This window comes from Delphinus delphis, chromosome 2 (assembly GCF_949987515.2).
Source record: "Delphinus delphis chromosome 2, mDelDel1.2, whole genome shotgun sequence".
NCBI classification, from domain to species: Eukaryota; Metazoa; Chordata; class Mammalia; order Artiodactyla; family Delphinidae; genus Delphinus; species Delphinus delphis.
Window position 1 is genome coordinate 107832946 of NC_082684.1, and position 53928 is coordinate 107886873.

Sequence of the window (53928 nt, forward strand, 5' to 3'; positions counted from 1 at the left end):
ATCGGACACCCTCTGGTCTCCATTGGCAAGTGCTGGATATGCTGTTGACCTCCTTCTCATCCACCACGGGAATCCCAGCCCAAGGTCTCTTGAACCCACAGGTAGGGTTGGAGCCACAGCTGATGTGGCCAGGGCTGCTGCTGGGGACATTGAGCACAGCAGTGGGGTTTGGGTGGTCTCTCAGATGGACAGTAGAAAAGATTAACCCACTCTTGCTGGAGCAGGTGGCAGTATGAGCAGGGGATGGGTCAAGGGTTATAAGCAGGACTTCTACAGTTGGAATAGGCACCAGAAAGTCATGGAGTGCATGAGAGGAGGTGGAGACAGAGAAGTTGGTGCCAACTGACATCAAAGTTCCTTTCAGGACTTCCCTGGTGGTGCAGTGGTTAAGAATCCGCCTGTCAGTGCGGGTGACACGGGTTTGAGCCCTGGTCCGGGAAGATCCCACATGCTGTGGAGCAACTAAGCCCTCGAGTCACAACTACTGAGCCCACATGCCCCAACTACCGAACCCGCGCGCCTAGAGCCCGTGCCCTGCAACAAGAGAAGCCACCGCAATGAGAAGCCCGCGCACACCAACAAGAGTAGCCCCACTCGCTGCAACTAGAGAAAGCCCGCGCACAGCAATGAAGACCCAACACAGCCAAAAAAAAAAGTTCCTTTCAGATGTTGGGTGTGTCAACCTAAGAACAGGTAAACGGGAGAAGCAGACTCCTGAGGGACCAACTGTTACACTGTGACTAGTGCTACCATTGAGCGCGCATCTACTGTGTGCCAGGTGCTTTCCATTTAATGGTCTTTGAACATCACAACTGATAATGCAAGCAATGTTATCCCCACTTTACAGGTGAGGAAACTGAGGCACAGAGGGGCCAAGTGACTTGTCCAGAGTGACTTACGAAACAGCGGAGTCAAGATGCAAATACGGATATGCCCCCTCCAAATTTCACCTCTTTCCACCCTGCTGCTGACCACCCTGCCCCCCACTGCCCACCCCTCACCAGCAGGCAGAGATCCAAGCACTGAGGCTCCAGCTGTGCACGCACAGCCTGGGCTCCTTGGCTGTGGGGCGGGGGTGTTAAACCTAAGAGTTTAGCATCATTCAGTTGTGCATCCCTTCTTTCTGTTTGTTTGTTTGTTTGCGGTACGCGGGCCTCTCACTGTTGTGGCCTCTCCCTTTGCAGAGCACAGGCTCCGGATGCGCAGGCTCAGCGGCCATGGCTCACGGGCCCAGCCGCTCCACGGCATGTGGGATCTTCCCGGACTGGGGCATGAACCCGCATCCCCTGCATAGCAGGCGGACTCTCAACCACTGCGCCACCAGGGAAGCCCCATCCCTTCTTTTTAAATAGATTTTTTCTTTTAAATTTTTAAGCAGAGGGATAATATATAGAGAGTACATGAATAAAGGGTATTTAGGCATACAGCTGGATGACACTTTACGTATGTATACATCTGTATAATCATCACCCAGACAGCATACGGAATATTCCCAGCAGCTCCAATTGTGTTTTTCTTAACACGTATCAGAACTCTATTGGAACAGCTAAGTATATACATTAATGGGTCATGTGCCACTAGCTAGAGCCTAATAAGATTTGCTAATATAGGTACTGTGTTTTCTCCCCAAATACTATGGTTTCCAGAGCCCAGGAGAGGTGGGAATGAGGCAATTGTACAGCAGATAAGATCCTGAAGCCCAGCTTATGAGATGATTAATGGGCCCTGAGCTGCAGCTCCCGTTTAGTCTGATATGGAGAGAAGGCAGCCTTGTTTAAATTCTCCCTTTTCCAGACGCTGTAACCATGCTGCTCTGTTATCTCAGCAAGGTCAGAATTAACCTGTGTTTAAACTACCAGGAGCCTCAGAAAGGGCACATCATTGCTAAAAAAACCCCCATCTCTTAACGAAGTTAAAAAAGTATTCCTGAAGTGTTACCTGAGAACCCAGAGTGCTGCCTTACAGCCCTCGGGGCTTTGGGGGTTTCATTCTCCCTGGCAGGTGTTTGGGACCCCTGCAGCCCACTGGCCTCGAGAAGGTGAGCAAGGACGCCCGAGTGGCCCTGTCTGGAGGATGAAAGTGCCAGATGGCGGGCCAGGTGTTCCAGTTGACTTAACAACCTTATCAGATGCTCTGAGGGGCCCAGCCCCCAGCAGACAGTAATGTTTTGTGAAGGCGGCGGCAGGGAAAAGTGTCCCCACTCCTCCCTCCCCCTCCTCCCATCTCTTCAACCTGCCCCATTTGGTCAGAAGGCCATCCAGTTGTCCTTAGCTGCTGGCTGTCATTCTGTCCCCATTGTACCAGATCCCTGCAAAGGCTGCTGGCCAGGTCCTTAAAATGACTTTGGCTGTCTATCAAACTTACTATTTATGGACTGGCAGGGGGATGGGCTGCAAAAATCCCTCCCTGGCTGGCTATGTGAGGAGATTCCTGTTGGAGTAGAGGGTGACTGATCTTACTCTGGTCACGCTGGTAGGCTTGGGCATCACCAGATGTCATACTCTAACTGCTCTGCCCTCCTGAGCTGGGACTGGGCTTCCAGCCTTTAGTTTTGTCGATGGGTTGGAGGGGAGAAGAGAGCAACTCTGGGTGGCCTCGCCCATGGACGGGTTGACCTACTTCACATCCAACTACTGTGGTTATTGGTTACAGATTGCAAGTGTCTGTTTCCAGTTCCAAATGCACACCCCAGCATCTTGGAACAGAACCCAGCTTCTTTATGAATATACCTAAAGTGGTGTCCTTTTCCTGTATTCAACCACTGGGGACCGGGGAGGCTGGATGCCCCGAGGGCCACAATCCTTCCCCTCACGTCTGCTCCCATAAAAGACAAAAGGAGCCTCCAGGCCAGAGTGGCTCCCTGCACACATGTGCTTTCCTCCTGCCTTCTCTAAATCCCGTGGTGAAGGCAGTGATGGACAGAAGGAAATAGACGCATAATGATGAGGAAAACAGGAAGAGGGATCAACAGCGGATTAAGTGACGAACAAATTTCTGAAAGGCAGAAAGTCATGGGTAATACTGAGCAAAAGTAGCCGAATATTCTCAATGCCACTGAAGACACAGTTGTCACTTCCCCAGAAAACCTCCCAAACCACAGTCTGATAAAGACAGTGGTCTGCTGCTTGGCATCTATTCCGGAGGAGGTGGGAGAACTTGTCTGGGGACAGACCCGTGAGGCTCCTGCTGTGTTCGATGATGCTCTGAAGCAGTGGCTCTCAAACTCCACTGTACTTTAAAATCCTCTGAAAGCTCTGAAATATCCCCATGCCCAGGCTGCACCCTGGATCAGTTAAATCAGAATACTTGGGGATGGGACCCAGGGCTCAGCATTTCTAAAGCTCCCCAGTTGTGTTCATCGGGCAGCCATGGTTGAGGACTGCTGGTCTAGAGGACACTCTTCTTTTGGGCACTGGCGAGGGGGTGATTCAGCTTGTTCCCTGCCTGCAATCCTAAAGAGAAGCCCGCCGGTCAATAAGGGGGGCTCCCTGGATACACCCCTTGGCCTGAGCTCTCATCACCTGGAAGGATGGCCCAGCCTCTTCCATCACCTGTCCCCACCCTCCCTGTCTGTCCTCCCACAGCTCCCCGAATGATCTTCTTAAGGATCATGCTAATCCTGTCACCCCCTTGCCCTTCTCTCTGCAGACCAAGTCCAGGCAGTGGAGACCCTCCAAAGACCTCCATGCTTTTCCTTCTAACCGAATTTCCTCCCCCAGCCCTATACTCTAGTCACAGTGAGGACGGGCTCATCTTGTTCTTCTTGTTGCCTTCCCATGCCCCCCACCCTCAATGCCTAGTCAGGCACTGTACAGAAAGATGCTCATGTAAAGAGCTCATCAAGCTGAATTTTTAAAAAATTTTTTATTGAAATATAGTTGATTTACAATGTTGTGTTATTTTCAGGTGTACAGCAAAGTAATTCATATATATATATATACCTTTTCAGATTCTTTTTCATTATAGGTTATTAAAAGATATTGAGTATAGTTCCCTGTACTATATACAGTAGGTCCTTATTGATTATTTTATATATAGTAATGTGTATGTTTTAATCCCAAACTCCTGATTTATCCCCTCCTTCAAGCTGAATTGAGCTTAGCAGAAGGCAGTGTCTCTGGGCTGTAGAATGAAGGAAACATAATTTGTCTTCTCTGAGATGCTCTGGCCACAGATGACATTGTTCTGAGGGTAAAAGGGGGATTATAAGCAGCTTGAAAACCCAGCATTTTTCTCAACCTACGTTTTTTTTGCTGTTATTTGTGTTTTACTTTAAATACCTTAAGTATAAACATCTGTACTGATTTTGCTGATTATTAAAACAAAACATGCTCAGTATAAATCAAAAACAAAGATGTGTATAAAGTAGAAAGTGAATCTCTCCCCATTATGCCTCCCAGGAATAACCATTGTCAGCAGATAAGTGTATAAACTTGCTAACTTTTTATCATCCATGTAAACTTTTCCCCCTTTAATGGGGGAAAGCATCTATATACTGCTTTCCTCGCTTAACGGCAGTCACAAGTATTCTTTCTGGCCAACAATCATCCCAGACCTTTTAATCACTGCTTAATATTCCACCGTTCTTTGTTTAACCAGCCTCCTCTTGGTACATTGTTCTCACCCTTACCTATAATGTTTTCAGTTTGTGAAAATACAGTGAAAAATGTAAATCATAAAAATAATAGAAGGTATCTCTTGCCTTGTGCTTTCTCACCTACTGTCCCCTTCTGCTGCCTTCTCCCCGACAGCCGTGCACCAGACCTAGTTAGAGATCACTTCTTTCCTAACTAAGGGACAGCGGGACTAACGACTAACTGTGTGTATCTAACTGCCTGCTGTGTGTATCCTCATGGCCCGGTGCTTCCCTAACCCGCACTTTCCACATCCCATCTTCAGTTTTACTGTGTGAGTTACTCACCCAGATCCTCAGTGGGTGAAAGGGAGGACAAGAGAGGGAAAGGGAGGGACGGGATGCCTGTTCCTCCCCCACAGATTGCTCCTTGGTTCCTCCCAGCCCCTCTGGTGGCCTGTGGTCTACAAGCTGATGGAAGGTCAGTCCTGGCTTAGCCACCCCTGTTAGCCTTCTGCCCCCAAGCAGGTCCCAGCTCACGATTCGTGGGCTCCCAGACCCCAGGCATGGGGTGGTGGCTGGGTGGAGGTTCGTGCCTTGTGGGTGGCCAGGCCACCTATGTCCTCCACCTGTCCCAGCTGCCCCCGTTACAGAACAGCGCCGGTGCAGGGCCAGGAAGGACTGTTTGTTCAATCGTCACAACAGAGGGGCGATTACCAGGTGGTGGAGGGGAGGACCAGCTCTTCCACCTCTGAATCCAGTCCTGGCTCCCCTTACCTGCTAGCCGCCCTAGGTTTTCTCGAATCTCTGTGTCGCACAATTACCTCTAATTTCATTGCCTTCATGGGAAGAAGAGTGCTTTCCCCTGCAGCTAAGATTTTTTATGTTCCCTGGGCTTTGCCTCCTCGGCCGTCCAGCCTCTTTCTTTCATTTCCAGCAAGTAACTTGAGCAATTGTTTTCCAGTAGCTCTGCCTGCACATCTCCACCCCCAAACTCACACCTCAGCCATCCTCCCCTGTCCTGCCCCTGAGAAGGTGGAACAGGGTGGCCCTGGGGTACCCCCAGGGCCCCCGGTTTGAGGGCTCTGCTCAGTGGTTGAAGCAGCTGCTTCCACAGGAAAGGGAAGGGGCTGATGTGTTTCCCATTTCTCCTGCCTCTCCAGAGATCTTCCTCCACCCCCTTATCTCAGGTACATCTAGAAGGAGGAGAGAACTAGACTTTAGCTTTGGCTTAACTCATTCATTCATTCACTCATTCAACAAATATTCATTAGGTCTCTAATATGTGCTAGGCGCTAGACAATCAAAAACATCTTACTGGGCTTCCCTGGTGGCGCAGTGGTTGAGAGTCTGCCTGCCGATGCAGGGGACATGGGTTCGTGCCCTGGTCCCAGAAGATCCCACATGCCGTGGAGTGGCTGGGCTCGTGGCAGGGGACACGGGTTCGTGCCCCGGTCTGAGAAGATCCCACATGCCGTGGAGCGGTTGGGCCCGTGAGCCATGGCTGCTGGGCCTGCACGTCCGGAGCCTGTGCTCCGCAACGGGAGAGGCCACAACAGTGAGAGGCCCGCATACCGCAAAAAAAAAAAAAAGTCTTATTTAAATCAGACTTTATTCTCAGCACAGTGCCCAGGTGAGGTGTAGCCCTAGCCATGATTTTAAGACAAAGTAACCGCCTTTGGGAAGTTTCAAATCTGCTTGGCCACGGAAGCGGAAGCGATTGTTGATTGAATACCTAACTGGATCTAGTATTACCTGTTGGAGGTAATACTCTTACCTCGGTTTTAGAGATTAGAAAAGTGAGCCTCAGGGCCTTTAGCCCTTTCTCCTATCCCGATCCCTGCCTACCTTACCCTTTCTGCTTCAGTAACGCCCAACTGCGCTTTGGTGCCTGCAGACACGATGGTATTTTGCATCTCATACCTTTGCCCCTGTGGTCCCTACTGCCTGGAGTGCCATCCCCACCTCTCCTTCAGCATCTTCTGTAGCATCTACCCTTGGAGTCCTGGGTTAGGTGTCCATCCACCTACCCTGCACAGACCTCTAACTGAGTGCTCACGATATCATATCGAAATTAGCTGTTTGTGAGTGTCTTTCCGACTAAACTGCAGGCTTCTCTGAAGCAAGAAGCATGACTTATTCACCTTGGTCCTGCCACACCCAGAACAGCACCTGGCACAGAGCCAGTGTTCCAGAAAGATTAGCTGAACAGGAACAGATTGGTGAAGTCGCTTGTCTAAAGTCACACTGAGGGCATAGGGTAAAAATGAGATTTGAACCATGGTTGCTGCTACCATAAGGCATCTTTGTGTGAATTAGGACAAGGCTCCCTCTCTGAGCAGGTTGATTGTAAAAAAGGCAAGTCCTCTGGGAGGACCAGAGAGAAAAAGACACTCCTTTCCCAGCTGCTGATGCAGCCCTGTGCCGAGGTCCCTGGGCCTGAGGGTCTCAGAGCTTGGCTGAGCCAGTAAGAACTAGATTTTAGCCCCATTCTCGCTCCCCAGGGTCCCAGTCCAGACACAGCAAGGGACAGCCTGTTTAAACCGAGATCAATCTATTCTGAAGCCCATACTTTTCTTCTCTGCCATGTGAACGAGAGAGAGAGAGAGAGATTGATTTTTGGTAAGAAATGGGTAAAATAGTGAAAGCTCCAAACAGCAGCCGCCATGTTCCTCTTGACCCAAATCTGGAAGTTATTCTCCCCTCACAACCCCAAACCGAGCAGAACAAAATTCATCCAGTTTCCTGAGCACTAAGTCATAAGTGCAAGAGGCAGTGGGAAGATGCCTGAGAAAGATCGAAGGCTGCAGCCTCACTGAAGAGTTAAAAAAAAAAGCCCAAACCTATTCGTGGGTCAGGGAGCATTCAGCCAAGAGCACAGGGGGAAGGTACGTCTTCAAACAGTTGGTAAGAACTTGGATTTGAAATCTGAAGGCTGAGGAACGGTAAGCAGAAACTGAGCACTTCTTGCAAATATCAATAAAGGACATATGAAGAAGTGAGCCTTGTAAAGCAAGAATTGGGTGGGGTTTCCACAAGAGGGTCAAGTGAAACTTAGTCTCGGTTTCTGCATCCGTAAAGTGGGGTTAATACCTAACACACAGGGTTACCCAGGGGAGTAAATGAGATCGCCTAAGGGAAATGACTGGTATAGGGTCTGGCGTACAGTAAATATGTACTAAATGACAATTACATTTTTTATAGGGTCTGGCGTACAGTAAATATGTACTAAATGACAATTACATTTTTTTTTTTTTTTTTTTTGGCCATGCCACATGGCCTGTGGGATCTCAGTTCCCCGACCAGGGATCGAACCGCGCCCCCTGCAATGGAAGCACAGTCTTAACCACTGGACCACCAGGGAAGCCCCATCGACAATTTCAATTATTTTTTATTTATTTATTTGGCTGCATTGGGTCTTCGTTGCTGCGCGCAGGCTTTCTCTAGTTGCGGCGAGTGGGGCTACTCTTCGCTGCGGTGCGCGGGCTTCTCATTGCAGTGGCTTCTCTTGTTGCGCGGAGCACGGGCTCTAGGTGCGCGGGTTTTGGTAGTTGTGGTGCACGGGCTTAATTGCTCCGCGGCATGCGGGATCTTCCCGGACCAGGGATCGAACCCATGCCCCCTGCATTGGCAGGTGGATTCTTAACCACTGAGCCATCAAGGAAGTCCCCAATTTCAATTATTTTATTAAAGATTGATGATGATGATGATGGTGATGATGATGATGATGATGGGGTGGTGATGTGATACTCAGGGTAAGAATGTCTGCCACTGAATATAGCGGTAGAAGGAGCTCACCAGCCTCTTCAAGAAGGGGAGAAAGAACAAGAGCCTCTTGTCCTGCTTTTGTGCCCATCTTCTCCTCTCATGGCTAATGCAGAAAGCGAGCAGAGTTGCTAAAAGCCTTGGCAGAAGAGCGACAGAAGGACTGGAGTGAGGGGAGAGATGCTCTCAAGCCCTTCAGGCCCCCTCCCTATCACTCCATCATCCCACTCCCTTGGGGACCCTGTGTGTATGGAGACTCCCAAGAGGGAAGAAAAAGGCAGGGGCCTGGGGATGCAGTGGGGGCTCAGGACTTAGTGTTGTTCCCAGTGTGAGAGCACAATGGGAGGGAGCAGTGGGGAATTAGAAGCTGGAACATCTGGGAGAGGCAGGCTGAAGAGCTGTGGAAATAGAAAGTGGCATCCGGTATCCTTGAAAATGGCCCCCCTGAGGCACAGACCTGCAAAATAGTAGCTGCAAAATAGAAATGATCCCTGTCCTCATGGAGCTGACTTCAAATGTAGCCCAATCCAAATATTCTATTACTTTCTGAACAAAAGTATTCAGTTACTTAGGCCAAATATCTTGGGACATTTTTGCCTCTTCTCTTTCTTTCTCTCACACCACTTATCCAATCCATTGGCAAGTCCTCTTTACTCCATCTTCATATATTGAATATATTCCAAATCTGACCACTTCTCACCACCTCCACCTCTATAACACCAGTCCAGGCTACCAACATCTCTTGCCCAGACCATTGCAGTAGCCTCCTGACTGTCTCTTAATAGCCCCCTTTCCCCGTGGAAGCCAGAGTGAACCTTCTGAAACATGAGACTGCTTATGTTATTCCTCTGCTCAAAGCCTTCCTGCGGCTCTTGATTTCACTACAAATTGAAGGCAAAGTCCTTGCAAAGACCCACAAACACTCATGGTCTTGCCTTTGGATGCCTCTTTAACCCCATCATACTCTGATAGCAATAACAGCTGGAAAAATGAAACAACATCCACTTCCTAGAAAAGGCAGGGAGAAAAGACAACCTTAGGCCTCCTATGCCACTAGCAGATTTTCCAGGAAGCACAGTGTGATGCCCTCCACAAGTTAGACTCTGCATTAAATCGACAAATAGCAAGAACAGTAATGGAAGGTCAGAGCATTTTCAAGACATCACTATAAATAAAGTTAAAAATTAAAGACAAGCCTCAGACAGGAAGAAAATGTTTGCAGTCCTAACAAAAGATCAATATCTGGAATATATAAATAGCTCCTACATATAAATAAGAAAAAATATTCTTGTAGAAAAATGGGCAAAGGATATGCAAAGGCAACTCATAGTAAAACTGTAAATGGCTAATAAACATCTGAAAAAATTAGTCAACCTCATTAGTAATCAGGAAAATTCAAGTTAAAACAACAAAATATAATCTTTTGCTAATGCAACTGGCAAAAACAAGAAAGACTGATGATATACAGTGTAGGCAAGGATGTGGAGAAATAAGAGTGCAAATTGTTACAACTTTTTGTAATTAGCATTCTATATCAAAACTTTTTAAATGCCTCAATTTTGACCTAGTAATTTTACTGTTAAATATATGTCATATGTCTATACTTGTGTCCAAAGTTATATATAGATTATTCACTGAGGCAGCTTATAAAAGTGAAAACTGCCAGAAACCTAAATGCCCATAAATAGGAGTATAGTTAAATCATGGGACATTCATACTGTGGGATAGTGTGCATGAATTAGACATCTATGTGCTGACATAGAACAAACTCCAAAACATAATGACAAATGTGTTTACTGAAGGAGCAAGTTACAAAACAATATTAAGGCAATAGCCATTCATGTGGAAAGAAAAAAGTGAAGCAAAATCCTATATATAGATCTCTGCATGTTCATCCATTTACAACAATAATGCATAGAAAGTCCTGGAAGGATAGATATACACTTACTACAGTGGGAGAGGTGGGATTGAAGATGTGGAGGAGTTTCACTTTTTACTCTATTGCTATATTATTTGTAGCTTTACAAGAGTAAAGTGTTCCTGTATGATTTGTGTGATTAAAAGTTTGTGTAAATGTACTCATATATTATTTACTTGATTTAAAAATTCATGTAAAAATTAGGTCTTTCACAAACACAGTGGTTTCCACACTCCTTAACTCCCTCGTACACCCATTTCACAGATGGGAAAGCAGGCAGAGAAAAGTGACTTGCCGAAGCCACATAAGCCAGTGGCAGGATCCCAGGATGGAGCTGATATTCACAGGAAAGTTATATCTGTCAGTCTGAGGTGGGAGCATGAGGGTATGAAACATAATCTTAATTCTCAAGGGACTTGCTTACAGCCTCACTGATGAGACAAACCCATAACATTCCAAGACAAGGTAGTCCAGCATGGTAAGAGCCAAATTAATGAGTTAACATTTATGGGTGCTAATTATGTGTCAGGCAGTACTAAGAGCTTTACGTGCAATAACTAATTTTATTCTCCACTGATCCTATGATACAGGCACTACGATTGTTATCCCCATTTTACAGGTGGGGAAACTGGGGTACAGATAAGTAACTTGTAAGTAAGAAGTACCTGAGGCTGAACTGAACCAGTCTCACTACAAAACTAAACCAGTTTTGGACTTCCCTGGTGGTGCAGTGGTTGGGAATCCGCCTGCCAATGTAAGGGACACGGGGTCGGGCCCTGGTCCGGAAAGATCCCACATGCGCCGAGCAACTGGGCCCGTGCGCCACAACTACTGAGCCCGCGTGCCACAATTACTGAAGCCCGCGCGCCTAGAGCCCGTGCTCCACAGCAAGACAAGCCAACGCAATGAGAAGCGCACGCACCGCAACAAAGAGTAGCCCCCGCTCGGTGCAACTAGAGAAAGCCTGTGCGCAGCAACAAAGACCCAACACAGCCAAAAATAAATAAGTAAATAACTGGGCTTCCCTGGTGGCGCAGTGGTTGGTAGTCCGCCTGCCAATGTAGGGGACACGGGTTCGTGCCCCGGTCTGGGAGGATCCCACATGCCGTGGAGCGCCTGGGCCCGTGAGCCAAGGCCGCTGAGCCTGCGCGTCCGGAGCCCGTGCTCCGCAACGGGAGAGGCCACAATAGTGAGAGGCCCGCATACCGCAAACAAACAAACAACTAAATTAATATATATATATATATATATAAATAACTAAACCAGTTTTACTGCAAAACTCCCTCCTTTTTTTTTTTTTTTTAAGTAATAAGCTCTTGGGGAAAACTTACAGGCCAATAGTCAGCAGAGAAGGGAAGGCATGGCCCCCATTCACCTGTCATCCCCATGCAGTGGCATGCCAGGGACAGGGCAGTACAGGTGTACATTCCAGGAGAGGAAGTTCCTTCCATTCCTCTCTCTTCTTGTAGGTCAAGCATGAGAGTAAGCTAATCGGTAAGTGATACTTGAGTGCCAGGCAGGCTGCAGGGTAGCTTCAGCTTTTGCTGTTGTTGATGTTATGAAAAATTTCAAACCCATACAAAAGTTGAGGAAAGTATGATGGATTCAATGTCCCAGAATGCTTTTGTCCTAAACCACTCCACTCGATAGGAAAAGTTTTCCTTGAAGAAATCAGAGGAGCTCGAGAAAGTCCTGCCTCCCCCATGGTGGGCAGGAGTGTTCAGGGAGGGCTGTGGGGGGGTGTGAGAGGGTGCTGGGCTGACCCCTTACTGGGGGCATCATCTGACAAGCTGAATGGGGAAGGGGAAGGCCGGCAGCCCACTCAGAGCTGGCTCCATGGGCCACCCAGCCCCGAAGCTGGGGGCAACCTGAAATTTAGAGTTTCTTCTTCTTCTCCTTCTTCTTCTTCATCTCCTCCTTCTTCTCCTCCTCTCCTTCTTCTCCTCTCCTTCTCCTTCCCTTTCTTCTTCTCCGTCTTCTTCTCCTTCTCCTTCTCTTTCTTTTTTCTCTACTTGAGATATACTCTGCGTACTATATCTTCGTTTCCTAGAAGAAGAAACAGAGACTCTGAAGTCAGTACATTCAGCTTGGAAATGTCAAGACTGGACCAAGAACCCACGGTGTTTCCTTTTAACCACCCTCATCTCCAAGTCATGGATCCTCCTTGAGCCTCAGTTTCCTCATCTGTAAAAGCCACTAAACAGTCTATGATATTTTGTTATAACAACGTCAACCAAGACGGTTAAGTTAATAAAATTGCACTTAAAAAAAAAAGCCAATAAACATTCCTTCCTCATAGAGATGCTGTGAGCCCTACGGGCAAAGCCATTCATTCACGGACTGAACCTTCCTTGAGCACCAGCAAGATGCTAAATCCTGGTCTAGGTGAGGGTAGAAAAGAAAAGAGGACGAAACCCGTGCTCTCACGGAATTTACATTCTAGTCGGGGCAAGGGAAACAGAAGAAAGAAAGAAAACAAAACAAATGGGGTAATATCAGATAGGGATGAGTGCTAGGAAGAAATAGCACGATGGTGGTGAAATGAGAGTGGTCAGACAAGAGTTCTGAGGAAGTGACATTTACTCTGAGACCTGAATTATCTGAAGGAGGCTGAGGCAGGGAAATTTGGGGGCAGGATGTCCAGAAATAGGACAAAGCAGAGGCTTCGGGGGAGGAACCAGGTTGTAAGAGACAATGTAAGTAAAAGTCAAGTAAAGGTTATAGCATTAATTTAATGCAATAAGCTTTTACTGTAGTCCACTGTGTGCTAGTAAATGTATTAGGCACAGCGTTCAGAGATCAGTACAGCATCGGTCTTTAAAGAGCTCACTGTCTAGGAGGAGATAACAGAAAACGGATAGTTTCTCAGCTGATGAAATGGTGCATTTAATCAAGAGGTGAAAAATTAATTTTTATTCATGTTTTTGCAAGTGTGTCCAGCGGTTGCAGAGACACTGCCATAGGAGATCACTCAGGTGCCCAGGTTACGGCGCCTGGTTCAATTTTTCCTTCGCAGCCCCTGGGCCTCTAGGGCTTCGATCCCCCTCCGGGCAGCAGGGTGCGCTATACCGTCTCTCAGGGCCGGCCGGCCGGGTGCCGCGCTCTCTCCACTTTCCTTCTCGCTGCACCGCACTTCCGGTGGCTAGCGTAAGCGGGAGCCGGCAGCTGCGGGCATCTGGTTCCACAGCATGGCGGGGGCGGGGCTGGGTGAGGCGCGCGCCAAGCAGGCCGGGGAGCCCCTCGCCCCGGCCCTTTGAGCCCGGACCGGACAGGTGAGGACTTCTCCTTCCTTGTTTCAGCCTCCAAAGCCGTCAGGCCCTCCCCGAGGCCTCTTCGAGTTACCGCCATGGGGCTGCCCCCTTCCCGCCTGACGCCGAGGCCCTGCGGCCCCCGCCTTCCCTCAGAATTCTCTTCCCATTGAGGCCCCGCCCCGGGCTTTTCTTTCCGGGGGCGCCTTGGGCGTGTGTGCCCGCCCCTGGGTATCCCCTTCCCGTTTAGGAAGCCGTCAGAAGGAATTGAGGGTTACGTGCACCTGCCTGCCCGGGGAAACAGACCTAGCAGGGAGGAAGGTCTTGCTTAGTACCGCACGAGTTAGTGGCCCAGTTCAGTCAGGCTTTTTTCTTTCGTTCCATAGATAACGTACGAACGCATGCAGTGGGGCAGCCCTAGTGCTAGGCTCTCTGAAAACTAAGGTGACTGAAGTAGCCATGGTTACGTCCTGCCTGGAGAGGATAGTTTACAGGGGAGTCGAACATTAAACACCTAACCATGCTGCTGAAAGTACAAATTCAAATTGTGGCAATGGCTATGGAAAAGAACAGAAAAAGTAATGGTAAAGCAGCAAAGATCTCTTTCGGCAAGGGTGTCAGAGCAGACTTCCTGAACGAGAGGACACTTGAGCTGCGGCTTGAGAAGTATGGCAAGGGCCAGAGGAAATATATGCTGGGCAGAGCGAACAGCACCTGTGGATATTTGAGTTGGTAAAGAACGTTCAGGAAAGGAGGCTTTCGATGGGTAAAATGCTGTGATGGGCATACAGGATATAATGTTTGTGTACCGGTCAGGAGTTCACCATCTAGTGCCACAGACATAAGTAAAATGCAGAGATGAAGTTGCAAGCGTGGTAAGTGCTAAGAAGGAGAGGTATGGCTGGTGTATTGGTGTTTTATCTGGTGGGAAAGGTTAAGGAGGACTTCTCTCAGGAAGTGATGATTAGGCTGATAACCTGAAACAGGAGTTAACTCGGCAAAGTGAAGAGAAGAGCTTTTTTTAGATTGAGGTGAAGAGCATGTGCCAAGGTTCAGAGGCAGGAGGTAGGCCACTTGTTGAAGAAATGATTAGAGTGAAATGGGAAAAGATGAGGCTGGAGAGGCAGCACTGAGCCTTTGAGGCATCTGGTTGGCACGGCAAGGATTTTGATCCGTATCATTAAGAGCAATGGAAAGATATTTGTTTTAATCTGTAGGGGAAAGGACGTGATCAAAAAAGCATTTTGAAAAGATTGCTCTGGTAAGTGGATTGGAAGTGGATAGGAGTGGATTTAGGGAGACCACTTAGAAGCGGTTGCAATAACGTAGACATGAAGTTATAAAATTTTGGGTAAGGGTACTGGCAGGTCATGATAGAAGAAGGTGGAGCATTAGAGGACTGTTTAGGGGGTAAAATCTCCAGAGTTTGGTGACTGATCAGGTATGGGGGCTGAGGGAAAGAGGTATCAAGGGAGACTCTCAGCTTTCTGGTTCCTTTTAGCAGGTGAATGGCCATGCCATTTACTGGACTAGGGAAACGGGTAGAGGGCTTCTGGGAAAAATGTAAGTTACTCTAATGTTTTTCATAACTCCCACTCTGACTAGAAGGGACTTTCATGATGTACTTTTTCTGTATGGTTTGAGTTTATGAGCATGTATTTTATAATTGGAATAACAAGTTGAAAAAGACTAAGAATTCCACCATCTCTCTAAAAACCATAATTGTGTGATGTAAAATATGGAGAGGGAGAGAGAGCACACTGAGAGAAGGGTTAGGAAATTAAGTGTGGATTTTCTGTCCAATTTGGAGCTGAAGCCAGCAGGCCTTCACCTCTACCCACCCCACCCCTCTACTCCCTCCACCACAGTACTGGTGGCTTTTCCCTTAAAAAGACAAATTGGAGAATTTAAGATGGGACTGTTCAAAATATATACAGATTTTTTTTAGAATTAAGCATCTGCTTTGCTTAAAATGATCAATGGCTCTAAGTCGAACAGCTAGTTTACTTTATCTGATTCAGTTATATGTGGTTAGTCTGCTAGATGTTGTCTGATGCCTACTCCTTCTTCCATTCATGGGCCTTACCTGCCTATCGCATCCCCTTCTGGTCTCCCTCTCTGACTCCAGCCCGCATCTTAGTTTCGCAGGGTGCTAGTGTCAGAGGTGTCCTGGGCAGGGATTGAGGGAGGCAGTTTTGTACAGTACTTGGTATTTTAAAATGCTTAAATCTTACCAGTATGTTTTTTGGACTGTATCAAAATGGGCACATCAACTATGTCACTGTTAAAAGGAGTAGCCGTGTGAAACTCAGCATTGTGTTCAGAAGTGGAGGATATTGCTCACTGTATCATGCCAAGGTCCTTTGAGAAAACTCATGAGAGAGATTTCTTTTAAAATCCAGTGATGGGTATTGCTGTGCTTCTTCCAAGCAGCTATTACGTTTTTATCTTCTTGGCAGTGCAAGTTCTATAACTGACTGTATTTTCCTCTGCCTTGTCTGCTGAGAAAGTCAGAGCCAAATTAGAAGCTTGTCCGTTCTGCAGATCCTGATGGCATGAATTTTTGTGTACTTCAGACTTCATTTTATTGTCCTACCTTTGTTTTCCCTTCACAATGATTATTTTCTAATTAAAAAAAATTCTGAGTAAGCACAAATATTACTTAAAAAACATATGTAATTTTAAAAGAATAACAGTACAATGAATGCTGATTGAAGGAAAAAAATATACACTTAAAAGTGCCAATGTGTCCCTAACTCCCATCCCATTTCTTACTTCCTCAGAGGTAACCACTATTTTGAATTTTATGTTTATGATTCCTTTGCTTTTTGTAATTGTATACCACATATATTTGTATTCTTAAAGTGGAAATTGTTTGAAGCTTATATAAAGGAAATCACATTGTATGTATTCTGTAGCTTGCTTTCTTCATTCAACACTGTGTCTGAGATTCATCTTTGTTGTTATATATAACTGTAGTACATTAATTCATTACTTCATAAGGTTACACTGCTTGGGGAATTGCCTGGCAGTCTAGTGGTTAGGACTCAGCGCTTTCACTGCTGGGGCCTGGGTTCGATCCCTGGGTTCTATCGCTGGTCCGGGAACTAAGATCCTGCAAGCCACGTGGCGTGGCCAAAAAACAAACAAACAAAAACATTAAAAAAAAGAAAAAAGATTCCGCTGTATGAATATGCATGGATGAATTTATCTAGTCTACTGTTGATGGACATTTGGAGTGTTGTCAGTTTTTGCTGTTGCTAACAGTCCTGCTACAGACATCCTTGTATATGTCTCCTGTTACGTATGTGCAGACACTTCTCTACATCAGGATTTCTCCACCTTAGCACTATTGACATTTTGGGCTGGATGTGAGGGACTGTCCTGTTTACTGTAGGATGTTTGGCATCATCCCTGTCTTCTGTTTGATGGACACCCCAAGCACCCCTTCCTCCCTCCCAAGTTATGACAACCAAAAATATCTTCATATATTACAAAATTGCCCCATTTGGGAACCAGTGCTCAAGATCAGGGGTTGACAGACTTTTTCTGCAAAAGACCAGGTAGTTAATATTTCAGGCTTGTGAGCTGTGTGGTCTTTGGTGTTAATAAATGAACTGTGCCTTTGTAGGGCAAAAGCAGCCATAGGCAAGATGTAAATGAGTGCGTATGACTGTGTTCCAATAAAACTTTATTTATAAAAGTAGGCAGGCAGCCTAGACTGGTCTGAGGCTAGTTGTTTGCAGTCTTTTGGTCTAGTCTAGATCAGTAGGAAATATATTTTATATCCTCACCCAGTGCATGTAACTCACATATGTATTGAAAATATGTGATACAGTTTGGTATTTTCTGTTTTATTCCATTTTTTGAAATGTCAATTAGTATATGCACTAGATTGATTTCAAGCCTCCATCAGTGAGTTGTGACTAGCAGTTTGAGAAACTTGATTTGCTCAATCATAAGGTATGCACATTTTTAACTTGACTAGGTAGTATATATACTTACATAAGGCATTTCAGATCTCTTTTAAAAGGAAACAGAATATAAACAAATTCCCCATTGTCTGTATGTTTTTATTTCTAAAGTATAGATTGGATAGAGTCACTCCTCTGCTTAAAACCTGTAATAACTTTCATGACGTGGCATACAAAGGATTTTCCAGTCTGTCTGCAATCTGCTTTTCTAGGCTTCTCTTATCACTCTGTGTTTCCTGTGTTCTAACCACTTGGTATTGTGTTTCCCAAATGTGCCATGCTACACTCTTTTTAAGTATATTTTTTAAGCTACCTTCTTTCTGAAATGTTCCTCCTTTATTTTGCCTAGTGAGTTCTTTATCCTTTAAGACCTTTGTCAAATGTTGTTCCATTCATTCATTTAACATATTTGTTAGCATTTACTGTGCCTCAGGCACTGTCCGAGGTGCTGGAGATTCAGCAAGGAATTAGGCAAGGCCCCTGCTGTCCTGTATGGGGGACAAAGATGCTAAAAAGGTAAACAAATGGTTTCAGAAGGTGATAAGGGCTGAAGAAAATAAAACAGTAGGTTGATATGGATGGAAAAAGTCATGACTTTAGGTAAGGTAGTCAGGCAAAAACTCAAGAGTTGCTATTTTGGCTGAGATTTGAATGATGAAACAGACAGCTGTTTCAGCACTTTAAAAATGTTGCTTTGCTTCTTTTTGGTCTCCATAGTTTCTCATGAGACATCCACAGATAAATGAATTGTTGTTCCCTTATAGGTAATGTGTCATTTACGTGGTTGCTTTCAAGATTTTTACTTTGTGTTTTAGTTTTTCACAATTTGACTGTGGTATGCCTGGGCATGGATTTCTTTCTTTCTTTCTTTCTTTTTATTTTAAATAAATTATTTATTATTTATTTTTGGCTGCGTTGGGTCTTCATTGCTGTGCATGGGCTTTCACTAGTTGCGGCGAGCGGGGGCTACTCATCATTGCGGTGCACGAGCTTCTCATTGTGGTGGCTTCTCTTTTTTTTTTTTTTTTTTTTTTTTTTTGGTGGCTTCTCTTGTTGCGGAGTACGGGCTCTAGGTGCGTGGGCTTCAGTAGTTGTAGCTCGCGGGCTCTAGAGTGCAGGCTCAGTAGCTGTGGTGCACGGGCTTAGTTGCTCCGTGGCATGTGGGGTCTTCCTGGACCAGGGATTGAACCCGTGTCCCCCGCATTCGCAGGTGGGTTCTTAACCACTGTGCCACCAGGGAAGTCCCTGAGCATGGATTTCTTTGGGTTTATCATGTTTGGGGTTCTCTGAACTTCTGATCTCAGGTTTATATATGTGAGGGTTTATTTCTCAGCTCTTAATTCTGTTCATTGGGTATATTTTTCTGCCTTATGCTAGTACCACACTTTTTTGATTACTGTGGCTTTGTAACAGTTTTTGAAATCAGGGAGTCTGAGTCTTCTAACTTTGTTCTTTTACAAAATTGTTTTGACTCTTCACAGTCCCTTGAGATTACATGTAATTTTTAGGATGAATTTTTCTATTTTTGCCAGAAATGATTTTGGGATTTTGATTGGGATTTTGCATTGAGTTTGTAGATTGCTTTGGGTAGGATGGACATCTTAACAGCCCAATAAATATATTTTTTAAATGAATGCACATTGAATGTGGTGTTTACACTGAACAAATTTGATGTAGTTCTAAGGTTTGTTCTGTTGAACATTCCCAACAGCTAAGCATGCTTTGAAGGTATTCCTAGGGAATTAGTTCCTTCCCTCAAACCTGTTTCTAGACTCAAAAATGTCCTGACCACTTTCTAACTATAACTTGGGAAGAAGGAATGCTGATCACTGTCATCTTGGGAGCTCCTAGGTCCAGGATATATGGAAGGAAATCTATTTGACTTGTATATACACAGTTGGCCCTTGAACAACGTAGATTTGAATTGTGCAGGTCCACTTACACATGGATTTTTTTTCATCAGTGAATACTGCAGTACTAGACATCCCCGGTTGGTTGAATACGTGGATGTGGAGGAACCATGGATAGGAAGGAACAATGTATACTGAGCTGACTATAAGTTATACTTGGATATTCAGCTTCAGGAGATTGGTGTGCCTAACCCTTGCGTTATTCAAAGGTCAAGTGTGTTTGTGTTTTGGTAAATTTTGTTTTATTTTCTTGACTACTTCTTTACTTCTCCCTGCAGAGATGTGATAATGGATCATCATGTTTCCACCATCAAACCTCGAAGAATCCAAAACCAAAATGTCATTCACCGCCTGGAACGCCGGCGGATCAGTTCAGGCAAGGCAGGCACCCACTGGCACCAGGTCCGAGTGTTCCACCAGAATGTCTTCCCCAACTTCACGGTCGTCAATGTTGAAAAGCCCCCTTGTTTCTTGCGTAAATTCTCACCTGATGGACGCTACTTCATTGCTTTCTCTTCAGACCAGACATCTCTCGAAATCTATGAGTACCAGGGCTGCCAGGCAGCTGAGGACCTACTGCAGGGCTATGAGGGGGAAATCCTGTCCAATGGCAATGACCAGCGGTCTGTCAACATCCGTGGCCGGCTCTTCGAACGCTTTTTCGTCCTGCTGCACATTACCAATGTGGCAGCCAATGGCGAGCACCTGAACCGGGAGTGCAGCCTCTTCACTGATGACTGCCGCTGTGTCATCGTGGGCTCAGCTGCCTATCTCCCAGACGAGCCTCACCCTCCTTTTTATGAGGTATATCGGAACAGTGAGTCCGTGACCCCCAACCCCCGGTCCCCCCTGGAGGACTACTCCCTCCATATCATTGACCTTCATACTGGCCGCTTATGTGATACACGTACCTTCAAGTGTGACAAAGTCGTCCTGTCACACAACCAAGGGTTGTACTTGTATAAGAACATCCTGGCCATCTTGTCAGTGCAGCAGCAGACCATCCATGTCTTCCAGGTGACTCCTGAAGGCACTTTCATTGATGTGAGGACCATTGGCCGCTTCTGCTATGAGGATGACCTGCTCACTGTGTCAGCTGTTTTTCCTGAGGTGCAGCGGGACAGTCAGACAGGCATGGCCAATCCTTTCAGGGATCCCTTCATCAACTCCCTGAAACACCGGCTGCTCGTGTACCTTTGGCGCCGGGCAGAGCAGGATGGTAGTGCAATGGCCAAGAGGCGCTTCTTCCAGTATTTTGACCAACTGCGGCAGCTGCGCATGTGGAAAATGCAGCTTCTGGATGAAAACCATCTGTTTATCAAGTATACTAGTGAGGATGTCGTAACCCTGCGGGTCACAGATCCATCACAGGTACAAGGTGCTCTCCTGCCCTTTACCCCTCCAGTCTCCTTGGCACAATGGGAAGGTTTCTCTCTTTGCCTATAGCCAGTCTCTCAGAAATAACACATTTTATGTAATCTTGAATTTTTGCTATCTTCGGGCTCATACTTAAAACAGCTCGACTTTTCTAATCATTTCTCAAAATGATTTTTCTCATTTGGACAAATGGAAGCTATATCGTAAGCCATTGACATGTAGGTAGTCAACTCTGTGATTATTACCCTAATTCTTCTGCAGAGCATTTTCAGTACCCTTGAAATGGAAGCCCATATGCTACAGGGTCAAGGTTTGACTCCTGCCTTGATTTTGTTTAAGATTGTGCTTATTGGTCTGCTTAGTTCTGGCAATGAGAATGAACCCACCATACGAAAAAGAAAATCTTCTAAAAATCTAGTCTTTCTTTCCTACTTAAATGATGTCAGTATACTTCCTCACCAAATCTTCTTTAGATTGTAACAGGTAAGTTCATTTGATGGAATTAAGCGTTATGACTGTACTCTGACCTTGCCCGTGTGCTGGAACATAGGTTGTGGAGCAGTGAAAAGATCAAAAGGAAGCCAAAAGTTTTGATCTACCAAGTGAATCATCAAGACTGCAGGTTCTGAGGGTTTTTCAGTTTGGGTGAAAGATGTTGGTAGGGGAGAGAGGCATTTCACAAATAGGAATAACGTGGTGTTAAGAGCATGGAAACCTCTAAGACTTTGGGGTTGAAATACCATATTGAAATTCAGGGTAATTTGGGCATTTCCCTTTGAGAAGCTCCTTACTTTAGTGTTGACCAAGTGAGAGACCTACTTTTCTGTACGTTTGTCCCCCCATTCTCCTATTTCCAGAGTGTCTCCTTAGATACTAGTTTGGAAATTTAGAACAGAACAAACCAGTAAACCACGAAGTCAGCTGAGTCTGGTTTCTCTCATTGACTTGCAGCTGATTCTGCCTGTAACAGTTAGAGACTGTATAAAGAATTGTCTCCTAAGACCGTACCAGCCATCCATGGTAAAATGTTTTCTATTATTTTTCTTCTGAATCATACCTTGTATATTCTAAAAAATAAGGGGGGGTGGTGAGTAAAATGGTTAGAGATCATTTTTTTTCTGAATTCTTTTTCTTCTCTATTAATGATGAAGTCACCCATTGAGCCATCATGGGTGAGCCCATCTAGTTCATGTTATGAGTCATGGGAGGTTGTCCGTGAAGCCCTTGACTTCTGTACCCTCCTGTCCTGTATTTCCCAGTCTGGCCTGGTGGGAAGGCTAGTAAATGTTTGTGTAATTCTATATTCACATAATTATGATGGATCCTGGTGAAGCCCTAATATGATCAAAGCGTTGTCCAGGCTTATAGAAAGGACATGTATTTAGGTTTGAGCTATAATTACCTTTTTATTTTGGAGGGAATATGTTGTGTGACTGCTGCATTTGAGATTATCCTTTTTTCCTTTGCTAAAACATGACCTACTTATATCCGGTAGCTACAGTAGGTTGTAGCCAGAAACATTACAAGGGCTCTATGCTTTGCTTACAGAATTTGTAACTTTAAACCCAATCTCTCTGCCCTTGTTGTCCTCCCTCCTCCTTTCCCAGTTTAATTTGATAGGTTCCAATAAGGTTAATAAGTAAAAAGTGCACCTAAACACAAAGCCTTGCTAATATTATGGGTATTATTCTCAGGTTACTCTCCAGCCTCTTTAATTTACAGCCAAATTTAATTTCCAGGTGACCACAAAAGTCATGTAATATAAGCTTTGGGAGGGACTAATTACTATTAAAACAGGTGGGCCAGATGTCTCCAGAAATTGGTAATGGAGATTTAAATTCAATCATAAGAGGCGGAATACTAATCCTAGTGTTCTGAAAACTTCTAGAGTCCTGTTGGAAGCTTGCAGATTGACTCACACTGCCACATTCACTGTGATAAAAACTAGAGGTACCTGGCACTTCCTTGTTAGGCTGAGCAGAGCACTGGAGGTTTAAAGAAGAGGGCCAGTCACCCAGGGGCTTATTCAGAGAAAGCAGTAACTCTGCCACCTATGGCATTTGAATGGTTTTCAAGTTCCCCCTCTGAAATTAATTGTTACGAATCTCAAATGTTTGTTACAAATGCTCTTGGCTGAAAGAACATTTATGAAGAAAGAAATGGAAAATGCTTTTCTGATTTTTCATGTGTTCAGCAGCAGTCCCCTGCTTGGTTACAACTTGCCTAGGTGGACACAGTGTACTTAAGATGTCTTTCTGCATGTTAGAAATATTAAGAGAGAAAAAGAAATGCCCCTAAATTGAACTTTCAACTGTACGTATACAAGAGAAAATAATTTGCCAACAGGCAGCTCCTGGCTACAAATCACTTTCGCAGCAGGAAGGAAAATTAAATCTGGCATTTTAAAAAAGTGGGTTGGGGAGTAAGTAGGGAATAACACTTGGAAGGCAAAATATTAAATTTTCACACAGCTTGAAATGAAAGATTGAAAACCTTCTTATACATATATGCTGAACAACTCAGTAATTCCAGCAGATACAGTGGGAAATCAGGCAACACTGAGCCCCTTGATTGATCAAGTCCACTGAGGCTTCCTCCTTTTCCAGGACCTCTTGGCACCATGTTTCCACCATAGTGCCGGAGTGGAGGTGTTTGCCTGTTTTACTTGGGCAGCTTGATTTTCAACCAAAAAGATATTTGCTAGGCAAGGCATTATACTCAGCTATTCCTTAGGTCTATCTGTTCTTCCACAGGCATCTTTCTTTGTGGTGTACAATATGGTGACAACAGAGGTGATCGCTGTGTTTGAGAATACATCAGATGAGCTTTTGGAGCTGTTTGAGAACTTCTGTGATCTCTTCCGTAACGCTACCCTGCATAGTGAAGTCCAGTTTCCCTGCTCAGCTTCCAGCAACAATTTTGCACGGCAGATCCAGCGCCGGTAAGCTGTTCCACTAGGCTTAACAAGCTTAATTTTTCTTCAGAAAATTTGTTGGTGTGAAGCCAACAGTCATTTACTTCAGGAAACCTCATATTCTTTCTGCCCACCTAGGCTTGGGTCAGTCTGCCTGTCATAACCCATTGTGTCATCCTAAACTTCTCTTTTCTCTTTCTTAGCACCTGAGGAATTACTTGTGTGTTGTCCATGATTCCTCCTAGACTGTATGTTAGCTGCAGAAAGATAGAGGCCCTGTCTTTGTTTAGTTCATTGCTATATCTTCAGTGGTGCACTGTCAAGCACTTAAATATTTTTTGAATGAATGACTAAGGACATAATTTTATAACTTTTGGTTAAACATGTGTGTTGAACACGTGCATTTATCTCTGTTCCATCCCCAAACCCCACTAAAATGACAATAAAGGAAGAAGAGGGACTTCCCCGGTGGTTCAGTGGTAAAGAATCCGCCTTGCAATGCAGGGGACGCAGGGTCCATCCCTGGTCGAGGAACTAAGATCCCACATGCCACAGGGCAGCTAAGCCCATGTGCCACAACTACTGAGCTCACGCGCCTCAACTAGAGCCCGCGTGCCGCAAAACTACAGAGCCCACGCGCTCTGGAACCCATGCGTCACAAGTACAGAGTCTATGTTCCCTGGAGCCTGCGCTGCACAACTAGAGAAGAGAAAACCCGCATGCCACAACTAGAGAGAAGCCTGCGCGCTGCAACTAAAGATCCTGCACGCCTCAGCGAAGATCCCATGTGCTGCAGCTAAGACCCGACACAGCCAAAAGTAAATAAAATAAATAAATAAATAATAAATAAATCTTAAAAAAAAAGAAGAGGTATAAAGCTACAAGAACAAAGAGAATGGGGAGGAGATATCAAGAGAGTTTTAGAAGCTGAAGAGCCAATGGATGAGTGATAACTAACTTGACATATCTCAGAGGACAAAAACTTAAAGACTGTAGAGCTTAGGGACTTCCCTGGTGGTCCAGTGGGTAAGACTCCATCCTCCCAATGCAGGGGGCCTAGGTTCGATCCCTGGTCGGGGAACTAGATCTTGCATACATGCCACAACTAAGAGTTCGTGTGACACAACTAAGAAGTCTGTGTGCCACAACTAGGAAGCCCTCATGCCACAACTAAGAGTACATTGCTGTACCTAAACAATCCCGCATGCTGCAACTAAGACCCAGAGCAGCCAAAATTTAAAAAAAAAAAAAAAAAAGCAGAGTTTATCCATCAAGAAATAAGTTGCCCTGCACCAGAGAGCTCTGGAAAAGTTCAAGAAATTGGAGGCCTTACATACCTCTGGAGGATTGGATGACTTTTTTTTTTTTCCGGCCATGCCACGTGGATTGTGGGATCTTAGTTCCCCAACCAGGGATCAAACCCGTGTCCCCTGCAGTGGAAGCTCAGAGTCCTAACCCACTGGACCACCAGGGAGGTCCCTGGATGACATTCTTAAAAGGAGCAATCAGATGCTCTAGCTCCTTTCTTTAAGCCTACACTGCCAAATGACTGTCTCTTCCCCACCTCATCAAAAGGCTAGAGGTTTATTCTCTGGAGAAATTGCACCGTGCAGGCTCTGGTTTCATGTTCATGAGGCATGGCTGAGAGTAGGGATGAGACATGTCATGCTTAAAACAAGAATTAAGTGAAAATTGTCATACTGTTGGGGAAGACTCCTATCCCTCTTATCAGTTATGGCATCCAAGCTTATACTCCCCAGGCAGGAGATTAGAGATAAATTCCTCAGGGAAACTGACCAACCCGAAGAAGAGACACTTGGAGGCCCCTCTTAAAACACCTAGATCACCCTAAATTGATACCCACCTGTTATGAACCAGAGCTGCTCATAATTATCTGAATACGTTATTGTGAAATGACTAGTTATTTTGGACCAAGGACTCAATTCTACTCTAGTCAGTCAGTGCCTGGTCACATTCCACATACCTAAATTGCTTCCCCAACCTTAGCCAGTTATGGAGAATATCTGCTTTAGGTTCCAATGTAGATCAGACCAGAGTGAGTGGATGAATCAGAATAAGCGTTACTGCCACTGGGAAAAACAAGCAAAGCAGACACCTAATTCAGTGGCATTGTATTTATACAGAATGACAGTAATTGATTAAAAATAGGTGGATATTGATTTTCAGACAACTAAACATGCCTTTTTTTCTCTGGTTCACACAAATTTTCTGCCTTACTAGCATCTCTATTCAGTATAGAAGGATTTTTGGGAGCAGAACATGGATCAGATCTTGCTTTTTTCATTTTGAAATGAATTGTTGTCTTTTAAAATTAACTTTAAAATTAAGCAGATTATTATCGACTAGTAACAAAAACTGGGTACACTCAGTTAAAACATCAAAGAAGTCACTAGAAGGTAAGCTCCATGAGGGCAGGGATTTTTGTCTGTTATATACACTGCCATATCCACAGCACCTAGGCCGGTGTCTTTCATGTGGGAGGAGCATGTTAGATATTTGTTGAATGAATAATGTCATCAGGAATTAGAGGAAGCTATGTTTTCTGAAAATTTATTTCACAATGTACCTATAATTAAGTGAAATTGTAGGAAGCTCTGGAAGAGAAAACAAAAGGTTAAAGAGAAAGGTGGCATTCTAGCTTTGTTATCTTCAAAATTTTGCTTCATACCAGCAAAGATTTTGAAAAACCATAGATACCCTCATGCATCAATTATTAAGTTAATCTTTAAACTTTTTACTGTTAAATTTAAATAGTTGCAAAGGATGCAATTTTCAATGTATTAAACATTGACATTTTTTAAAAAAGCATTACAAGATATAATTGGCATATAACATTGGCTAAGTTGAAGGTAGCCAATGTTATATGCCATTTTAAATATATCCAAGGGAATCTAATACCATAGTAATTTAGTATTCTATTTCACATAAAAAGTACAGAACAAGTATAGACTTCCCTGGTGGTCCAGTGGTTAAGACTCTGTGCTCCCACTGCAAAGGGCGGGGGTTAGATCTCTGGTCAGGGAACTAAGATCCCGCATGCCGCATGGCGTGGCCAAAAGAAGAAAAAAAACATACAGAGCAAGTTATTCCTGTACTGTTTGAAATTTTATATTTCTTTTTCTTTTCAAATTCATATGTCTGTTCTATCTCCCCCAGAGAATTGTGTCCTAATAACATTTTATTAATCATCTTATCATACTTTGCTGCATTGAAAATATAGTGTACATATAAATCAAAATTATTTTTTATTTCTTGTGAACACATGGATTTGAATGCTCAATTTTACAGTTTTCAATAAACTTTTGGTAAAAATAAATGAAAATGGATTCTATTTTAGGTTAGAATAAATGTTTAAGAAAAAATGGACATCAGGGATCATGAGTCACTTAAAGCCTTTATCTTAAAAGATAGAGACCAAATAAAACAAACAGTATAAAAAATAAAGAAACAACATGGTAGTCACTGAAATAATTTAAACTATAAAAACAGGAACATTCCTAGAACAGTAATGCTAAGTGAGATGCTTTAGAAATTTAAACTTTGTTAGATATAGTTTAGGAACTCTCCAAGAAAGTAGAATACAAAGATGAGTAGGAAAATGGGAGAGAGGTGATAAAAATTTAGAGGATTTTCTCAGGAGGTCCAATATCTGGCTAATTTCAGAAGGAGCAGTAGAAAAATGAAGGGGAGGAAATAATGTAAACAGTTTTCTTTTTCCTTTTTTTAAAATCTATCTATCTATCTATCTATCTATCTATCTATCTATCTATCTATCTATCTATCTATCTATATTTTTTGGCCATACGTGGGCCTCTCACTGCCGCGGCCTCTCCTGCTGCAGAGCACAGGCTCCGGACGCGCAGGCTCAGCGGCCATGGCTCACGGGCCCAGCCGCTCCGCAGCATGTGGGATCTTCCCAACCAGGGCATGAACCCGTGTCCCCTGCATCGGCCGGTGGACTCTCAACCACTGCGCCACCAGGGAAGCCCGCTAATCTATATATTTTTATTTTTGGCTGTGTTGGGTCTTCTCTGCTGTGTGTGGGCTTTCTCTAGTTGCAGCGAGTGGTGGCTACTCTTCATTGTGGTGCGAGGGCTTCTCATTGCGGTGGCTTCTCTTGTTGCAGAGCACAGGCTCCAGTCGGGTGGGCTCAGTAATTGTGGCTGGCAGGCTCAGTAGCTGTGGCGCATGGGCTTAGTTGGTCCACGGCATGTGGGATCTTCCGGGACCAGGGATTGAACCCATGTCCCCTGCATTGGCAGGCAGATTCTTAACCACTGCGCCACCAGGGAAGACCCTAAACAGTTTTCTAGTACTGAAAAATATACATTTCCATGGGCATTCCCTGGTGGCCTAGTGGTTAGGATTCCAGGCTTTCACTGCTGTGGCCCAGGTTCAATCCTTAGTTGGAGAACTGAGGTCCTGCAAGATGTGCGAATACACACACACACACACACACACTCTCTCTCTCTCTCTCTCTCTCTCTCTCTCTCTCTCTCTCTCTCTCTCTCTCTTCCAGATTGGCAAGGACCATCCAGTGGTGTGCTGGAGCTGGCTCATTCTGGCTTGTGAGAGCCAACTGTTAAAGTTTCAGGAGTTTCTGCAAGCTGTTAAACACAGCCATTATTAAAAATTAATTATTTTGGGGCTTCCCTGGTGGCACAGTGGTTGAGAGTCCGCCTGCTGATGCAGGGGATACGGGTTCATGCCCCGGTCTGGGAGGATCCCACATGCCGCGGAGTGGCTAGGCCCGTGAGCCATGGCTGCTGAGCCTGTGCGTCCGGAGCCTGTGCTCCGCAACGGGAGAGGCCACAGCAGTGAGAGGCCCGCGTACCGCAAAAAAAAAAAAAAAAAAATTATTTTCTAATTATTAATTCATAATTGTTTTACTGTCATACTCTTGAAGTTATTTGTATCTATTTTATCTGGTAAAAATATTATATAGTGTTGTGCTACTGCTCATCTCTTGACAACTCTGCATTCAGTGATGTCACTTTGGTACCTTGAAATTGACCACAGCAGGAGGATTTACACCACAGAAATTGGCAGGCACTGCAAATCATGGCTTTTTTCCCTTCAGAGAAATAATTATTAAACTTATTAGCACATCATGGCTCCATCAAGTAACCAGTACAGTCAATAAATAAAAAACCCATACTGAGGCATATCATCATGAAATTTTAGAACACTGGGGATAAAGAAAAATTATAAAAACTTTCAGAAAGATCACATACATTTTATATATAAAAAATTAAGTCATTAGGGCTTCCCTGGTGGCGCAGTGGTTGAGAGTCTGCCTGCCGATGCAGGGGACACGGGTTCGTGCCCCAGTCCGGGAGGATCCCGCGTGCCACGGCGCGGCTGGGCCCGTGGGCCATGGCCGCTGGGCCTGCGCGTCCGGAGCCTGTGCTCCGCAACGGGAGAGGCTGCAACAGTGAGAGGCCCGCGTACTGCAAAAAGAAAAAAAAATAATAATAAAGAACTGATGACTCAAAAAAAAAATAAGCTTTAAAAAAAAAATTAAGTCATTAATGGTATCAGTCTTAATAATAATACTGAAAGCTTGAAGCCAATACAATTATATATCCTCAGAATTCTGTGAAAAAAATGATTTCCAAACTACAATTCTACATCCAAATAATAGGGTGTAACAAAGACATTTTCAGACACGTAAGGTCTCAAAAAATTACCTTGCATGTTCCTTTTCTATGGAAGCCTCTGGAATATGTATTTTTCCTAGTAAACCATAAAAGAATGGTACAGGGAATAGAGTCTTAACAGTGGAGAGAAGCACAGAGAATTCTGAGGATGATGGTAAAGGGAAGTTCCAGGATGACAGGCCACCAGTCGGACTAGGTGGAAGCAGGAACGGGGAGGTTTCCAAGAGGGATGTATCCGTTAAAATTATTAGAATGTCTGATGGGTTTGAGGGTATTAGGAAGAGATTGTCAGTTCTGTTCTAGTGGGGTTGTTAGCATAGACCTCACCGACAGGGTGATATTTGAGTAAAGCTTTTGAAGGAGGTCAGGGAGAAAGCCATGTGGATATCAGGGGGAAGAATATACCAAGCAAAGGGAATATTAAATCTAAAGGTCCAGAGGTGGATCTCATGCGTTTGAGGAACACCAGGGAGGTCAGGGTGGCCGGGCTGGAGTAAGCAAGAGGCAGAGTAGTTAGAGATGTGGTCTGAGACAGGACCAGACACATAAGACCATTCTAAGGCTTTGGCTTTAAGTGTAGATGAGATTTTGTAGTGTTTGAGCAGAGGAGTGACGTGGTGTCACATGTGTTTTAACAGGATCACTCTGGCTGCTGTTTTGGAGCGGCTAGGCCCGTGAGCCACGGCCGCTGAGCCTGCGCGTCTGGAGCCTGTGCTCCGCAACGGGAGAGGCCACAACAGTGAGAGGCCCGCGTACCGCAAAATAAATAAATAAGAATAGACCATAGGGGGATAGGGTAGAAGTTAGTAGACCATTACAATGATCCAATAAATAAAATTGCTACCTTTTGTTTCCTGACACTAGGATTTAAGTTCTTTTGTGCTCATTTATAGTATCCTAAGCACCTAGAAGAGTGCCTTGCCCATTCTAGGCTATCAGTAATAATTTGTTGGTTGAATAATGGTGGCTTGGATCAGGGTGATAACATTGGGGGTGGTAAGTAATTGTATTCTCAATGTATTTTGAAGATAGAGCCCAGAAGATTAGCGGAGGATGGGATATGGGCTGTGAAAGAGCAAAGTCAAAGATGATTCTAACATTTTTGGCCCAGTCAACTTGTTAAGAGAGTGTTACCATTAAACTCTGATGGTGAAGCTTGTGGGTGGAGCAGGTTTAGGCGAGAAGATCAGAAGTTCTGTAAGTGGAGAGGTCTAGTAGTTTCTCTGAGGAAGGAGTGTCAGATCCTCCTGACAGGTCAAGTACAGTAAGGACTGATAATCAGCGATTAGAATCATCAACATGGAGATCACTGGAGACATTGATGAGAGTCGTTTCAGTGAGATGGTGGGCGTGAAAGCCTCTTTGGGGTGGGTTTAAGAAAGAATGGGAGGAGAAGAGACAGTAGGAAAAAGTGCTTTGAGGAGTTTTACTGTAAAGGAGAGCTGAAAAATGGTGCATTAGCTGGAGGGCAAGTGGTGTTAAGTTTCTGCTTTTATTGATATTATTTTTTAAATGGGAGGGGAAAATGGCATGTTTGTTTGCAGATGGGACTGATCTGTACATAGGAGGAAACTGATGGGTTAGGAAAAGTTGGGGTGGGGGCAGAATTGGTTAAGTATATGAGGTCAGAGGATAGAACCTAGTGCCCAAGTGGATGGATTAGCCTTCTAGGGCAGCACATACAGTTAAATAGGTACAGATGTGCTAATGGGAGCTTTAAAAAGTTTTCTTCTCATTTCTTCTACTTGTCAGTTACAAAGAAGGCAGTGCCATTACGTGAGGATGAACATGGAGGAGGGGGATGAAATAGTCTTCTAAGAGAGTAGGAGACTCGCTGGACTGTGGGAATGCAGCATGAGTGTCCTGCAGCATTAAGGGCCCACGTGAGTTTATGGATATAAATTTTGTGATTTTAATGATTGTGAAATTTAAGCTGGCTAAGGAAGGAAAAGAGGTCATGATGAAGGTGTAGGATGGCAAAAAGTTGGTAGAGTCAATGGAATTTAGGTCCCATTGGGTCTGAAGGATGTTGAAGCTGGGATGAGTAGAGGGAGTTAGCTGGAAAAGTAGGAGAGAAGATAGTTGGAGTCTGTGGTGCTGCACCCTGTTACAGGGGGGTGCAGTCATTGGTAAGAGTGAGATTGAGGATATGACCATTGGAACGAGTGGCTGAGGCAGAAAGGAAGTCCAGGACCTAGGAAGCCGTGGTGTTGGAAGGATCATCTGTGAGAATTTTGAAATCGTGAATTAAGAGAGGCGTAGTTGGACAGTGACAGTGAGCTAGGAGTTAATCAGGTGAAGGCATCAGAGGGATGACTGCTTCATCTTTTTTTTTTTTTTTTTTTTTGCGGTACGCGGGCCTCTCACTGTTGTGGCCTCTCCCATTGTGGAGCACAGGCTCCAGACGCACAGGCTCAGCGGCCATGGCTCATGGGCCCAGCCACTCCGCGGCATGTGGGATCTTCCCGGACCGGGGCAAGAACCCGTGTCCCCTGCATCGGCAGGCGGACTCTCAACCACTGTGCCACCAGGGAAGCCCACTGCTTCATCTTTTAGTTGTTGGGGAGCCTGGAGAGTAGAGGTGGTGGGTGCTCCCGGGGAATAGGAGCTGCTTCAGCCCGTGGATTGTCACGGAGGCTTTGATTTGTGGTTATCATGAAGCTGTGGGCCAGCCCCATCATTCGAATCCAACTTTTGAAGCCAGTGAGTCAGGCAGTATTGGAGTACTAGATCTTCACTGACAAAGGGCTGGAAACCAAAGAGCCCAGGATCTTTGATATCAGCTCAAATGAAAGGGAAAGAAATAAGTTTTGTGTGGCCCAGGGTTTAATTTTATGATTTACACTGAGGCTGTGAAAATTACTGTCAAGAGAAATAATGGAAGAGCAGTGTTAACACTAGGCTTTCTTTTGGGGGAACTGAGAAGTGTTAATGTCCATCTAGCACTGCAGGCTAGCAGTGAAAACAAATCAAAACCCATCTAATCAATCTTTATGGTCTCATCAAAGTTACGAACATTCAAGTTTGTTTGTTTATTTATTTATTTATTGTTTGCTGCATTGGGTCTTTGTTGCTGCGCGTGGGCTTTCTCTAGTTGCGGCGATCAGGGGCTACTCTTCGTTGCAGTGCATGGGCTTCTCATTGCAGTGGCTTCTCTTGTTGCGGAGCACGGGCTCTAGGCACGTGGGCTTCAGTAGTTGTGGCATGTGGGTTCAGTAGTTGTGGCTCGTGGGCTCTAGAGCGCAGGCTCGGTAGTTGTGGCGCATAGGCTTAGTTGCTCTGCAGCATGCGGGATCTTCCCAGACCAGGGCTCGAAACCGTGTCCCCTGAATTGGCAGGCGGATTCCTGCACCACCAAGGAAGTCCTGAACATTCAAGTTTTTTATTCCATTAGTTTCAGGGATGAGATGTTATATCGTATATTCTCCCCTGGACTAAAAAAATTATTTTCCCCTTGATTGTTAAACTATATGATATGCTTCAATATAGAGAATAAAAGAAAAATCAAGCTGATAAACAGTTGACATATTTTCTAAGGAACTATAGGAAAGTGAAAAAGAAGGTTAAAAAAAATCTAAAATGTCATTACACAAACACAACTATTACCATTTTGATGTATTTCCACCAGTTTTTTTTTTTAAGGCATAAATTTGTGTGTGTGGTTTTTTTTGTTTTTTGTTTTTTGTTTTTTGCGGTATACGGGCCTATCACTGTTGTGGCCTCTCCCGTTGCGGAGCACAGGCTCCGGACACGCAGGCTCAGCGGCCATGGCTCACGGGCCTAACCGCTCTGCGGCATGTGGGATCTTCCTGGACCGGGGCATGAACCCGTATCCCTTGCATCGGCAGTCGGACTCTCAACCACTGCGCCACCAGGGAAGCCCCTGTGTGTGTTTTTGATCATACTATATATACAGATTGTAGCCTACTTCTTTTACTTACCATTATGATAAACAGTTCCTCTTTTACCATATAATTTTTGAAAATTATGGTTTTCTATTATTAGGTTTTTAATTTTTCTCTCAATTTTTCATTGTCATAAACAGTGCTATATTGAACGTGCACAGGGATTTTTCTTCCTTAGGGCAAATTTCCAGAAGAATAGAAATACTTGGTCAAAGGGTATTAGATTTAGTATTCATTATAATTGTGAGAAATAACTGCTCTATTATTATTATTAATGATAAGTCAGATAGGTGATTCTGTATCCATGTTACTGTTCTTCTAGATACTGGAGTTTTGGCAGAAGTATAAGTAGCAAGCTCCCAAACTTTATTTAAACAAAGAATGAGTAATTTGTCAAAAGGTTTGATGTAAGTTGGCTTATAACTGATCCCAAGAAGAGTCAGAGGCTGTGTCTGTTCAGGATTTTCTGCTCTGTGTAACTCATTTTTAATGTAGTCTAAGGCTGCTATTTGGAGGAAATAAGTTTGAGTAGAAATATTTGTCATAGATTAGTCATACTGTTGTTAACTTTTGTAGAATATTTGCTGACTTTTCTAAAGTAACTTAATGTTCCCAATTTCTCATTCTATTTTTGCTTTTTGAGAATATTTGTAGCTAGGCAGATTTGTGATGTGTCAGAATTCAATATCTAGATTTTGTTTTCAGAATGAGTTGTTTTTAGACATATGTTTGTCAATTTAAAACCCAGTGCAGTTTGTGTGCCACTAACATAGCCTTCCTCACTGGTGCTTTATTTTAGGTTTAAAGACACTATTGTAAATGCCAAGTATGGAGGGCACACGGAGGCAGTACGCCGGCTGCTGGGTCAGCTCCCCATCAGTGCCCAGTCTTACAGTGGTAGCCCCTACCTTGATTTGTCTCTCTTCAGCTACGATGACAAGTGGGTGTCAGTCATGGAGCGGCCCAAGACTTGTGGAGATCACCCTATCAGGTACACCATCCCTGCTTCAGCTGCTCACTGCCTGAGGAGGTGGTCTGCTTTCTCTTTCTCTACTTCTTAAACATCATTTCACTGTGACTCTGTCCACTTGTACTCATGGGTTGAATTCAGAGGGTAGGCTATTTCTATAATGTGGTGGGTACTTTGATCATTCAGGCACTAATCTCATAAATTAATTAGTTCTGCTCTTTGCTTCTCATCAAAACATCAAATTCAGATAAGTGTTGTTCCCTTTTCAGGGTATCCAGAGAAGGAAACCATACTTTTCAATTTAATAATCTAATACCATTTCTTAATAGTGTTTATAATTGAGACTTAAATTTTATCCAGCTCAAATTATTTTATCCTCTCATGTTACCTAATAGAAACGATAGCAGAGACGGTTTGGGAAACAGGCAGGTTTTGGAGAAACTCATGCTTCCTCACTTGGAAGAATTTTGGAATGCAGATCACTGTATTATTGCTAGAACCTTGAAACTAATCTCCTGTAAGCAATGCCTTCCTCACGTATGTCCAATTCACAGACCCGCTTGTCTGTGCTGGGAGCTTGGGTGGTTCTGTGTGCTATAATAGGTACTAGGGAGAGGAACTGGCACCACTGCCACTAGTGGGGTCATTTCAAGGGAGGTGTGTTCCTGGAGCCCTGAGCTGGATTTTGGAAGGTCTTTTTCACATAGAAATAGTGGTAGATAGTATTTCATAATCCAGCTTCATTGTGTATTAAATAGGCTTGTGTAACATACTCTGAACACTTAATCACCATTTGTAATATTTCCTTTGAGAAATTGCAGTCAGGTTCCAAAAGCCAATTAAAAAAATTTTTTATTATGGAAATTTTTTTTTTTTTGTGGTACGCGGGCCTCCTACTATTGTGGCCTCTCCCGTTGTGGAGCACAGGCTCCGAACGTGCAGGCTCAGTGGCCATGGCTCACGGGCCCAGCCGCTCCACGGCATGTGGGATCTTCCTGGACCGGGGCACAAACCCGTGTCCCCTGAATCGGCAGGCAGACTCTCAACCACTGCGCCACAGGGAAGCCCTATGGAAATTTTTAAACATATTAAAGTAGAAGAGTATAATGAACCTCCCTGTACCCATCACCCTGCTTCAACAGTTATCACTTCATGGTCAGTGTTGTTTCATCTCTTTCCACCACCACTTCTCCCCTCCCAACTGCCACCCTGGACCATCACATCCCAGGTGTCATAGCATTTCACTTGTAAATATTTCAGTATGAATTTCTAAAAGGTAAGGACTTAAAAACATACAACCTTAATACCATTATTCCATCTTATGAAAATTAACAAAAATATATTAAGATCATCGATATCTGGTGAGTTTTCACATTTCCCTATTGTCTTGTGCATAGTCTTTTTACAGTTTGTTCCAGTCCGGATCTAAACAAGGTGTGTATGTTGTATTTGGTTGCTATCCTCTTAAGTCTTTTTTATTCTATGAGTTCTGCTTCCCTCTTACTTTCTTTGCAGTGAAATAGTTGAAGAAACCAGGTTGTTTGTCCGGTAGTATTCACCACATTCTAGATTTTGCTCATTGCATCTCTGGCGTATTTACTGCCTTTCTCATTCCCCCATATTTCCTGTAAACTGGTAGTTAGATTTAGGAGCTCAAACAGCTCACTTTAAATTATAAGCCCTTTGTGTGCTGGGGACTATGTGGGTAAGGTGAATGTTTTTTTCTCACACGAAAGCAGATAATAGGCCTCATTTGATATTGTCACGAAGCACGAGATACATTTCTCTCCTTTTTTACTTCCCTGTCTTTCTGATTTGAAAAGATTAAACAAATCTGGAAATGCCATTGACCCTGACTTAAAAGATTTTTCTTGTAATTCTTTATTTTTAATTTAAAATGAGAAATGTAGGGATATAAAAGTCATTTGTAGAGGTAATGCCATTACTCTAACACTTATTGTATATTCCATTCTAGTCTTTGCCAGTATGCATGTTTACGTTTACACAGTTGTAATCATGGTTGGCATAATACTTTGTAGCCTGCTTTTATTTAATAAACATTTTTCCATATTGTTACATAGTCCTCACAGTTACAGTCCTAATGGTGGCATATTATTCCATCAAGTAGGTGTACCATAATTGATTTAACTATTCCCCTATTACTGAGCATTATTCTCTCTGCATTTTTACATTAGAGCTAATGCTGTAGTAGGCATCTTTATTCATGTCACTATTTACTGCATTTAAATTAAATTCTGAGGATACAAGTTCTTAGAAATGGGATTGTTGAGTCAAGGGGTATGAATATCTTTACGTCTAGTATATATTTGCTTCCCAAAAGGGAAATTATAGAGCTCTTTATTTCAGAGCTCTTTATTTTCTAGAACTTCCCCCAGTTCAGCCCCAACGCTGCTGATCATCTCTAGTTCCCAAGTTCACAGGGCACTTATTTTGCATGTGGGAAAAAGGCATTTATTTAAGTATTGGGATGGATGGAAGCATCTTTATTCTTACTGTGTTAGATGAAAAAGTAAAAACTACTTAGTATTTTGTATTTGTGTGTGAAAAAGAAGAACCTTCTAAAGGAATTTATTCTTAAAAGTGAAAAACTCAAATATAGGTCTAGACCTGCACTGTTCTATAGTAGCTACTAACCGCATGTAGCTGTTGAGCACTGACATCACTAACATGTGACTAGTCCAAGTTGAGATGTGCTCAAGTGTCAACACACATCAGATTTCAAAGGCTTAGTACAATAAAAAATTTTTTTTAGTATCTTTTATATTGATTATAGGTTAAAATGATAATATTTTAGATACCAATATTGGGTTAAATAAAATATTATTAAAATTAATTTCACCTTTTACTTTGTTTAATGTGGCTACCTGAAAATTTAAAATAATGTATGTGGCTCACATTTCATTTCCAGTCCTGGCCTAGGCAATCTTGGGCAGGTAGCTACTGGAAAAGGGGAGGCTGTAGTTAAGGCTGTAACTAAGGGTCATCTTGGGAAAGAGAAATGACCCAGTGACTCAGGACAGCACAGGGAAGTTCATTATCACCCTGCCCGTAAAATGAGCTGATCAGACAAAGGTGATTTTGCAGTTCCAATAACCTGGGGCTGCTGTTAGAGGAGATGTCATCAGTGAGGTTAAATAACGAGTTGGCACATTTTCCTGCTGTTCAGGTTTCAAGACGGTGGTCAGTATCTGTCCCATCCTCTCCTTCTCTCTTGTTCTCTTTAGGTTCTATGCCCGGGACTCTGGTCTGCTCAAGTTTGAGATTCAGGCAGGCTTACTGGGCCGTCCCATCAACCACACGGTGCGACGCCTTGTTGCCTTCACCTTCCACCCTTTCGAACCTTTTGCTATCTCTGTGCAGAGGACTAACGCTGAGTATGTTGTCAACTTCCATATGCGACACTGCTGCACGTAGGTGCCTCACCAGAGTGGGTCATCCGGTCTTCCAAGACTCTGCCTCCTTCATATCTCAGTGGACTGTAAAGCAGAAGCTCCTGACTCTCAGCCTTGTCGGTTCCAGACTGTATACCTCAGATGGGGAGAGCCAGGTGGCTCAGCCTGACGGAATTTTTTTGTCATACACAGTACAACTACCGATCGACTTAAAGTCCTCTTACCTTTTCCCTGTGGGAATGCCCAGCATTAATTAAGTCCGTTTAAGTTTTTTTTATTTTGCATTTTATTGCTATGAAGATGAGAGCATTACACCTCTGCCTCCTTCATGTCACTTCTTTGGCATTATGGTATGCAGCCTGAAGCAGGTAAATCTTGTTTACTCATGAGAAGTGTGTACATCTTTCCACTTAGCCAATAGCAGGGCTGTCTTTATAAGAAAAAAAAAATAAAGCCTTGGTATTTTCTTACTTAAATATATCCTGTTTAATGACTGCCTTATGTTCTGATCTCACCAAATGTTTTTCAAATACATGAGTTCCAGGAAGGACTGTGAAAGGGACTAGAGGCCATAGATCCAGCAGCTGCTCTTGGGAGGACTAAGTGATGTGTGCTAGCGTGGAAGACAGCTATCTGCCGGGATTGTTTCCTTCCCTCGGGTGTTCTCCTGGTAATTGTTACAGCTGGAGGAACTGGGCATAATTGCACATCCTCGTGTGGAAGCATGCGCCCATCTGCACCATCTGCGTTGTGCAGGTGGAAGAGTGAGCGGTTCTCACTGCCACAGCAGAAACAAACACTGTGCAGCACTTACTGTAATTTGGGTAGTGGGAGCTGGCAAGCTCCAGGTGTCCCTAAAGAGATCAGACAGGTTGTTCCTGGATGGCTGAGCCATCACTGCTCTCCTACAAACACCTGCCAGCCACCAGTCAGCATCCTTCTGTCACTTTCTCAGCCTCCTCCACAGGGCTTGTCAGGATGTTTATGTTTCATCTTCATACTGTGCCCACCATTTATGTAGTAAGCTTGTTTAGTAGCCTTTGACTTCGAAGGTAGCTTTCAGAGCAGGCTGGGAAAGGAGCCGTGGATGCAGACAGCTGGATCCTATATCCCTCTACCGTCTAGGTCCTGACTTCCCTTGGGAACATAATAAATGTGATATGAGATGCTGAGCCCCACCAAAACCAGTTCAGCTTATTTCATAATCTTCAACTTCGAACAGCTAAATTAATTCTCATTCAGCATTCAACATAAGATTTGAGCACCTACTGTGTGTCGGGTAGATGCTGTGCCAAGATGTTGAGGGTGAGGAGAGAAATAGGCAAATAGAATTATAATGCAAAATGGTAAAAGCCCCATTAGTGTATATCTGGGAACAGTGGAGGGGGCTGAAGGAGAGGCAGAGAAGGAAGGCTATACTGGGGAAGGGACACTGAAACTGGGTAAATGGGAATCTGTCATGTGAACCAGGGCAGAGGACATTTCAGGGAGAGATCCAGCATGTGCAATGGCATGGAAGCATCAGTAGGGCTGTCACGGTTGTGAAACGGTGAATAATCTAATGGCTACAGCACAAGATGTGTGGGGGGCCTAGGGCAACAGGACTGAGTCACTAAGAGGAACCTTGTGCACGGTGCTAGGGTGTTATGCAATGGAAGGCGTAGTATGAATTTCACAAAGATAGTTTTCAGCGGTGTGGAAGGTGGCTTGGAGGGAGTAGAGATAGGCCAGACAAGTCAGTGGTAATCCAAAGGGAGAGCTTGAACACTATCACTGGCCATCTGGATGGATGAAATACTGAAGCATTCTCCCAGATTCTGTGTGTAGGTCATGAGGAAATCAGGGTCCCAAAGCTGTCACATGTTTGTGGAGCTGAGTGAACCTTTCTTGGTAGAAGCCCTTTACCTGTAGCTTTTTCTTTATACCAGGTTGCGTGATTGTACCTGAAGACTTGGCAGAGCAGAAAGAGCACAGAGTGTAGAGTTACTCGGGCCTCACTGTGAATCCTGGCTCTTCTGCTCATTAGCTGTGTGACCAGTGGGCCAATTTCCTAGCCTTTCTGAGGCTTAATTTACACTTCCCTCCACCTTAGTCATGCATTCCCTTGGTCATATCTTAGATCTTTTCATCACCTCTAACTGCTGAGCAATCCTCATATACTTTTCTTGTCTAATTTCCCACTCCCTGAAATTGCTGTTTTCATTTCTTCGTTTCACGTCTTCATTTCTCTTTAAAGCCCCTCCTTTGATTTCTCACTGATCACCTTGCCACCTACTTCATGGCAGAAATAGAAACGATCAAGTGGGGATTGCTTATCTTTCCTTTACCATGTCAACCATGTGACTTGCCCCTATGCCCATTCTCTGCCTTTCCTCCTGAATGAAATAGCCCTGCTACTATAAAAGGCCAACCCCTCCACCTCTTCACTGAATCCTGTCTCCTTTTGACTTCTCAAGGTCTTTGCTCTTGCAATTATTTTCTCTCTCCTCCATCTTTCTCTTGTTAGGTCATTCCCATTAACATAAAGATATGTTCGAGGATGTTTCTTCTTTAAAAACTCCTGCTTTGGCCCCATTTCCCCCTTTAGTTACTGCTCATTTCTCTGGGACCTTCACAGAAAAACTTCTCAGAAGAGTTGTACATGTTTTCACTTCCCCACTTTTTTCCTCAACCCACTCCGATAGATTTCTGTCCCCATTACTCCACTGAAGCTGCCCTTGTCTGAGTCACCAGTGATTCCATGTTGCTAATACAGTGCTCACCTCTTGTCCCTCTCTTAGGAAGCCTCCTGACATTAGGCATAATTGATTTCTCTGTATATCAAGAAACCCTTGGTTTCTAGGATAGTACGTATTTTTGGTTTTCTTCCTGTCTTACTAATTGTTGCTTCTTTTTTTGTTTTTTAAATTTTTATTTATTTTTGGTTGCATTGGGTCTTTGTTGCTATGCGTGGGCTTTCTCTAGTTGCGGTGAGCAGGGGCTACTCTTTGTTGTAGTGTGGCAGGTTTCTCACTGCGGCGGTTTCTCTCGTTGCAGAGCACGGGCTCTAGGCACGCGGGCTTCAGTAGTTGTGGCTTGCGGGCTCAGTAGTTGTGGTGCACGGGCTTAGTTGCTCTGTGGCATGTGGGATCTTCCCGGACCAGGGCTCGAACCCGTGTCCCTTGCACTGGCCGGTGGATTCTTAACCTCTGCGCCACCAGGGAAGTCCTTAATTGTTGCTTGTTGGTCCTGCTTGCAGGCTGCTTCTCTGCTCTATCTTTAGATGTTGCAGTGCCCAGCCCTTGGCTTTGGATCCTCACCTCTTTTTCTCTATATATTCTTTCTTAAGTTGATTTCATCCATTCCATGGTTTTAAATTCTAGGTATAAGCTGATGATTCTCAAAATGATAATTCTGGCCCTGACCCCTTCCTTGAACACCAAATTCATATATCCCATGGTTTATGTGGCCTCTTCATTTGGAGATCTAACAGGCATTTCAGAACTAGCATATTCAGAGCAATGCTCTTGATTCTCACCTCCACCTCCAACCTGTTTTTCCTCCAAGATTTCCCAAATGACTTCAGTGTCTACCCATTTACTAGAGGCAAAAACTTAGGAATTATTCTCAGTTTTTCTTTTTTCCATCCCCCACATATATGACTTCACTCTAGGGGTGTGCCCTGAGCAGTCTAAACCAATCATGGTAGTCCCATACTCCTTGCTAGTGACTAGAACTAGACTAAGACCAGTCAGCATAAGGGGTTAGTTTAGGAATATCATGTGACTTAGTTCAGGTCAATGATACCATGAGATAAAGGTTTCTGGGGCTTCTGGGGAAACATTTCTCTTTAGAATATGTTAGTGAGGAAACATGTAGCCCATATTCTCACCATGCAACACCCTATGATCATATTCAGTAAGAATCAGCCTTAGGATGAAGCTGGCCTTCTGGATGGGAAAATGAAGAGGAAAGAACCGGAATCATAGATGACACAGTTGGCTGATTCAGACCCAACCCTGAAACCCACCCTACATCTGGATTTCCAGTTCGGTGAGGCAGTAAATTTCCTTACTATTTAGGCCACTTTGAATTAGATTTTCTGTTTCTTGCAGTTGAAAGCAAATTAATAGATGCAAAGAGAAAGGCAGGTCGCCTGTGGAAAGAGTCATGAAATTCCTGCTGTCTGGGGACCTTCCTAGATTCAGTTCCAGTGTCCGTGAGGCCCAATTATGATTCCTAGTCTTGGATTTCTGTAAGATTTCTGGCTCTCCTGTGCAGGCATCCCTGAGCTGGCCTGGCTGTTTCTTGTACCTAAAAGGATTATAGTTAAAATGGGAGGTAAAGCACTCAGCCCACTGAGTACTTGACCCATAATTAGTTCTCAACCCCTATGTGTTTACATTAACTTTGTTTCTAAAGGATTTAAAGCTGCTTTAAGTAAATCCTAGCGTCTTCTCTCCACAAATGTTCAAACAATAAATCTCGAGAATCTTTGGAGAAACAAGTTCTTTGAAACCAAAATGTTTAAGAAAAGCAGAGACTTCAGGGGATATACCTTTCAGATTAAATACCTCTGTCCTCTCAGCCCTACTCGGCAGGGAGCTGGCATGTCAACAGTCAGTTTGAAGCTGCTCTGGACCTTTGAGAGAAAACGTCCATTTAAATTTAGCAGAACCTCTTTCATTTAGAGTCCTTACAGAGAAGCACATATATCAGTGAAAAGCCTAAATTAGATAATTTTTAAAAGAACGGTAGCTTCATTATTTTCAAGTACACAGAGTAACTCCATGTCAGCCATGAAGTGTTCCTTTGTAGAAGCCCTTAGGGACTTTTCTTAATGAGTAGATTATAATTATTGGTAATCAGCATAATGGTTCTCTGCAGTGTGTGCTTCCAGAGCAATGGAGCGTATTAAGTGGTTTTGATGTTCTGGGGGTAATTTTGTTTACAACATTAATCTGCTCAGTGTATACCCTTTATAGCTATAACCCTCTGTTGTTTAAAAAAAAAAAATTCTGAAGGCTCTCTCCATCGTACAGCATTTGATTATCAGAGGCAGAAACAATGTAGGAAGCAGAGAGATGCATAGTAGGACTCAGATTCTTTTTTTAAGATTTTTTTGATGTGGACCATTTTTAGTCTTTATTGAATTTGTTACAATATTGCCTCTGTTTTATGTTTTGGTTTTTTGGCCACGGGGCATGTGGGAATCTTAGTTCCCAGACCAGGGATCGAACCTGCACCCCCTGCGTTGGAAGGTGAAGTCTTAACCACTAGACCGCCAGGGAAGTCCCAGACTCAGATTCTTTACAGAGCATGCTCTGATAGAATTATGAGAACAGATCGGGCTTGCAAATGAGGGCTGTGCTACTAGCTTTGTAGCCCTAGGGTTGATAATAAGAACTTGACCGAAGTCTCAGTTTATCCTCCTCTAAAATGGGGATAATTTCTCATTTGCAGGGTTGATGCGAGCACTAAATGAGCATTAACTAAACACTCCTCCTTTCCTTGGTGACCAAGCAACAAGAGCTTGCCCTTCTCCAGGTCCAGCCCTGATCACCCACAGGAGACTGGTGGCATTACCTCTGTCTCCACTTACCCAGGTCTGAGAAGATCAGAACATCCCTAACCCTCTTTGCAGCCAGACACATTGGACAGAGGGAGCTTCATTTGCCACGAGTTTGTTGTTGTTGTTTTTTGTGGTACGCAGGCCTCTCACTGTTGTGGCCTCTCCCGTTGCAGAGCACAGGCTCCGGATGCGCAGGCCCAGTGGCCATGGCTCATGGGCCTAGCCACTCCGCGGCGTGTGGGATCCTCCCGGACCAGGGCACGAACCCATGTCCCCTACATCGGCAGGCGGATTCTCAACTACTGCGCCACCAGGGAAACCCTGTTGTTGTTTTTGATCGTTCGCATTTAGTAAGGGCTTACCATGGACCAGAAGCTCTGCTAAGCACCTTACATGGGAAGGTATTTACCTCACTGCATCAGTTCTGGGATGCATTTTTCAAAATAGGAGTGTATCTAATTGGCATCTTGTGAGTGTCAGCCAGGCAGCAGTTGTGACGTCACTGCTGTCACCACCTGTGCATGTGCACGTTGAGCATGCTCTTCATATTGTCATCACTTCTGTCAAGTAATATGCATTATTGATGCCACATATGTTAAATGTATGTGCTGTGTAAGATGTCTTCCAAAAGAATGCACTGTGATTTGATATTACAATGAAAGGTTATTTTGTACTCAGAAAGGTACAGAAGCAAAGCAGTGGGGTTCGGTGTTAGTGAAGCAAAGGTTTGCCATTGGAGGAATGAACGTGAGGCTGTATTTTTTGCAAAGCAGCAACTAAGTGCTGCTTAGAACTAAAGAAAGAAAGATCCACACTAGTAATTGAAATTTTACTGACATGCTGAGATTGGTGTGAAAGGTTTGCCTATCAAACACCAAGCAAGGTAAATGAATGAAGGGGAAACTGTTCCATCCTTTGGAATAAATGGAAGAATTTCTTAATGTAGTGAGAGGTCTAGTGTGACCGTTTCATGCAGATCACAGGACTAATCATTAAGGTGTGAACCAATTTGTCAGAAACTTCATGCTGACTTTGAGCAGAAGCTGATTTGCTTCTAGGGATATGTGATTCAATATAGGAAGAAAATGAAATTAGACATGAGGTCAAATAGGAAGCGCTGATGAAGCTAGGTATTCTTCATCATGGCTTGGATGCCTCCAATCTAAAAAAGGTCTAAAATGCTCTTTGAATAGGTATACATTTTAAGAGTATCGAGATTTGTTTTAATCAGTTATGGTAAGACACACAGACATGGAGATGACTGTCATGAGGGAAGTTTGTTATACTCAGAAGTCACTAGAAATAGGAAGCATGGCATAGGGAAGCACCCGGGTCAATCAGGAGTCAGAGAGAGTGAGGGGAAAATGTGTGCAAGAGCCTCTAGGGTGGTTTTTACAAGAAGGAACAGGCGAGTCAGAGTGAATAGGCTTGGGATTGGCTAATTTGAATAATTTTGGTGGGCTCTGGGACAAAGGGCTGTCACTAGTTGTCTCATATCAGGCCCTGGGTGATTAGGGCAGCTGGATAATGCCATAAAGGAGCTGGTTAGGTACTGACTCTGGATTGGTGTGTAATGAAAGGCACACTCCCAGAAAGGTGGTTTGCTAACCCTAGGAATTAGCTAACCCTGGGAGGGGCATTCCCTACAGGGTCAGCAAGGCCCCAAGATGTCAAAACATCAGAAAATAAAAGGCATGGTTCATACTGTACAAAATAGTAATTGCAAGTAATAAAAAACATTGCCATGGTTGAATTATCTGGGTTCTTTTTGTTAGTGATACATTGTGGTAACCAGCCTCCAAGATGGCCCACAGTTATCTCATCTCCTAGATTCATGCTCGTGTGTAGTCCCCTCCCAACATTGTATTTGGATTGGTCTGTGTGAGCAGTAAACAGCAGAAGTGGTGGTGTGTCACTTTCAAGGCTCTGTTATAAAAGACATTTCAAGGCTTGGCTTTTGCATCTACCTTGCCCCTCTTGAATCACTCGCTCTGGGGGAACCAGCTGCCATATCATGAGGACACGCATATAACCTCCTGGAGAGGCCCACTTGGCAAGGAAATGAGGCTCCTTCCTCACTCAAAATGTGCGTGTGACTTTTTAGAAGCAGATCCTCCAACCCCAGTCAAGCCTACAGGTGACTGCAGCCTCATGAAAAACCCTGGTTGGCTTATTTCATTCATTTATTAAACACTTATGGAGGACCTACTAAATGCCAGGAACTAGGAATATAAGATTGTGTAAGTCATAGTTCCAACCTTTGAGTTTCTAGTCTGGTAATGTCTTCAGATACCGATCTCCTTCTCTTTGAAAGAAAGAGGTGTCTTGCCCTCTCCCCGGCTCACCCATCCCACCATCAGTAAAGTAACCAGTCTTTGAGTGTGTGGAGTTAGGATGGAAAAACTGAGTGGTGGACTGCTTTTTTGTGGGAGTCCACTGTTTCTCCTTGTTTCATTAACTCTCTGATGATGAAGTTCTGTCCCCTGCAGGCAGCGTTACAGTGGCCCAGGAGAGCTGTTTGAAACTGCCGCCTGGCAGTAAGTAGTACACAGTAACTCTAATAGCAGAAGCGGGTTTCCTGGCTGGTCCCATTCGGCTTCCTGAGACTGGAGATTGCCTGGTCTTCAACTACCCTTTCTTTTCCAAGCTTAGTACTTAACTTTCCAAGATTAGAAGAAGAGGCTGTCTCTTATCCTTAGTAAATTGTTGAGAGAATAGAGAGGGGTCTATATTTCTACTAAAAGAAAAGGGAAAAAAAGGATGGAAGGATGGAAATATTCTGAACAGAGGAACAAAGAAGTAAAGGGTAATTTTCAGGCTTCCCTCAACAGCTTTTGTTGGGCGTTATGAGGTTTGAAATATGTCCTTATGGAGGAATGTGTTACTCAAAATAAATTGCTTCTAGATTGTTTTTCCAAGTCAATTTTTAAACTTTAAATGTCATTCTATTTATGTTTTTTTAAAAATAAAGTTTATCTGAAAAGTGGTTCTCAACTCAGTGTAAGTTAGGGTAAAAGTTGAAGTAGTGGGCATGTTAGAATCTTGATGGAGATTCCTTTTGAAAAAACAAGTCTGTATCATTTTTATTGAGAAAATGAAAAAATGCATATGTTTTCACATTACAAACTGCGGAGACGTTGAAAAAAAAAACCTTATCTGGTGAGGTGAAGCAGAAGACACAGGGATTCATAACCGGAATACATCCACTCAAAATCCTAGAGGGAGAGGGGATTTTCCTGGTTATCAAGTAGGGAGATGACTTTTGGAAGACTGGAAAACATTTTGTTAGAAAGATGGCAAGTTTCATAAAAAAGACTTAATGGAGAAAGTTGGAGAAGGAACATTTCTATGAGTCTCCTGAAGAGAAGATTCAGGGAGGGGCAGGCAGCAAGTGCCAAGGTCGGAGAAAGACAAGGTACACAAAATGGGCCTATAATTGCTGAGGTGCCATTGTCTTCTAGATTTCTGTTTATAATTTTGCAGTGAGTAAGCCCCTTTTAAGAAGGGGAAAAAAAACCTCCATAAAATTGAATACATACAAATGAAAACTTGGCAAAAAATATCAAAACAAAATCCAATGGCAAATGACAATCCATTTATCAAAGGATTAATTTCCTTAGCTTAAAACATTTAAAAAATATATAATAAACAGATGAACAATCCCAAAGAAAAGATGGGCACAGAATATTATTATCAGGGTGTTCACAGAAAAAATAAATACACGTGATCAACTGTATGAAAATGCTTATAATATTTATTTTTCACCCATCAGATTAGCAAAGGTTAAAAATGTTTGATGACTCAGTATTGTCAAGAAGGTAGGGTGCTCTCACCCACTGTTAGTGGGAGAGAAAGTTGATTCGGATTTCTTGAAAGACCAAGAGTAGTGTCTTAATAAATGTGCATATCTTTTAGCCCAGTTAAATTCTGTGTTAGTAAGCCAAAACGTGTGCATATGTGACCAAGGTATATGCCTAAGGCTTTTCATTGCAACTTTTTTATTATGAAAAAGTGGAAACTACTAAATGTGCATCAGTAGAGCTAGACTAAATAAATTATGAAATGTCCCTAAAATGGGGTCTGATACACCTGTCAAAAATAATGAAACAGATCCATACATATTGATTTGGAAAGCTCTCTGAGATATATTAATTGAACAAGTGTGTTTAGTGTGATGCTATTTTTTATAAAAAAGAAAAACGACTAAAATCTGAAATGAAATTGAAATCAATAAAGACATAAATACATACATGCTCTTAGAGCCGTAAAACATTTTTGAAGGCCCACAGAAGATGTTGTTAATGATGATTCTCTGTGGAGAGTGGGCCTGGGGGTGAGGGAAGGTGGATATTTAATTTTTACCTTATCTCCTTTATCTTTATGATTCTTTTACTGTAAACATGTATTACTTAAAATTTTTTAATGAGTTTTTTCTTAATTTGTAACTGGTAAAAAACACGCGACATGAAATTTACCATCTTAACTATTTCTGAGTGTACAGTCGAGTAGTGTTAAGTACATTCACATTGTTGTACAGCTTATCTCTACAACATTTTTAAAAATTTATTATTTATTTTTGGCTGCACTGGGTCTTTGTTGCTGTGCATGGGATTTCTCTAGTTATGGCGAGCGGGGGCTAATCTTTGTTGCGGTGTGCGGGCTTCTCATTGCGATGGCTTCTCTTGTGGAGCATGGGCTCTAGGCGCGCAGGCTTCAGTAGTTGTGGCACGCAGGCTCAGTAGTTGTGGCTCGCGGGCTCTAGAGCGCAGGCTCAGTAGTTGTGGGGCACGGGCTTAGTTGCTCCGCGGCATGTGGGATCTTCCCGGACCAGGGCTCAAACCCGTGTCCCCTGCATTGGCAGGCGGACTCTCAGCCGCTGCGCCACCAGGGAAGCCCACTACACATTTTCATTTTGCAAAACTGAAACTCTACAACTTTTTCAACTTGCAAAACTGAAACTTCTATACCCATTAAACAATAATTCCCCATTTCCCCCTCACCCCAGCTCCTGGTAACCACCATTCTACCTTCTGTCTCTATGAATTTGATTACTTTAGTTACCTCGTATAAGTAGAATTATACAGTATGTGTTTTTTTGTGTCTGGCTTATTTCACTTAGCACAATGTCCTCAAGGTTCATCCATGCTGTGGCATGTGTCAGAATTTCCTTCCTTTATAAAGGCTGGATAATATTCCATTATATGTATATAGTATTATACATTTTGTTTATCCATTCATCCATCATTGCTGGACACTTGGGTTGCTCCCACCTCTTGGCTATTGTGAATCATGCTTCTATGAATGTAAGTGCGCAAATAATCTCTTTGAGATCTTGCTTTCAATTCTTTTGGATATATACCCAGAAGTAGGATTTAATGAGCTTTTAAAAGTGTTTAACCAATGAATTCACCTGTAACAGCAGAAGTGGTATTAGGTAGCCACTCTGTGGGCTTAGTTGAGCTGAGTAGTCTGAGGCCAGGATTTTCTTTACTTTACCAACCTCCTGGAGGTTTAGCAATTTCACTCCTGTCCCCTGAGCCTTTCCTCTGCACTGACAGGAGGGGCCTTAACAGGCTTGTGAACCTGCTGCTCCCAGCCTGCTCCTGCCTGCATTGATTCGGCACATTTCTATAGCTCCCTGAAGGAAGAGACGCTGCAGCAGCATTTAATTAGAGGCCAAGAACATGCTTTCCGAGGGACACGACTTATTTCTCAGCCAGCTGTTACCAGTTGCTCCCTAGCAACATGCAGCACTCACATCTGATTGCTTCTCTCCAGACAAGGTGGGTGGCCGGCCCACCTGCTGTCACAGCCTGGGGTGGGGGTGAGCGGGGGTGGTCCCTGGGTCTAGGGCTGGCTCTCCAGGGGAAGTGAGTGATCTGAACCTGTTATTCCTGCAAAGCCAGATATGGTGCTAAAGCTCCTGACCTGCCTACTCCACCCCGCTCCTTCAAGTTCATGATGAGAGCAGAAAGAATGTCACCAGCTATAATACAGACAGAGCAACATGGTCCAAAAAAGTCTGCTGGGGTTGTGAAGTGCAGCTGGGAGACTTTAGGGGAAGAGAGAGATCTTGCCCCACAGTAGGCGGAGCCTACCTTTCAGGAAGGACTTGGTGGGTGTTGGAGGCCCTGGGGGCACCCTGTCCCAGGCAAGGGGAAAAGGAAAGCCTCGTTCCTGGTGGCTCCAACTGCTCTGGGTTTCCAGGGGCTTTGGAAAGGGGAGTGGGGACAGAGATGTCAGCAGCAGCCACAGCCCCGAATCTGAACTTGCCACTCCTTAAGGGGTGTGAGAGACGGCTACTCAGGAACCAGACTCTGGGCCCCAGTTCTTCCCAAATGCTTCTGCAGAGGCTGCAAACTGGACGCTTTGAGATGAGATGCTGCTCAGTGACATGCCTTTTAGGTGTAAGTGGTGTTTTTACAGATTTGAAGGTGTATAAAATATCCTGCATTTTCACATTGCCGTCAGGAGGCCCGCAGTCCCACGGTTGGTGCCGTCTTAGACTGGGCGAGTGTGCCTCCGGCTTGCATAACCCACCTCACCGATCCATTGGCTTGTTTGCTGTGTGACCCCTGCACCCTTCTGTATCCTCAGCAGTGTGAGGGAGGCTGCTTCTGCAGGGGTCCTCTTGTATTTACTCATTAATTCTTTTCACAAACATTTCTTGAGCTTCTGAGCATCGCAGCCTGAGCTAGGCACTGGGCTGAAAGGACAGTAAGCCATGGTCTTTGCAGACCTGAGTTGACAGACCAGATGGGGAGGCAGAGAAAGAAGCTCTGAGAGCAGGTGAGGATTCACTGAGAACAGGTGAGAGATGGGTGCATAGGAGCCAGGGGAGCAGACACCTGGGCACCTGACCTAGGCTGGTGGGGTCCAGGAAGGCTTCTGGCAGAGCTGTGGCCTAAGCTGAATTCTGAAGGATGAGAGGGGTTAGCCTGGTGAGAAGAGGGGAGAGGAGGGGAAATGGAAGAGAAGTGGACCCCAGCCAGAGGCATTGACCACTCCCTGCGGGAGGGAGTCCAGTGAGTGGCTGGGACTTTGGTCTCTAGAATTCTCATTCCACACCTTCTCAGTCTATGACGCTAGAGCGTCGCCTCTCTGAGCCCGTTTTCTCACATATAAAAAGGCATGATAATACTGACTTTCGAGGGTTGTTGTGAGGATGAAATTAGAGACTGCACATCTGGGCCCCCTTTGCTGTGTAGTTGGTGCCCAGTACCCATGGCAGAAAGCGCTCGTCAAGTGCCAGGCTAGGCAGCCCCTCTCCCAGGGAGCACACACCCTCTCCCCAGGTTTGGGTGGGCGCAAGTGAGTGTTTGAAGGGTTAATCTGGCATTTTCAAATCATTCTACCCGTGGTGAGAAAGGACTAGCTTTTCCGTTTCTAGAGAGGCCGTGGGGGATGGCAGCCCTCAGTTCTGGCTTCCCTTCCAGCTGCTGCTTATGGAGGAAGTGAAAATAGGAAGCCACCCCCTCCCAGTTCCCCCACTGCGCAGGCAAAGGCCAGCTCGTCTCAGCCTGCAGACACCTACCAGGTATGTGTTTTCTTTTGTGCGAGGCACAACACAGCAGGACGCCTGCTCGGGTGGGTGTGGAGGAAGGCCGGGGAAGAGCATGTCCTCTGCACACCTTCTCTAGACCAGGTATGTGTTTTCTTTTGTGCGAGGCACAACACAGCAGGACGCCTGCTCGGGTGGGTGTGGAGGAAGGCCGGGGAAGAGCATGTCCTCTGCACACCTTCTCTAGAAAATAGAACAGAGAGACTGGGCTCGGGCCACCTGGTGCTGCAGGGATCCCAGGACGGAAGGCAGTCATGCGCTGCAGCATCACTGTGGTGGGGCATCACCGAGTCAGAGGCCATGCAATTCAGAAACGCCCAACAGTTTCAGGTTCGAGGCCTCCATTCACCCTTACCTTGCCTTTCGTGGGCTGTCCCCCGCAGTTCTGCTTTTCAGACCATTGAGTGCCATTGTCATTTGTTTGCTTCCCCCAGCATTGGAACCTCTTTCTGGGTTTGTGGGATTCTATATTTTCTGAGTTCTAATAGGGAGCAAAGACCAGCTCCCCCTACAGGGGCCTCATAGCTGAGGCTCTGCCAGTTGGCCCACCCGTGGCAGACTTCCTACTCCGCTGGACAGGAGGGGTACATGGAGAGACCCTTTCCTAGGGCAGTGGCCCCCAAATACTGATATTTTAGTATAAAACTGTGTTTTCTAAATCCAGTTCACATCTGGAAACAGCATACAATTAGTGGGATTCTGCCGCTGGAGTAATGAGGATTAGGCAGCATGATTCCCAGGTTATGGACTAGGAAACCAACTAGAGAACAAGAATAAGGGAGTCACTGACAGAGCCAGAATTAGCGTGCAGGCCTTTCCACTAGATTCTGAAGGTCCTCATAGATTACAGGACGCTTTCCGAAGAGGGTTATAAAGGTGCTTCTTTAGCTTTCCTTATTGAGTGCAGACAGATGGAGTTGAAGGCTCTGTTTGAGTTAAAGGAGAGGTCTGCTGTCGGGGTGCCTTCTGGAGGGTCCGAGGGAATGCAGGGGTCTAAAAAGAGCTAGTGGGGACTTCCCTGGTGGTGCAGTGGTTTAGACTCCGAGCTCCCAATGCAAGGGGCCTGGGTTTGATCCCTGGTCAGGGAACTAGATCCCACATGCATGCCACAACTAAGACCCAGCACAACCAAATAAATAAGTAAATATAAAAAAAATAAAGAGCTAGCATTTCTCGGGCACCTGAGTCAGGCACTGTGTAAAATTCTTTATCTGTGTTGACTTACTGACTCAGCTCAGCTCTCTGAAATGCTTTGTCCCCATCTTATAGATAAGGATTCAGGCACAGAGAGAATAAGTAACTTACCATAGGTCGCAAAGCTGGAGCCAGAATTCAAATGGACTTCAGAGTCTGCAGCTCAGCCCCCTACACCCTCCGCATGTGGTAAGGGGCCCTGGGGAAGGGCGTGGGATAGTTGAGGGCAGATGGCATATCTGGGACTCACTGCTGGCAGTCAGCCGGCCTCGTGGGAAGGGTGGAAAATCCCCATCCGAGCCACAGAACCAAGCCAGGGGGATGGGAGGGGTGGTGCTGTGAGGGATAAGGGCCGTCTTGAGGACACCTGAGCATCTCTGGCCAGGGAGGGCGGGTGGCAGATGGGCAGCCGTGGAGCCCAGCCCCGACCAGCTGTTGTTTGCAGAGGAGGGCAAGTGCATGGTGACAGCTGGATTAGGTGTGCCCAGCAACCTCAGTGACCACCGGGTGGAGATGCACAGTGGGCCCTTTTGGCTGCCCCTTCCAGCACCTCCGAGCCCGGGGAGCTTAGTGCTTGCTAATCTCTGTCCCCATGGCAGCAGGAGGTGACAGGGCCATCGCTAAGGCCATGGAATCTTCCACCTCGTGATGGCCAGGGAGCTTTTCCAAAGGTTCAGAGAACCTCTTCCCTTCTAGAAAGTGAGATGTAAAACTAAGATGATGGGCCCAGTGTCTGTCTGTAACTGGTGAGTGGTATCTCTCCTGTCCTACTCAGTCCGCCTCTTGTCCACGTCCTCTGTATCTGCTTTGATTTGGGCCTGCTGGTTTCATTGGTTTTGTCTGCCCTTCTGTCTGTTTCTTGCCTCATTTCACAAAGGATTTGAAGCAGCTCTCAAAAATACATTGAAAGTAATAGGACAATGAAATATATATTTGAGTAGCTTGGGGCCAGAGGACTATATGGGTAAGCCACTGGAGGAGTGTATGGAATGCTGCGATTCCTTAGTGACCCCTTTCCAGAATATTGCTTCTGGAACCATTCTAATCTGTCTTATACTTTAAAACTTAGAATGATATTTTGGGAATATTTTCTTTTTCATTTACATAGGCAGTTGATTCATTCAGTAAATATTTATTAAATACCTTTTTTTTTTTTTTTTTTTTGCGGTACGCGCACCTCTCACTGTTGTGGCCTCTCCCGTTGCGGAGCACAGGCTCCGGACGTGCAGACCCAGTGGCCATGGCTCATGGGCCCAGCCGCTCTGCGGCATGTGGGATCCCCCCAGACCGGGGCACGAACCCGCGTCCCCCGCCCCGGCAGGCAGACTCCCAACCACTGCACCACCAGGGAAGCCCTATTAAGTACGTATTTAAAAAAAGAAGAAGGAAAACATCCCCACTGTTTTCATTTCTAAATTCTTTTGTCACATTTTGGGGACATCAGTATGGTGTCCTTTCAGAATCAGACACTGGCTAATGTTTTGAATTCTAGATAACACTCCAGAATCCACTCCTGTATATCATTTTAGTTGTTCGTCTTGTTGGTAATCCAGAGTCTTCTCCTTATCGTTTTGGACCATTTCTCCAGGAATGTTCTAGAAAACCATTTTAAAAAAATCACATTTTCTAATGCTCGTCAACATTCTCATGGCCTTATCTGGAACATGGCTGAGTTTGCAGCTGGGTATCGGCTTCCCTGCAGTATGGGCCAGTCAAGGCAGCCTGGGTGACTGACGTTGGAGATGAGGTCCTCACTCCAGCCACTGGCTTAGGCTCCTTCATTCGGTGAGATTTACAGGTGTTTACTGAGCACTTTCTTAGGCCCTGGGCACTGCAAATCCACAAGTCCCTGCCTTCATGGAGTTCCATTCTAGTAGACAAGACAGAACATAAACTAGGAAACTGATAAACAAGTGACATTATCTGGTTTATATTTTAAAAAGATCCCTCTGGCTGCTACGTGGAAAATGGGCT

At 44.5% G+C, this 53928-nt stretch overlaps 1 protein-coding gene and 1 long non-coding RNA gene across 4 annotated transcripts; one reads left to right on the plus strand and one right to left on the minus strand.

Moving 5' to 3' along the window:
• Positions 1–4125: 4125 nt before the first annotated feature.
• On the minus strand, positions 4126–13453 carry LOC132420746 (uncharacterized). The gene is made up of 3 exons (XR_009518423.1): positions 13326–13453; positions 11588–12302; positions 4126–4185 (listed from the first exon to the last, which is right to left on the minus strand). It is a non-coding gene; the product is annotated as an uncharacterized lncRNA (long non-coding RNA).
• On the plus strand, positions 13421–38101 carry DET1 (DET1 partner of COP1 E3 ubiquitin ligase). 3 transcript variants are annotated; one of them, XM_060005457.1, is made up of 6 exons: positions 13421–13528; positions 19667–20759; positions 21717–21785; positions 23519–23706; positions 34065–34256; positions 37481–38101. In XM_060005457.1, exons 2-6 carry the CDS (start codon positions 19677–19679, stop codon positions 37668–37670), a joined length of 1722 nt encoding a protein of 573 aa, XP_059861440.1. In that variant the 5' UTR covers positions 13421–13528; positions 19667–19676; the 3' UTR covers positions 37671–38101. The 3 variants fall into 3 exon arrangements, with proteins under 3 accessions (XP_059861440.1, XP_059861441.1, XP_059861439.1); XM_060005456.1 differs by lacking the exon at positions 13421–13528 and adding an exon at positions 14314–14379; XM_060005458.1 differs by lacking the exon at positions 21717–21785.
• Positions 38102–53928: the final 15827 nt, after the last annotated feature.

Coding starts and splice junctions, on each gene's coding strand:
- DET1 (XM_060005457.1), top strand. CDS start 19,677: ATGGATCATCATGTTTCCACCATCAAACCTCGAAGAATCCAAAACCAA. Junction 20,760..21,716: donor GGGTCACAGATCCATCACAG/GTACAAGGTGCT, acceptor ATTGACTTGCAG/CTGATTCTGCCTGTAACAGT. Junction 23,707..34,064: donor GCACGGCAGATCCAGCGCCG/GTAAGCTGTTCC, acceptor GCTTTATTTTAG/GTTTAAAGACACTATTGTAA.